The 72,089-nt window shown below is 48.7% G+C and overlaps 2 protein-coding genes and 1 pseudogene across 2 annotated transcripts; 1 reads left to right on the plus strand and 2 right to left on the minus strand.

Moving 5' to 3' along the window:
* Window positions 1–10,064: 10,064 nt before the first annotated feature.
* LOC136473389 (uncharacterized) lies at window positions 10,065–11,039 on the plus strand (annotated as a pseudogene).
* A 535-nt stretch (window positions 11,040–11,574) lies between these two features.
* Window positions 11,575–30,672, minus strand: LOC136473390 (mitogen-activated protein kinase kinase kinase NPK1-like). The gene is made up of 17 exons (XM_066471039.1): window positions 30,108–30,672; window positions 29,974–30,015; window positions 29,792–29,857; window positions 29,604–29,714; window positions 29,436–29,516; window positions 29,276–29,353; window positions 28,825–28,907; window positions 28,159–28,240; window positions 27,983–28,083; window positions 13,724–13,763; window positions 13,573–13,632; window positions 13,441–13,490; window positions 13,213–13,351; window positions 12,879–13,091; window positions 12,468–12,787; window positions 12,207–12,274; window positions 11,575–12,101 (listed from the first exon to the last, which is right to left on the minus strand). Exons 1-17 carry the CDS (start codon window positions 30,558–30,560, stop codon window positions 12,010–12,012), a joined length of 2,079 nt encoding a protein of 692 aa, XP_066327136.1. The 5' UTR covers window positions 30,561–30,672; the 3' UTR covers window positions 11,575–12,009.
* A 7,066-nt stretch (window positions 30,673–37,738) lies between these two features.
* On the minus strand, window positions 37,739–39,850 carry LOC136473391 (U-box domain-containing protein 39-like). The gene has a single exon (XM_066471040.1). It carries the CDS (start codon window positions 39,716–39,718, stop codon window positions 38,009–38,011), a length of 1,710 nt encoding a protein of 569 aa, XP_066327137.1. The 5' UTR covers window positions 39,719–39,850; the 3' UTR covers window positions 37,739–38,008.
* Window positions 39,851–72,089: the final 32,239 nt, after the last annotated feature.

Consider the following 72,089-nt stretch of genomic DNA (forward strand, 5'->3'; position numbering starts at 1 on the left):
CGCCCGGACATCCGGATGCGGGCGTCCGTCCCGACGAAGCTTGTGCGAATAACCATGCCTCACGCATGCCGCCCGTTTTTCACCCTCTATGCGTGGACCTCACCGTTACTTCATTTCGCGTGCGCAAGCGGGAAACCCCATGGGTCGCCCATCCCGCCTCGCGCGAATAACCGCGCCGCACACGTGCCACCCATTTTTTCCCTATGCGTGGACCCCACTGCTGCTTCCTTCCTTGACCACCCACGTCTGCTTTGTTTCACACGCATAGGAAACCCGTGGGTCACCTACCCGAACTCAAACATATGCAACATCCAGATCCACTCTTATAACATCCAAATAAAACAATTGCAGCATATGTCTAAAACAGATAAAATATCCAGATCTACTCTTGCAACATTCAGATAAAACAATTGCAACATACGTCTAAAACGGATGAAACATTTGAAACATACACTTGCAACATACGTGTATAGCCATTGCACACATAAGCATCATCCAGATCTATTTTTGCAACAATGTACGCTTGAAACAGATAAAATATTTAGAACATACACTTCAAACATATGTGTATAGCCTGAAACATATGTAACATCCCAACCTATTTTTGCAACATCAATATAAAACACTTGCAACATACCTCTAAAAAACTTGAAACATACGTTTGTAACATACGCTTTCAGCGCAACATCTCCTTGCTGCTTTGGCGAATGGAGGCTCGTCGGGGCGGGGAGGTCACCAGTGTAGCGCTCGCCGGCGGCACGGAGCTCGTCAGCAACGCGGAGCTGGGCGATGGTGCATAGAGGGTAGGGTGGGGGCGGCACGGGTGGTGGTGACGACGCAAAGGTTGGTTGGGCATGGCAGTGGTGACGCAAAGGGTGGGTGTGGGCGCAGCGGCAGCGACGACGTAGAGGGCGGGTGGGGATGGCAACAGTGGCACAGAGGATGGGGTGGGGCGGGGCAACGGCGACAACACAGAGCGCAGGTGAAGGTAGCGGCGGTAGTACGCAAAGGAGTGGAGCTCGAGCATGTCAGCCTCAGGACGTGGCGTCTATACCGTACAAAATGTACTATTTATTTGCATGGTAATTTATACTACTTGTCCCAAAGTATAGCTACTTCGTTGTTTGTTTTAAGTCAAACCATTTTTATTATGACTAAATTTATACAAAAATAATTAACATATGTAACATCATCAAATAAGACATTGTGAAAATTTATTTCATAATCGATCTGATGATACTAATTTGTTGTCCTAATTGGTGATACTTCTACAAATTCAGTCAAACCTAATATAGTTTGACCTAGGACATATCTCAAAGTAGTTGTCTTATGGAAGGTGTGCAACACATGAGGCTAAGAGGCTGGGGGAATGAACTACATCACTTAAAACATAAACCTAGGCTCAACTTGATATAGAAACAACATAAGCTAACTAGCATGATGTGCATGCATGTTTTTTAATGTGCTCTAGCTTAACCAATCCAAAAGGAGTTTTGCAACCTAGAGCCAATCCTAACATGTGTAACAATAAAGGGTATTATGGTAGTTTAACACAACTTGTTGTTTTGGTTTTAGCAGACAAATTGCCCAATTTCGGCTAACTACTCTATGCACATCCCTTTTGTCCATCATTAGTTGAATGTCGAATGACATCACAAAGATAGGTTGGCTAGCAGCACCTGTCATCGATCCACTTTTAGATTCATCATGAGGCAAAGAAGCAAAACAGATTTAATTTTCTTCCCACCCCTCTTATCTAGATTATCATTCATAGCTGACAACATATTCTTTTGAAAAGCCACAAGCATATGTGAAAAGCAATCCATCGTAGGATTCTTATGGGTGGAAATACTTACATTGATCTTTACTTAAAATGTGGATATCGTGGAAGCAGTGGCAGAGTCAGGATTTTCAATTTGGGTATTCCCACCTTCCAAACAAAAAAGTCTAAACCAAGGTTCAGAATATACTTCATAAGGAACTTACAAAATACTTAAGGAGAATTACAATTTTGCTCTAACTTTGCAATCCTTTATGGCTTAGAAGTAGTTGATGATGTCAGTCAAAACTTCTGCCCAATAAATATGACCAAGTTGTATTAGAGACTGTAAATCAAAAATCAACTAAGTTAGTGAATCAACATTCACTTCATCAAAGTGAATCACTTAATCCTCAACCTCAACTAAATCATTGAATTACTGAATCAACAAATCAACTTGTCCTGGCTACCATCAGTAGGGAGCCTACCGTCACCCCTCAGCCACCCAGGCCTTCAACCATGCCATCCCTAGCCTTGGCTTACCAATCAACATGACATTGGCGATCGTCGCCCCTCTGCCCCTATGAGCCAGCTGCTAGGTGCAAAGGCACCTAGCATGTAGCCTCACCAGGAGCCCCAGCCACCACGTACTAGGGACTACTGTTAAGGATGGATATGATTTGTCCTTGGCCGATGTAGGAATTGTCACCAAATAGGGAATTAGAAGATGTCGAGATTATGAGTTTGAGTTGGATGAAGGCCGAAGGGGTGCATGGGTGAAACGATCCAGGATGGCTAGAGGGGAGTGAATAGCCTATTAAAAAAATCCAACAAAGACACAATACTAGGCACAAGTGATTAGTACAAGAGATGGCCCTAATAGCAACTATTGCCTAGCTTAGCACTTCAAAGCAAGCCCTCTAAACAATTCTAGTAATAAGGATTATCACAACTACTAGAGCATATAAACTAACACAAGCAAGCTACTTGACTAACTGAGCTACACAAGGAAAGCAACTACATGAGCTACACTACTCGACTAGGAGAGCTACTCTAGCAACTACACAAGCACAAGAATAATAATGTTAATGCAAGTGTAGAGAGGGAAAACCACATGGGGCAAGTGACACAAGATTTACCCTGACTTACGGTTGCTTGCTAGCAACCTACGTCCTTGTCAAAGTGAGTCCTTGGATTCCTGGTCCTACGCAAGAGAAAAGCAAGCCATCAATCTTGACCCTCAACATGGGTGATCGCCTATGACCTAGTGAATCAACAAGGGACACCAACTAGCCTCTTAATTCCACTAGAGTTGCTCTTTGCAATCTCCCATGGGCAAGCACAAGATCCCTCACAATCAATCAATTGGAGCCACCAAACAATCACCAAATGGTGTTCAACAATCCCAACCAACTCCAAACTGTCAATTTGGCAGCAGCCATCAAGAGTAACAAGGAAACTGCAGCCACCATGCTTTTCTAGTTCCACAAGGTGCGCTAGATCACTCCTAAATCTCACTCTAGATCAAACTCAAGTCAAGCAAGTGAGTGGAGTGTGTTCTTGAGCTCTAAGAGAGAGTGTGTATGAGTGAAATATCTAAGAGAGCCCAAATGGCCAACACCCTCTTCTATTTATAGCCCTCTTAAAACAACTAGGCGTCGTATGCTTTTGGTAGGCTGTTTGCGGGTTCACCGAAAAAGTACGGTGACCACTGGAGAAAAGGTTCTGCCCTGACCTCTAATAGCTATCCAACTGTCAAATTAAAATGGTCATATAGATATTGGATTACCCTATCTTCAGGTGCTCCAGTGAGACTACCATCATAGAAATCTAGTGGCTGTCCCGAGCCTAGATGCGCTGTGCACAAGCACTACAACCTGCTTTCTCTGGTAATCCCCAGGGGCGTCATTGGACTTGTCTGGTGTGGGCCAGAAAATCTTTTGTAGAAACATTTTACACCATTGGAAAACTCCAGTTCTCCCCACACGTCACCATCGGAGAAAGCGCCTCTACAGCTCAAAACTCCCGCGTGCACAAGTGATCTCCACATGTCCCCCCTAAGGAGCCTAAGCTCCGATGGTTTGGCTTGGCCACCACCGGATAAATCTTGTGGCCTGTAAGACAGCTCAACCAGTTAGCCAAACAGGGGTCTCTGGCATAGCCTTGTCTCCGATGCTTCCCCATCAGGGGCACCAGATAAATTCAATGAGTGCAATGAAGCTGCACTAAGCCCTTCTCTCAAAGCTCTTTTCAATTGTGGCAACTCCAAATGTGTTTCACATGAACACCAACACCTTCAGCACATGAGTTAGCATTTTTAAAACATTTTCAAAGTATGGTCAACCTGGTGGCTCTAGATAATCGTAATCTCTTTAGAGTTCCACTCTTAATAGTATGACTATCTATCATAAACTCGACTTTGTACTCTATTGTACTTTGGCCAATAAAAGCAAAGCCCTATTGATATACATTTGCCTTCAGGCTTGTTCCTAACTTTATATCCTTCTTTTCTCTCCAAGGTTGAGAACTTGCTTCTATTGGTGAGCATTATCATCTCCACCATCTTCTAGCCTTGATCAATTTATTCATGTGGGCCTAGCACAATCATCTTCATTGAAGGCATCAGTCCACTAGTTGTTAGTCAATTACTAAAACCAAACTAGGGCTTTCAATGTACGTGTCAAACCTAAGTGGGCTAGTGTCTAGGGTCTACAGAAGGAAGGCAAGATTTAATGGGCTGTTTTTTGATTGGATAAACATAGAACAAGTCTAGTAGTCATTATACATATGAATATACCTACATATGTGTTGTTGCAAAATAGTAGGGTATTCCTAAGAATACCCAGGAATCACTTTAGCTCTACCCATGGCTCGTGGTGTGGCTTCAACTAGCGTGTCTCCTAAAGCTCTCTTTGGGAGATTGTCCACTGACGGTAGCAGGAACGGTGAGGATCAATAATAGGGCTTGATCATGGCATGGTGATGGAGTTGTTCCCACTTATTTAATTTGGATGGGTGTTCGTTAGAGTAAGGTGATTGATTTTCTTCTTGCCTTGCTAAGAAGTCATTAGTATGGTGATCTGAACTTTTTACTATTTGATGGTGATAGTGTCTAGTATATGGTAGCCACTAGCCTGAATGCCATGGTAGGAATGCATGGTTGTCTAATAAGACCTTGCAGGGATATGATGATCCATGTGTGATGAAAGATGCTACTCCATCGTCCATCCGAATGTATATTGGGGACATCTTTGAATTCACAACTTATGATTTGTTGGCGAAATTTGCTTAATATTTTTGCTTGGTGCACATATAATACTCTTAGTTTCCCTGGTCGTTTATTGTGCTCTCAGTGATTTTGTGATTTTGATGGCATAAAAGTTGTAATGTATATCATTGTCACTTCCACCGTCTAACTTGACTTGACTTGTACGATTTGCCAATGGCTCCTCGGACCAGATGGTCAGGATGTCCGGTCAGCACTCTTGCGTGCAGGGTTCGAACTCCCACGGGTGCGCTCGTTCGCCTGCTGGAGTTAAAAAAAAATTCCCTCGCCTGTCCCGAGTTTCCCAAAGCACAGATAAATGGACTGGCCCACTCACAGGGTACCAGACCCCTGTGTAAGGGCGGGGCACGGGGTTCGGAGGTTTTCTCGGCCTGTGTGAGAATGTCTTCTTCCTTAAACACAAAGTTGCGGAGACTGTCTGCCCACCGCAGACCGAGTTTTTTTTAACTTGACTTGTACGATTTATGGCTCGGGTAGTCATGTTATTCCAACCCACAAGGCACAACTTTAGCATGGCGTGTTTCTATAGTTCCTGTTTATTATCAACTGGATTTTGGCTCGTTTTGACGATGAAAGCTTTTCTTGGTCTAACGGTGGAAACAACGTATCGGTTGGCTGAGTGTTTGAGTATTCTTCTTCAACGAGGTTACTTTATTATACCATTGATGAGGGGAAATTCTCCGATGTCATTCTCATCTCCGCAAAGACAACGATTGTAGAGCCAAGGTTGCAACATCTCTTCACGCGGATATTGTGGGATATTGTTGTAGGAACTTCGAAGTTTGAATTGGCAGTCTAAATTGGTGAAGAGAAATTAATGAGATCAAAACCCTTGGGCGGCCTAGGCATAAAGGACTTGCCATACTTCAACAGAGCGCTACGCCTCATATGTATGTGATGCAGATGGGTAGCTCCACCAGATGAACCATGGACTGGACTGATAATTAAAACGGGTAATACTGAGGAGAAACCTTCAAAAACTTGCACAATAATCACGCTAGGCAATGGGAAAAGGACAAGATTGTTGGAAAGACAATTGGTTAAACGAGAAAGCTCCCATAGACATCGCTCCAACGTGCTTCAGGCTGGCATGGCGCAAAAATCAATCTGTCGAGCGCCTTAGCATTGTAGGGATGACGGTGGATGCGTGGACTTGGCTGAATGAACACGGAGGAACAGTTCCACCAGTTTGTTGATATTTGGAGCCAGCTGCAGAGAACTCAATTACACAAAGATGAGGACACCATTTCCTGGCGCTTTGAATCTTAAGGGAGATGTTCAGCAAATTCAGCATACAACGTGTAGTTTATTTGTCTTTTCATATTAGAATTGGGACAAGGTATGAAAAGTAAAAGTGGAGCCAAAGTGTCATTTCTTCGTTCGTCCATTGCTCCAATCAAAACTGCCGACGGTTGATCAAATCATCCAATGGGGAGGACAAACATACCAATTTGCAAATTATGTCACTGTAGACAAGAAACTCAATTACACATGATGGCCAACTGGCAACTGTAGTTATGCCAAAAGGTTATGGCAATAGGTGGGGCTCTCATACATTGAACAAGGTTTGTCAATTACCAGGACAAACATCAAAGAATGGTGGACTCAGATTATCAAAACACAAGGGCAAGGGAAAGATGTGCAGCGAGCAAGTCTAATAACCTACACTGCTTGGAATTTATGGAAGGAAAGATGTCTAATAACCTACACTGCTTGGAATTTATGGAAGGAAAGATGTAGGCGAGTCTTTGGCAACAAGGTGCGCACTACAGAGGAAGTGTTCCACGAGATCACCAATGATGTACAGAAGCTCGGTCTAGCGCACCAGGAGTTCCAGTAGCTTTTCACTAGATCATATAATTTTTTTTCTTTCTTTGCTTCTTTCCTTTTCATTGTAAATATTCAGACTATGCTTCCTACTTAATGAAAATGCAGCGCACCTGCCAGTTATGTTCAAATAAAAAGGAACTTGGAAGTCTGATATGATGGAACGCATGCAGGGTCGAAGGCATATGTAGGCCTCCAACCCCTAACTTCAAGCTTAAAACATAGTACTCTCTCTGTCCTGTAATATAGTGTATTCTAAAAATTTTAAGATAAATTAAGAGAGAACATAAAAGATACGTGTACCCTCATTTTATTTCCTAAGCAGACGCTAAAATCAACATGATTAATGGTGATTGGTTGATAAATAAAAAGTATTTAATGCAAAATTGGTTTTGTCCTCTAGAATGCATCATATTTGATGACAAATTTTGAATGCTAGAATGCACTATATTATAGGACGGTCTGCTAAGGCCTTTCCGGAGAACTAGCAGACCTTCCGAAACCATGTCACGCCCTCCAGGTGTTAGGGCATCCACGAGATCTAACAATGACGAGTTTATACTAATGATATCTCTATTCCAAATTAAACATTTTTTTAAAGGAACAAGCGAAGGGCGGGCCTGGTGCAAGCGGTAGAGTCTTATCGCCTTTGACAGAAAGGTCCTGGGTTTGAGTCGCGGTCTCCTCGCATTGCACATGTGAGGGTAAGGCTTACCACTGACACCCTTCCCAAAATCCCGCACAGAGCGGGAGTTCTTTGCACGGGGTACGCCCTTTTTTTAAAAGGAACAAGCATGAGAGTTGTTGATTATATTAAAAGTAAGATGAATTCATATTGGATAAAACGAGAAAATTATAACACAGCAACGGGACCATGAAGGGTCGAGCAAGAATAACAAACAAAAACAATGACAAAACTAACAACTAAATTAAATCCGGATTGAAACATCAACATTGTTGAGGACATGCAGCCTTCGGATATGGCCACTGATTATAAGGTGAGCTTATTCCTATATTTGCATAATGATAAAACCAAGAATTAGTTGCTACCTAGTATTGGTATTTCAAATGTACTTAGGAACAACGCCGATGATGATGGAGCATGAGACCAATCTCAAGATGCAAATCCATCAAAGTTGAACATTCAGTTCGCCGATAGCCCGACATTGTTGCATTACGAAGGTCATAACTCTTTCATACTTAGTGCGATTGAGGCAAATGAGTACACGATGGAAAGCTTACTTGATATGTTTTCAAATGGGTCTAGTTTGACCTCAAACTATTCCTTTGGGGAGGACATCCAAGGGCTTCCTTTTTATGTTCTCCATATCCTTAGAGCTTGCCCCAACTTGGGCCAGGGTCACAGGCCCATGATGATGACGTTGTCCTCAGATGAAACGGAAACTTGTCGTGATGGCTTGGAAGCCTTGCCGCCGTGATCTTGAGGTGAAACCTGAAATATAGTAACTTCCTTTAATTTTAGATTTCACAATTAATGATTTTAGGTTTCACAAAATACTACCTCCACACTAAAAACATTGCATTCTAGGTGTATCCTTGGTTAACGTGCCTAAAGTTTGATCAAATATATAAGTAAAAATATTAATGTCTATAATATTAAATATATATTATAAAAGTATTTCACATGATAAATATTAGTATTTTTTATATAAATTTGGTTAAATTTGTCATACTGAAACATGACACTGTTTAAAATTGTATCCTTTTTGACACAGGAGTAATAACTACTTCCTTTGTCCTAAAATAAGTGTCGTTGTGTGATTTATGTTGGTCGAACTTTATTAAATTTGCTAGTTTTATAAAAATATTAACATTTGTATCTCCAAATAAACTTATTTATTATGAAAATATATTCAATGATTTACATAATGATATTAATTATATAATATAAATATTGATATTACATATGTTTGGTCAAAGTTGAGGGCATGTTTGGTTCATGCCGAAGTTTGCCACGCCAAATCTTAGGCAAACTGACTGCCATGAAAAGTGTGTCTAGCAAATCAAAGTCATACTTGTGATAAAGTTTAGTAAGAAAATAAGTATATAACATGCGAGATATGGTGATATAAAAGTGGAGCACACTATAATTATGGCAGTGAACCAAACATATAATTATGAAAGTGTAGCACATTATAGTTTTAGGTCATTTTTTATAGGAATTACTTCCTCTGTCCCTAAATAATTGTCATTTTCACTTTCCGAGAAACAACTTTAACTAAATATATATAAATAGTAATATTTATAATATGTATATAATTAATATCATTAGATAGATCGTTAAATCTATTTTTATAATAAATTTATTTAGAGATACAAATACTGTAAATATTTTTTATAAATCAAATCAAATTAATTGCATGAAAATTAAAAAAAAACAGCAGTTATTTTGGGCGTGTTTGGACCACGCCAGACCCTGCAGCACATGTGACGCCTTAGATTTGGCAACCGTTTGATTGCCGTAGTTGAGGCGCGCCACATCCGCATCTCGCCAACGCCATGCAAGCCATTTTCCACACCAAACGTCGCCAAAAATCTGGCGAGCGATTTCCTCGCCGAGCATTTGGCGCGGCCCCAACCTCGCTGCGGAGTATGTAGGCGCCATCAAACAGGCCTCTATGGACGGAGGGAGTAGACAGTAGACTAGAAAAGGATTATTTCTCGGTTCAGCTACCGCTGGAGCTCCGGCCGCAGCAGTAGCTGCAGCTGTTCAGGCACAGCACATACGCACAGTGACTGAAAAGACAAGTCACGAAGGGCTCTTTAACAGTGTCGACTCTGTTCTTGGGTCTGATTTTTGGGTTAGTTAGCGTTTGAGAAAAACACTGTTGAATGATCGGTTTGGACTGCGAACAGGCTGGCTCTTGTTAAAGGCGCAGGTTCTCGCTCGGTCGCTCTGCCCACAAGAACGAAGCAAAACCTTAGTACGAATCAACAAGAACATCGTTTTTCTATCGAGGATCAAGGTATCTATCGCCACCATCCGCCCTCCTCCTCCCTCTAATGCCTGTCAAAGTCGTCCCCTTTCGCATGATTAATCTGGGTCCAAATCTGCCTCCGCAGAAGAGCAAGAATCCCCCATCTCGCAGTCCCCGTCCCCATCCCCAGTCCCCTCACCGTTGCTTGCTGACGATGCGTCGATTCTGTTGTGTCTGACAGGTGCTCCGATCGATGGCATCCCTCCCCATCAAGCCTCTGGACGGCGCCGGCGGCTACCTGCGGTGGAAGGAATCGTTGCTCCTCCGCGTGCACACCGTCGGCGTCGCCCACGTGCTCTTCGAGGCCTGTCCCGCCGGCGCCGGCGCCGGCCACGAGGCCGCCACCGCCAAGAAGTGGGCGCGCGACGACGCGGTGTGCCGCGGCCACATCCTCTGCACGCTTTCCGACCGACTGCTGCCGGACTACGCCCGCTTCGCCACGGCCGCCGAGCTGCGGCGCGCGCTGGCGGCGTGGAGGTGCCGTCCTACTGGAGGGACAGGTTCGATGAGTTCCGCTTCGACAGAAGCACCGGAGATGTCTTCCTGGAGCAGCTCGCGCACGCGGAGGCTCTGGGCGCCGCCGCAGAGCTCAGCGATGGCGCCGTCGCCTTCGGGCTGCGTAGAAAGATCCCGGCGACGATTAGCTTGGCCGTCACCCGTGGCAAGGAGTTGGAGTCTATCTGGGAGGTCGCTCGGAGCGTCGTGTCGGACGGCGTGGATCCTTGGAACCAGTACCGCGGCAGCGACGACGACGACGACGACGGTCCAAAACCTGAGCAGAACACGAGTAGCAGGAAGCGTGCCATCGGCCTGTTCGCTTGGTTTCAACCAGCCCAAACCAGCCAGCCAACAGTGTTTTTCTCTTATAATAAATCAGCACCAGTCAGTCTAAATCAGCTCAGAAACCAACCAGCGAACATGCCGCATGTCGGAACACGTTGCCAGGCGCAGGGCTTGACCATGGGCTTGCCCACGCTAGCTGTGGTCCTGTGGATGTCAAGAGCAGTGAAAAATGGTTACCCACTCCCAGTCTTTAGATGATGTTAGTGTTTGTATTCTGTAATCTAGATGCTAGACTGAATTGTGCCTGCTAAATGCCCGCTGACGCTATGCTATAATGCACGTCCGCTTGAGATGCTATCAAGCATTTTCAGGCATGTTTAGTCAAGAGTCAAGACCAGCTAGGAAGCTATGAACTTGCGAGAAAACACTGCAAGGATGATCCTATGAATGGACGGAATATATGCTATTTTGTTCCTAATTCATGTAGAATAGGGTGAAGCGGCGATGACTAAGATTAAACCAGAGGAGATGCTGTCTTGGTAACTTTGTGTTGAACTCACAAATGATGCTAAGTTTGCATAACATTGCATCATGCAGCACTCTTTCTGTGGCCGTTTGTTCTGCTCACAATGATTGTTATGTCATCTTCCGGCTACATTGATCCATCCTCCATTCCTGCTATTGTAAAAATGTGTTGGAATTTCTGCTGGTGAGTTGGATTGCTGCAGGACACGATCAGCTGTTTGCGGTCTGTGTCTGTGTTGTCACAACCGATTTGAAGTTTGTGCTTGTTATTTTGGGCCCCAGAATTCCTACTGTCAGAAGTTAATGTTCGCTTGAGCTTATTCAGCACTACTTATCAGTCGAGGCCAACACTTTCACAGTTCTGCTGCAACAAATAATGGATTCTCAGTCATCAGGGAAACTTTCCATCCACTGGCATTACACGGCTCATCACATGACTGCTTACAAAATTTAGAAAGAAAAAAAAAAGAGAGAAGAAAATTGTACAACATGCACACACTGTCATCCAAAATCGCAAATTGTGGCACATGAAGCTTGATATTGCATAAAAACTGCCACCTCAATGATTTCATGCTGGCAATAAAGCGTTGCGAAGGCAGGCATCGCAGATCATGACAGCCTTCGTTCCACAGTCCACTTAGAAGTGGATCGCTCAAACTAATTTATACCTTGTTAGGACCAAAAAGATTTGGTCGTTAATCAGGTTCTGTCACTCTGTCAGGTCATACGAAGGTTAGGCACTGCACTGTACTAGTAATGGCCACCAATCGCTGACATTGTACGGTTAGTCAAATATACGAGTCCTGCTGGATTGTATTCTTATTCTCTACTCAATAGAAAGGACTGCGATCTCGTTTTCCAGTCAATCTCCGGCTCTTTGGGGACGGTGATGGTTCTTTACCATAGACACCCGACCTCATCTCTGCACAACAAATTCAAAAGTGAAACTAAGCAAAGAAAAGAAAAAACGTCAACGTAGGCAGAGCAGAATTCATTGAAATGCAGATCAGTGAAACTTTTTATTCACCTCGCTCTCTTTTAAGTTCCTGGTCTAACTCTTCCTTCCACTTCCTTTGTATTTCCGAAAAGCTGAAGCTGTCAAAAATAGTTTTTAACTGTTAGAATATATGCTGTCTAATACCTCAGGAGCAAAATACCCCGTTAAATAAGTGAGGGAGCTTTTCTGCTATAAAAATTGAATTGCTGAGTTCTATCTATATTTTCTGCACGAGCATATTTGCAAAGGAATTTAATCTTTCACACTATAAGCAATGTGCTTTGCTCAAACCTTGGATTGTCTTCAGTATCATCATGGACCTGGCCATCAAGTTTGTTGAGTTCAGGTGAAGCTATTTCTCTCAAGACACGACTGCTCTCCACACTGCTTCTTGAGAAGCGCCTTGTGCAACTCTTGGGACTGGCATTTTTCAGATTAACACAAATTGGCTCTAAAGCTGCACCACCCACCATCTTTATTGCTCGAGGGGGTAACTGGGGACTAGTTATATTGCTTGCTCGGCAAACATCACTACCTCCTTGAGAAACTCCAGCATTCACTGTGTTGTAGAACTCATATAAAGGTGTCTGTAATTTCTTTAGATCTGTGGCCTGTTAAGAATGAAACGCTTATTAAATGAATTACTGTTTACTAGTAATAATAAAAGGGCTGGAAATGCAATGCCACAAATATAATAAACACCTTTTCCTCCAGAAATTCCTTTATTTTTGATTCTGTAAATTCATCGTCCTCTTCACAGCTTCCCTCGCAAGGGAAAGTAAAGTCATTTTCTGACATCTGACTTCCTGCGAGTTTGGCTAATCCACCAAACTCCCTTGACTCGATAAATTGTTGCTCTGGGCTTATGTCAAGTTTGCTTTCCCATTCATCGGGTTCAGACATAGGATTGAAGCTCTGGAATTGGCAGAAACATCACACAGCTGTAAGGACACCACTTAGGCGATTTAAAATTTAGCAGTGACACTAGCCAAAAGTAAAGCCTCAAGTGAAAATTTAGAATAGCTTGTTCTCTTACAGATCCAACCATTGGGACATCATCTTTGTCAGCAAACTCACAAATGTCATCATCATTGCATTGCAGATCCCATAATGGCCTGGTGTCTGATGACTTGTAAGAATTCAGATTGCGTAGCTTGCCAGGGCGACTCAAGTCCCTATTGAAAAGTTGAAGTTGCTCAGTATAAAACTGAAAGCAGACAGTCTACCAAGTTCAAGAATACATATTACACAAGGAATCACTTACGAGTCAACAGTAGGCACTACATAAGAAGGAAGCTCGTTTTTGGAGGTTTCCTGTGAGTACTTAGTTGTTTAGATTGCTATTTTAGGTCAAAGAAGTGAGAAAAGAGAATGAAATTAGTTCTGATAATCGAACCTTGGGTGCAGCATGATTAAGCTGACAAAAATCTTCCAATACTCCTGTAACAAATGGGTGCTGCAAAAATATTTTTAAGGTGTTGCTCTTCTCAAAGTATAATACTGTGAAATGCCACTGTCATTAGTGCAGGAAATCTATTGTGCAATACCTGCAACAAGTCTGATGCAACAGATCTCATTTCTGGTTCCCTGAAATAAGATAGTGAATGTGCTTGAGAGTGGAATCATTTATGAGTGGAGTCTTTTATGATTTACAATTTCCAAAAATGGGAAAACTATACTGATTTGTCTGGGCCATAAATTTACCAATGATCTCTAAAGATGTCATGTATCAAGTATCAACAGATGTTGATTGGACAACACATCATTACCTCACAGATAACAAAATCGGTGCTAGACCTAGAATCCAATGGTCTTATTCTATATGCTCTCCATTCTTTAAAAAAAATTGTGTTTGTACATGTGCATACTTGTTAAGAAAAAGCTAGAGATCATCACATGCTTCATTGAAATTGTGCCCAGCTTTAATCTTAGTCACCAATGAATAGAGAATTAAGTCTTGTGGTGAAATGAAGGTTTAGTAAATGATCTAGAGACACTTTACAAAGATGCATCCATGCCTCTCCTCGAAACCCTATGGCAACAAGTGAAAAAGAACACCTTTTTCGCATTCAAGAGATCAAAGTATGTAACAAAAAAGAAGTGAAACACACAAATACTTAAAAAGAGTTTGCAGCACAAGAATACCCCATGCTGAGCAAACCAGGCAATGTAAAGATCGAAACTGTCACAAGGGCAAATCAGTGTGATAATAAAGCTGTAGTATATTCCATTCTCAGATTATTGATGCATTTAACTTCTGCAAATCTAATATACAACATTAACTAGTTTTTACTATCATGCAAAACAGCTATGCAAATAAATCTACTATGTCCTTTTCAGATGTCATCCTAGACAGTGGGTATATTGTTTAGTTTACATTATGCAAATGGAAATCTAGTATTGTACCTTTGGTTTAAAAGTGTGTTTGTGATAATTTCAACAAAGGTGTGTAATTTTTTGTAAGTTACTTTTTGAATATTTCGGTAATCAAATTTCAAAAGGCGTGATGGATAAGTCTCTGTGGCATCTTTGACAGCATCTAGGACTAGTATCTAGGACAGCATCTTAACATCTAGGACTAGCATCTTGGCATATGCTTGATATCTTGGCATATGCTTGGCTGGCTAGCAGCCTATAAATATGTATCCCTAACCCCTTAGGTTGACATGGCATTTTGTGTGAGAAATAAACCAGAAAATTGCCCCAACTCCTAGTGTCATCCTCTCTCGATGAGAGTAAGAATTCTACTACTACCAAAAGTAAGAATTCAGCGACTAACAACTGGTATCGGAGCCGTACTATCCTGTAGCCTGAGCATCTCCAGCTCATCTCATTTCCCAGCCACGCAACAGCCCCAGCTGGGAGCAGCAACAGCTCCGGCCACTCCTACTCACTCCTCTCCCTCTGCGTTGAAGCGGCCCTCTCCCCACGCAGCAGCCTCCCGGTAGCGTGTCATGTCCGCAGGGCAGTCTCAGCGCTCGGTCGCTTCGAGCAGGAAGCCGAACTTGCCGCGGCAGAGACCGCTGCGGCGGCGGCATGGGCGTCGAGGCTGGCACCGGCGGAGCTGGCAGCAGCCAGAGCGGAGGCGGAAGCAGCGGCGGCGGCGGATGCAGTGTGTGCAGCGGCAGCAGAGGTCGAGGCTCTGCGCGGCAGCATCAGCAGCTCCGTTTCTGCTGACGACAGCGCCGATGCGGACCTCGAGCTGCTGGGGAGGGAGGCAGCGCGAGCGCGGGCGGCGCAGTGGGCAGCCGCGCACGCCCACGAGCGCGGCGGCAGCCCAGACAGGCACGGACGCGCCGGCGGTGCTCCTGGAGGAGGCGCGCACGGCAACGGTGGCAGACGGGTCGATGGAGAGCGCGGCCTTCACAGACAGCGTGGCTCTCTCTCCCCGGATCGATACCGTGGTTACCACGGGCTCCAGGCTGTTGTCAGGGACGTCGGCCTCGGCGGTGGGTGGCCTACTCTCACTAAGATCAACTACGTCGACTGGGCTGCGGTGATGAGGGTAAAGCTCCAGGTGCGGCACATGTGGGAGGCAGTCCGGTACGGCGACGTCGACTACGACTAGGATTGACGAGCGCTGGATGCCCTCATCGCTGCAGTCCCGTCCGAGATGCAGTTCTCGCTTACCAACAAGCGGACTACCAAGGAGGCTTGGGATGGCATCGCTGCGGCACGCATTGGCAGCGACCGCGCCCGCAACTCCACATTGCAGGCACTTCGCAAGGAGTGGGAGAACCTAGCCTTCAAGCCAGATGAGGACGTTGATGACTTTGCTCTCCGTCTCAACACTCTGTTGCAGAAGATGGTGCAGTTCGGCGATGACACCTACGGCGAGGAGAGAGCTATCGAAAAGCTCTTCCGCTGCGTCGCCGAGAAGTACAAGCAGATGGCTCGCTCGATCGAGTCTCTACCGGATCTCTCCACGATGTCGATCGAGGAGGCAATAGGTCGCCTCAAGGTCGTCGACAGCGATGAGCCACAGTCTCTGTGCGCCTTGCGCGGCTTGCCACGCTTGCGGCCGCTTGTCGCGGAAGAAGGTCGTCGACAGCGATGAGCCACAGTCTCTCTCAGGGCCCATCACCACTGGCGGGAAGCTCCTTCTCACTCGGGTGCAGTGGGCTGCCTGCCAAGGTGACCGGAAGAATGGGGAGCCTTCTTCCGCGACAAGCGGCCGCAAGCGTGGCAAGCCGCGCAAGGCGCACAGAGACGCCCAGGCCGGGGCACGAGGACGTGCCGAGGGTGATGCCCGCGGAGGCACCCAGGGCGGCGCCGACGGCAAGCACAAGCCGGCACGAGACGACACCTGCTGTAACTGCGGCCAGCTTGGCCATTGGGCCAAGGACTGTCGACAGCCACGACGCGGCCAGGCCCACGTCGCACAGGCGGAGGAGGAGCCGGCTCTGTTCATGGCACATGCAAGCATCGAGCTACCTCCAGCGGCACCGGCCGCAGCGGCTCTCCTCCACCTTGACGAGCCAAAAGCACACGCCCTCCTCGGCGACGGCTCCGGCAACGACAAGACTGACGGGTGGTACCTCGACACCGGCGCCACCCATCACATGACAGGTCGACGGGAGTTCTTCATCGAGCTTGACTCTAGCGTCCGAGGCTCCGTCAAGTTTGGGAATGCCTCCGGCGTGGAGGTCAAGGGCGTCGGCTCCGTCATCTTCACCGCCATGTCTGGTGAGCATAGGTTGCTCACCGGACTCTACTACATCCCCGCGTTGAGAAACTCTATCATCAGCTTAGGACAGCTAGATGAGAACGGTTCGTGCGTGGTGGTTGAGGATGGAGTCATGAGGATTTGGGATCGTCGTCGCCGCCTTCTTGCCAAGGTATCCAGAAGCGCAAATCGACTCTACGTCCTTAACATGCAGATGGCACAACCCCTCTGTCTCGCTGCTTGTCGGGATGACGAGGCGTGGCAGTGGCACGAGCGCTTCGGGCACCTTCACTTCGAGGCCCTAAAGCGGCTCAGTGCTACGGAGATGGTGCGAGGCCTGCCGTGCCTCGACCATGTGGAGCAGCTCTGCGACGTCTGCGTGTTGACGAAGCAGAGGCGACTCCCCTTTCCCCAGCAGGTGAGCTTTCGAGCCAAGGAGAGGCTCGAGCTTGTGCACGGGGACGACTTGTGTGGCCCGGTGACACCGGCCACACCGGGAGGATGACGCTACTTCCTGCTGGTCGTCGACGACCTCTCCCGCTATATGTGGGTGATGGTCCTCGGTAGCAAGGGAGAGGCTGCGGACGCCATCAGGCGCTCGCAGGCTGCTGCGGAGGCGGAGTGCGGCCGCAAGCTGCGCGTGCTGCGCACCGACAACGGCGACTGAATTCGCGTCGTACTGCGCTGATGAGGGCATTCAGCGCCACTACTCCGCGCCGTACAGCCCGCAGCAGAACGGTGTCGTCGAGCGGCGCAACCAGACGATTGTGGGGATGGCTCGGGCCCTTCTCAAGCAGAGGGGGATGCCGGGTGTCTTCTGGGGAGAGGCGGTGGTGTCGGCCATCTACATCCTCAACCGCTCGCCTACCAAGGCGCTCGACGGCAGGACGTCGTACGAGGCTTGGCATGGGCGTAAGCCGGCGGTCTCCCACTTGCGGGTCTTCGGCTGCCTTGCGTTCGCCAAAGAGCTTGGCCACATCAGCAAGCTCGACGACAAGAGCACTATGGGAGTGTTCATCAGCTACGCGGAGGGCTCGAAGGCCTACCGCATCCTCGACTCGAAGACACAACGTGTGCGTACGGCGCGCGACGTTGTGTTCGACGAAGGACGAGGATGGGCGTGGGACAAGGCGGTGGACGATGGCTCGGCTCCGACGTACGATGACTTCACTGTCGAGTACGTCCACTTCGAGGAAGTTGGGGGAGTAGGCAGCTCTTCTTCAACGAGCGCGTCTACCCCAGTCCCCGAGCCTCCACCGTGATGGATAAGTCTGGCTGTTGTGGTCTTTGTGGGGCTGTTGTGGTCTTTGTGAGGCTGTTGTGGTCTTTGTGTTTTTAGGACAGCATAGGACATCATCTTAGACTAGAGGACAGCATCTAGGACAGCATCTTAGCCTAGCATCTAGATGATAGCATCTTAGCATCTAGGACAGCATCTTAGACGTGCATCTTAGACTAGCATCTTGGCATATGCTTGGCTGGCTAGCAGCCTATAAATATGTATCCCTATCCCCTCGGGTGGTATGGCATTGAGAAATAAATCAGAAAATTGTCTCAACTCCTAGTGTCATCCTCTCTCGATGAGAGTAAGAATTCTGCTACTTCCAAAAGTGAGAACTCAGCGACTAACAAGTGGTATCAGAGCGCGGCGGCGGCGGAGGTTGAGGCTCTATGCGGCAGCATCGACAGCTCCATTTCCGCTGACGACACCGCCGACACGGACCTCGAGCTGCTAGAGAGGGAGGCAGCGCGAGCACGGGCGGCGCAGTGGGCAGCCGCGCACGCCCACGAGCGTGGCGGCAGCCCAGACAGGCGCGGACACGCTGGCGGCGCTCCTGGAGGAGGCGCGCACGGCGGTGGTGCTCCTGGGGTAGCCACGCACGCCCACGAGAGTGGCGGCAGCCCAGACAGGCGGGGACGCGCCGGTGGCGCTCCTGGAGGCGCGCACGGCGGCGGCGCTCCTGGAGGAGGCGCGCACGGCAACGGTGGCGGACGGGTCGATGGAGAGCGCGGCCTTCACAGGGAGCGTGGCTCTCTCTCCCCTGATCGGTACCGACGGGTCGATGAAGAGAGCGGCCTTCACAGGCAGCGCGGCTCTCTCTCCCCGGATCGGTACCGTGGTTACTACGGGCTCTAGGCTGTTTGTCAGGGACGTCGGTCCGACGGTGGGTGGCCTACCCTCACCAAGACCAACTAGGTCGAGTGGGCTGCGGTGATGAGGGTAAAGCTCCAGGTGCGGCCCATGTGGGAGGCAGTCCGATACGGCGACGTCGACTACGACCTAGATCAACGGGCGCTGGATGCCCTCATCACTGCAGTCCCGCCCGAGATGCAGTTCTCGCTTACCAATAAGCGGACTGCCAAGGAGGCTTGGGACGCCATCGCTGCGGCACGCATCGGCAGCGACCGCGCCCGCAAGTCCACACTGCAGGCACTTCGCAAGGAGTGGGAGAACCTGGCCTTCAAGCTAGGTGAGGACGTTGATGACTTTGCTCTCCGTCTCAACACTCTGTTGCAGAAGATGGTGCAGTTCGGCGATGACACCTACGGCGAGGGGAGAGCTGTCGAAAAGCTCTTTCGCTGCGTCCCCGAGAAGTACAAGCAGATGGCTCGCTCGATCGAGTCCCTGCTGGATCTCTCCACGATGTCGATCGAGGAGGCGATAGGTCGCCTCAAGGTCGTCGACAGCGATGAGCCACAGTCTCTCTCGGAGCCCATCACCACTGGCGGGAAGCTCCTTCTCACTCAGGAGCAGTGGCTTGCCAGCCAAGGTGACCGGAAGAAGGGGGAGCCTTCTTCCGCGACAAGCGGCCGCAAGCATGGCAAGCCACGCAAGGCGCGCAGAGACGCCTAGGCCGGGGCACGAGGACATGCCGAGGGTGATGCCCGCGGAGGCGCCCAGGGCGGCACCGCCGGCAAGCACAAGCTGGCACGAGACGACGCCTGCCGCAACTGCGGCCAGCTCAGCCATTGGGCCAAGGACTGCCGACAGCCATGACGTGGCCAGGCCCACGTCGCACAGGCGGAGGAGCCGGCTCTGTTCATGGCACATGCAAGCATTGAGCTACCTCTAGCGGCACCGGCCGCAGCGGCTCTCCTCCACCTCGATGAGCCAAAAGCACACGCCCTCCTCGGCGACAGCTCCAGCAACGACAAGACTGACGGGTGGTGCCTCGACACCGGCGCCACCCATCACATGACCGGTCGACGGGAGTTCTTCACCGAGCTTGACTCTAGCGTCCGAGGCTCCGTCAAGTTTGGGGATGCCTCTGGCGTGGAGATCAAGGGCGTCGGCACCGTCATCTTCACCACCATGTCTGGTGAGCACAGGCTGCTCACCGGAGTCTATTACATCCCCACGTTGAGGAACTCCATCATCAGCTTGGGACAGCTGGATGAGAACGGTTCGCGCGTGGCGGTTGAGGACGGAGTCATGAGGATTTGGGATCGTCGTCGTCGCCTTCTTGCCAAGGTATCCAGAAGTGCAAATCGACTCTACGTCCTTAACATGCAGGTGGCACAACCCCTCTGTCTCGCTGCTCGTTGGGACGACGAGGCATGGCAGTGGCACGAGCGTTTCGGGCACCTTTACTTTGAGGCCCTGAAGCGGCTCAGTGCCACGAAGATGGTGCGAGACCTACCGTGCCTCGACCATGTGGAGCAGCTCTGCGACGTCTACGTGTTGACGAAGCAGAGGCGACTCCCCTTTCCACAGCGGGCTAGCTTTCGAGCCTAGGAGAGGGTCGAGCTTGTGCACGGGGACTTGTGTGGCCCGGTGACACCGGCCACACCGGGAGGACGACGCTACTTCATGTTGCTCGTCGACGACCTCTCCCGCTACATGTGGGTGATGGTCCTCTGCAGCAAGGGAGAGGCTGCGGACGCCATCAGGCGCGTGCAGGCTGCTGCGGAGGCGGAGTGCGGCCACAAGCTGCGCGTGCTGTGCACCGACAACGGCGGCGAATTCACGGCTGCTGAATTCGCGTCGTACTGCGCTGACAAGGGTATTCAGCGCCACTACTCCGCGCCGTACAGCCCGTAGCAGAACGACGTCGTCGAGCGGCGCAACCAGACGGTTGTGGGGATGGCTCGGGCCCTCCTCAAGCAGAGGGGGATGCCGGTGTCTTCTAGGGAGAGGCGGTGGTGACGGCCGTCTACATCCTCAACCGCTCGCCTACCAAGCCGCTCGATGGCAGGACGTCGTACGAGGCTTGGCATGGTCGTAAACCGGCGGTCTCCCACTTGCGGGTCTTCGGCTGCCTCGCGTTCGCCAAAGAGCTTGGCCACATCAGCAAGCTCGACGACAGGAGCACTCCGGGAGTGTTCATCGGCTACGCGGAGGGCTCGAAGGCCTACCGCATCCCCGACCCGAAGACACAGCGTGTGCGCACGGTGCGCGACGTTGTGTTCGACGAAGGGCGAGGATGGACGTCGGACAAGGCGGTGGACGACAGCTCGGCTCCGACGTACGACGACTTCACTGTCGAGTACGTCCACTTCGAGGGAGCTGGGGGAGGTCTTCACTGAGTACGTCCACTTCGAGGGAGCTGAGGGAGTAGGCGGCTCTTCTTCGACGAGCGCGTCTACCCCAGTCCCCAAGCCTCCACCGACCCCGACGCCTGCTACTCCGACAGCACCACGCTCTCCAGCCAGGACCTCGGCTGCGATGAGTTCTTCGCCGGCTCCACCACAGCTGACAACACCATGCACTCCAGAACCGACAGGCACCACTCCGGGCGCGTCTACTCCACCACCAGCTCGTGTCGAGCACGGCCCGGTTGAGCTCGCTACTCCGCTGCGGTATCGTACGATGGAGAACCTTCTCGGCGACCAGCCGGTGCCGGGACCGGTGCCTCACGACCTGGAGGCGCAGTTGCACCTTGCGTGTGACGACGGCGAGCCTCGGTCGTTTGCAGAGGCCGAGAGACACGCGGCATGGCGCGCCGCGATGCAGTTGGAGATGGATGCGTTTGAGAAGAACCGCACCTGGGAGCTTGCTGACCTTCCTCGTGGTCACCGCGCGATCACCCTTAAGTGGGTGTACAAGCTGAAGAGGGATGAAGCTGGTGCCATCGTCAAGCACAAGGCTCGCTTGGTGACACGAGGTTTCATGCAGCAGGAGGGGGTCGACTTCGACAACGCCTTCGCTCCCGTGGCACGGATGGAGTCCGTGCGACTCCTCCTTGCGCTAGCTGCCCAGGAGGGCTGGCGTGTTCATCACATGGACGTCAAGTCGGCGTTCCTTAACGGCGACTTGAAGGAGGAGGTCTACGTGCACCAGCCGTCGGGATTTGCGATCCCCGACAAGGAGGTTAAAGCTCTAGTTTGGTTTTGGTGAATTGATGAAACCCTAAGTGCTAACCTAGTTTATCAAGTGGTCATGACATAGGTAGCACACTTCAAGTAAAAGAAGCTAATGAAGATCATAGCATGACAATGGTGATGGCATGGCGATGATCAATGACTTAAACTTGAAATGAAGAAAGAGAAAAATAAAAAGCTCAAGGCAAAGGTATAAATCATAGGAGCTATTTTGTTTTAAGTGATCAAGACACTTAAAGAGTGTGATCACATTTAGGTTTGATAGCCGTACTATTAAGAGAGATGAAACTCGTATCGGAATGCGGTTATCAAAGTGCCACTAGATGCTCTAACTCATTGCATATGCATTTAGGATCTAGTGGAGTGCTAACACCCTTGAAAATATTTGTGAAAATATGCTAACACATTCGGCGCTTTTGGAAAAATGAAATGTCTATTTTCTATTGCGCCGGATGCAAAATTCTTAGTGATTGGCACATTTGAGCAAGGGTGAAGAAGTTAGAGTTGAAATGGAGTTGATCGAAATGATGCTGGCGTCGGTCTACTGACCGGACGCTGGGTCACTCAGCGATCGGACGCTGAAAGGCTGCGTCCGGTCGAGCTGTCAGACGGCACAGTGGGTAGGGTTGAGCACCGGACGCTGGTCTGCGTCCGGTCAAGGTGGACCGGACGCGTCCGGTCAAAAAAACATGCCTCGGGGAGCTTACTGGAAACGACCGGACGTTGGGGCTTCAGCGTCCGGTCAGTTTTGACCGGAGCGTCCAGTCAGCTTCGTAGCCGTTGGAATCTGACGAACAGCGTTTGAAGCTGGTGACGCGTGGCGTCCATCGGGCGACCGGACGCTGAGGGCCAGCGTCCGGTCAGTATGACCGGAGCGTCCGGTCAGAGCGCGTTTTGCCCAGTGAAGGGGTATAACGGCTCTATTTGATTGGGGCTCTATTTATAGCCCCATGGCCGGCTGTGGCTCACATCTTTGGCCATTTTCATTAACATAGCAACCTTGTGAGCTAAGCCAAAGCCCTCCCACTCATCTACATCATTGATTCATCATCATAGTGAGATTGGGAGTGATCCAAGTGCATTGCTTGAGTGATTGCATCTAGAGGCACTTAGTGATCGTGGTTCGCTGCGGATTTCGCTTGTTACTCTTGGTGGTTGCCGCCACCTAGACGGCTTGGAGCAGCGAGGATCGTTGAGCGGAGGTGGTGATTGTCTCCGGCTCCGATCGTGGTGATTGTGAGGTGTTCTTGACCTTTCCCCGGCGGAGCGCCAAAAGGTACTCTAGTGGATTGCTCGTGGCTTGTGTGATCCTCATCTTGTGTTGGTTGTGCGGCACCCTATTGAGGGTTTGGCGTGTGAAGCCAATTAGCGCGTGAAGCTCCAAGTGAGTGAATCGCCATAACGAGGACTAGCTTGCCGGCAAGCAAGTGAACCTCGGTAAAAAATCATTGTGTTCATCATTGATTCCAAGGTGATTGGTCATCATTGTTATTCATCTTCGTGATTGATTGGTTCATTCATCTACACGGCAGTATAACCCTCTTGATCACTCTCTTTACTTTACCGCAAACTAGTTGACAAGCTCTTTAGTGTAGCTAGTTGTGAGAGCTTGCATGCTTGGTTGGTGTGGCTCTTTAGTTAGCCTTTGAGAACACACTAACATAGGGTAGTGTCATTGCTCTTGTGTGAATTAACACTATCTAAACTAGATTTGTGGTAGGTGGCTTGCATTTTGAGTAGGCTAGCGCAACACTCGCTTCGCCTCATAATTGTCTAACCATTTGGTTAAGTGTTGTTGTAGAAATTTTTATTAGGCTATTCACCCCCCTCTAGCCATTAGGACCTTTCAGGAGGGCAAGGTGCTCCACCTGCGCAAGGCCCTCTATGGCTTACGGCAGGCACCGAGGGCGTGGAATGCCAAGTTGGATTTCACGCTAAAGGGGTTGGGCTTCGAGCAAAGCCCGCACGAGGGGGCCATCTACCGACGGAGCAGTGGAGGTAATGCTCTACTGGTGGATGTCTACGTCGACGACTTGGTGATCACCGACACCAAGGATGTGGAGGTGGCGGCATTCAATAAAGAGATGAAGGCCACCTTCCAGATGAGTGACCGGGGGCCTCTCTCCTTCTACCTGGGAAACGAGGTGCACCAGGATGACTCTGGGATCACGCTTCGACAGACCGCCTACCCAAGCGCGTCGTTGAGCTAGCTGGGCTCACCGACTGCAACCCAGCTCTCACTCCGATGGAGGAGAGGCTGAAGCTGAGCCGCGACAGCACGACGGAGGAGGTGGACGCTACGCAGTACCGGCGTCTTGTGGGGAGCCTTTGCTACCTCGCTCACACACGGCCAGACCTGGCATTCTCCGTCGGCTACGTTAGTCGGTTCATGCAGCGACCGACAACGGAGCGCCAGCAGGCTGTGAAGAGGATCATCCGCTACGCTGCGGAGACTCTCGACCACGGCCTCTACTACCCTAGGTGCCCTAGGGCGGTACACTTCGTCGGGTACAACGACAGCGACCACGTCGACGACAGCGACACCAGCAAGAGCACGAGCGGGATCCTCTTCTTCCTCGGTAAGTGCCTCGTTAGCTGGCAGTCGGTCAAGCAGCAGGTGGTGGCCCTGTCCAGCTGCGAGGCCGAGTACATAGCGGCCTCCTCCGCTTCGACTCAGGCGCTCTGGCTCGCTCGACTGCTTGGTGATCTCCTCGGTAGAGACACTAGAGCGGTGGAGCTCAGGGTGGACAACAAGTCCGCTCTGGCCCTGGCAAAGAACCCCGTCTTCCATGAACGCAGCAAGCACATCCGGGTGAGGTACCACTTTATCCGAGGTTGTCTTGAGGAAGGGAGCTTCAAGGCGAAATACATCAACACCAAGGACCAGCTTGCGGACCTGCTCACCAAGCCCCTTGGGAGGATTAAGTTCCTTGAGCTCTGCACCAGCACCGGGATGGTTCAACTTTCCCACAAGACGACGCACAAGACTTAGGGGGAGAATGGCTGTTGTGGTCTTTGTGGGGCTGTTGTGGTGTTGTGGTCTTTGTGGGGCTGTTGTGGTCTTTGTGTTTTTAGGACAGCATCTAAGACTAGAGGACAGTATCTAGGATAGCATCTTAGACTAGCATCTAGAGGACAGCATCTTAGCATCTAGGACAACATCTTAGACTAGCATCTTGGCATATGTTTGGCTGGCTAGCAGCCTATAAATATGTATCCCCAACCCATCGGGTTGGTATGGCATTGAGAAATAAACTAGAAAATTGTCTCAACTCCTAGTGTCATCCTCTCTCGATGAGAGTAAGAATTCTGCTACTTCCAAGAGTGAGAATTCAGCGACTAACACACCGACCCCGGCGCCTGCTACTCCGACAGCACCACGCTCTTCAGCTAGGACCTCGGCTGCGATGAGTTCTTCGTCGGCTCCACCACAACCGGCACCACCACGGACTCCAGCACCGGCAGGCACCTCTCCGGACACGTCTACTCCAACACCAGCTCGTGTCGAGCACAGCTCGGTTGAGCTCGCTACTCCGCTTTCTCACGACGAGGAGCGCATCGACGTGTACCACGACGGCGAGCCGTTGCGGTACCGTACGATGGAGAACCTTCTCGACGACCAGCCGGTGCCGGGACTGGTGCCTCACGACCTGGAGGCGCAGTTGCACCTTGCGTGTGACGACGGCGAGCCTCGATCGTTTGCAGAGGCCGAGAGACACGCGACATGGCGCACCGCGATGCAATTGGAGATGGATGCGGTTGAGAAGAACCACACCTGGGAGCTTGCTGACCTTCCTCGTGGTCACCGCACGATCACCCTTAAGTGGGTGTACAAGCTGAAGAGGGATGAAGCCGGCGCCATCATCAAGCACAAGGCTCGCTTGGTGGCACGAGGTTTCGTGCAGCACGAGGGGGTTGACTTCGACGACGCCTTTGCTCCCGTGGCACGGATGGAGTCCGTGCGACTCCTCCTTGTGCTAGCTGCCCAGGAGGGCTGGCGTGTTCATCACATGAACGTCAAGTCAGCGTTCTTTAATGGCGACTTGAAGGAGGAGGTCTACGTGCACCAGCCGTCGGAATTTGCGATCCCCGGCAAGGAGGGCAAGGTGCTCCGCCTGCGCAAGGCCCTCTATGACTTGCGGCAGGCACCGAGGACGTGGAATGCCAAGTTGGATTCCACGCTAAAGGGGATGGGCTTCGAGCAAAGCCCGCACGAGGCGGCCATCTACCGACGGGGCAGTTGAGGAAATGCTCTGCTGGTGGGTGTCTACGTCGACGACTTGGTGATCACCGGCACCAATAATGCGGAGGTGGCGGCAATCAAGGAAGAGATGAAGGCCACCTTCCAGATGAGTGACCTGGGGCCTCTCTCCTTCTACCTGGGAATCGAGGTGCACCAGGATGACTTCGGGATCACGCTTCGACAGACCGCCTACGCCAAGCGCATCGTTGAGCTAGCTGGGCTCACCGACTGCAACCCAGCTCTCACTCCGATGGATGAGAGGCTGAAGCTGAGCCGCGATAGCACGACAGAGGAGGTGGATGCTACGCAGTACCGACGTCTTGTGGGGAGCCTTCGCTACCTCGCCCACACACGGCCGGACTTGGTATTCTCCGTCGGCTACGTTAGTCGATTCATGCAGCGACCGACGACGGAGCATCAGCAGGCTGTGAAGAGGATCATCCGCTACGTTGCGGGGACTCTCGACCACGGCCTCTACTACCCTAGGTGCCCTGAGACGGCACACTTCGTTGGGTACAGCGACAGCGACCACACCGGCGACATCGACACCAGCAAGAGCACGAGCGGAATCCTCTTCCTCCTCGGCAAGTGCCTCGTTAGCTGGCAGTCGGTCAAGCAGCAAGTGGTGGCCCTATCCAGCTGCGAGGCCGAGTACATAGCGGCCTCCACCGCTTCGACTCAGGCGCTCTGGCTCGCTCGACTGCTTGGTGATCTCCTCGGCAGAGACACTAGAGCGGTGGTGCTCAGAATGGACAGCAAGTCCACTCTGGCCCTGGCAAAGAACCCCGTTTTCCATGAACGGAGTAAGCACATCCGGGTGAGGTACCACTTCATCCGAGGCTGTTTGGAAGAAGGGAGCATCAAGGCGAGTTATATCAACACCAAGGACCAGCTTGCGGACCTGCTTACCAAGCCTCTTGGGAGGATCAAGTTCCTTGAGCTCTGCTCCAGGACCAGGATGGTTCAACTCTCCCACAAGACGACGCACAAGACTTAGGGAGAGAATGATGGATAAGTCTCTATGTGGCATCTTGGACTAGCATCTAGGACATCATCTAGGACTAGCATCTTGGCATATACTTGGCATCTTGGCATATAGCATCTTGGCATATGCTTGGCATCTTGACATATGCTTGGCTGGCTAGCAGCCTATAAATATGTATCCCCGACCCCTCAGGTTGGCATGGCATTTTGTGTGAGAAATAAACCAGAAAATTGCCCTAACTCCTAGTGTCATCCTCTCTCGATGAGAGTAAGAATTCAGCGACTAACAAGGCGGACACAAAAACCAAAGTTATGAGTTATGGTAGTAGCTTTATCTCCATATATAATTGCAAACATAACTGATCAGCTAAAGTATATCACCAATAAGTTATAAAACAAGCACTGCAACAAAAGGCTTCTTATGTTTATTTACAAAGATTGTATAAGCTGGCAGTAGACATTCCTGAGTATAACAAGTTTCAATATTCGACTACATGTCAAAGCAGTTGGTATTGCATTTTCGTTTATGATAAGGAATACAGCACTAGTTATCATTTATCGAGACAGAGGTATAAAGCATCAGAATTGTACTTTTGTAAGCATTTTAACAGAAAATCCTTGGCTTCTGTAGAGAGATGTTCTGGTATCGGTGGGTGTGATTTTGTTGTCCCAACATAATAAAGAAGAGAAACCTGGAAATATTTAGTGAAGGTTAAGAATAATCGATGTCTACAGCTTCCATGAGATAAACAGATTCTGCAAATTACCTCTTGATATTCGTGGCTCCATGGGGGTTTGCCTGTTGCCATTTCAATTACCGTGCACCCAACACTCCAGATATCAGCAGAACTGCACCAATGGATAATAAGTATTAATTTAAAGGATAACAAAGTTTGAAGCAACAGAAACTGTCCTATCTACTGCAAACCATAAGCCACATATACTCATGCAACTAATTTTGAGCAACAAATTAACATGAAAACTTAGAGAACATATGCACAGGACTTTTCCATTAAGTAAATGAACTACAAATGTGGTTCAATTACACAGAGAAAATCAAAATTAGCTAAATAGATGGGCGTACCCAGTGCAGAGAGCTCCCGCTCTGTGCGGGGTCTGGGGAAGGGTGTCAGTGGCAAGCCTTACCCTCACCTGTGCAATGCAAGGAGACCGCGACTCGAACCCGGGACCTTCCGGTCACAGGCGGTAAGACTCTACCGCTTGCACCAGGCCCGCTTACACAGAGAAAATCAAAATTAGCTAAATAGATGAATGCAATATATTTTATTATGGAAACACAATGCAGTTACCGAGCCCTTAGTTCACAGAGATCATATGTTATTCTTAATTCTTAAAACAATACCCACAGATGAGGTGCAAAATTGCTTTTTCTAATACACATTGATGAAGACAAAAGAGATTCATGGGCTTACCAATTGTGACCGCTTCCAACAATGACTTCTGGTGCCATCCAATATGGGGTACCTTTCATCGTCTTGGCAGCAGTTGCAGTTGCCTAGCAGAAGACAAGCATGGAAATACAGTTGTATTGAAGGATAAAGCACATGATATATGATAGACGGATGACCGAGGGTAAAAGGTCATGAATGAATGATTAACATAAAAGCAAGAGACAGGAAAATGTTTCTGTTTTCACCCTTTTAGATGCCTCACATGGTTTTATGTCTTTGTGACAGGTTGTACTACAATTTCGTTTTGTCATTTTATTGGAGCATAAAACATTGATAAACTATATGCAAGTTTGAAACTTAGGACATTTTTAAATAGTGTTAAATTTAGACCCGCCACATCGTAGAGCGGCTTCAAATGACAAAATTAAACAATGTAAGGCACATTTGGAAATTAACTGATGTGTCTACTTACCAACTTTTCTACTTGCTTAGATGCTCCAAAATCTGCTAACTTAATGCAACCTTTGTTATCAACAAGTATATTTGCGCCCTGGAATATGACAAAATAACAAGTTACATCATCAAAAGCAATTATGGACACACAATTTGTATAACAGGAGAAATTTTCTTGCCTTTATATCCCTGTGTATGATTCCATTGCGATGCAAATATTCCAGTCCATGCAAAAGCTGTTTAGTATATTTCCTGATGACCTGATAAAGAAATAAACTGAATCAAAACATACTCTTCACTGGTCCACTCATCAAAGTAACAGTACATACATAATATGTAATACTTACAGCCTCCGGGAATGATCCAAGCCTCCCAAGTAGTGACTGGATCGAGCCTCCAGGAACAAATTCCAGCAGAATATTTAGTGTGTTTTCCTCCCGCGCCGTCCCAATATACCTCTGATCAAACAACACCACATAGATCAAAAACCGCAGCTAAAAGAAAGGCCAACAATGTTAAATGGCAATGTGCTTACAACAATATTAGGGTGGGAGAGGTTCTTAAGCATCTTCACTTCGTCCTCGAGCTCCCTTACATGTGCCTAGTCAAAAAGACCCCCGTATAAGCATTTTAGAGTGGAATATGTAAATAGTTAAATCGAATTTGAACAAATGGGCAAAAGATAAAAGTCAAAGCATTGAGAGCAAAAGTACTCACCTGGGCCTTCTCTCTTGTCGCGTTGCTGCTTCCAATCAGAACCTGCCACGGACAAAACAACACGAGATCCATCAAATCGCCCAAAAAGTTTCCTCGGTTCAAAAGTCCTAGCTTCGAGATGGAAGCCTACCGACCTGCTTGACAGCGAGGAGCTCGCCGGAGTCGAGGTCCATGCCGAGGTACACCTGCCCGAACGCGCCACTCCCGATGAGGTCGCCCTTCCGCCACCGGATCGGCGGGTTCTCCTCTCCTCCGCCGCTTCCTTCTCCCCCTACCCTGCCACATCCGTCGGAGGCCGAGGCCGCGGCCACGAGCGGGGGCGGCGACGGCGACGGTGGCGGCAGGAGGCGGCGCGTGGGCGAGGCGCCCTTGGCCGCCATGCCGAGCAACCCCATCCCTCGCGACCTGCGTAGGCGGTTGCTGATCCGCTCCCTGAGGCCCCCAGCACCGCCCGCCGCGGCAGACGAGGAGGAGAGAGGGGGGGAGGGCTCGTCGACGGCAGCGGCGCCCGCGCGGAAGGAGATGGAGCGGCGCACGGAGTCGAACAGCTCGTGGAACCCGCCGCCGCCTGCATCGTCGCGCCGCATGGTGTGCCCCGCCGTCGGCGGCGACGAGCGGGGTGGGTTTGGGGGATCGGATCGAGTGGAGGATTGGGGATTCGGCGGAGATTCCTCTTTGCTCCGTCGCTTCTCTGCGCTGTGCCGCTGTGGCTCGGGGATTTTGAAAATCTTGGGGTGGGGGACTTGGGGTTGGACGGAAATGACCGTCCCGACTCCCGACCCGACCGTTGGGACGGGACTAGGGATGCACGGGGATTTGGGTTTGCGGGCATAGTGGGCTTAAAGGCTTTGCATAGGTGGCCCAAATCTCAAAATGGACCCAAATAGTCCATGAATGGCATACCACATTCATAAGCACACACAACACAGACCACGAGATTTTTTCCCCCAGATAATGGAAGAATATCCAGTTTCATTGAATCAGACTAAATTTATTGGGTAATTATACAACACAATCACTTATAGAATTTGACCAGTCCCCAAGATAATCCTACGACAAAAGTAATGAAAATTATCACTGGCGGAGAGTACCACTGATGAAAAAGCCAATGCAATAAACTTTTGTCCACACTCTGAATGTTCCTCATCAACCTCCCCGTTAGCCCTCATCAACCTCCCCGTTAGCCTCGTGTAGGGCCGGACACGGAGCCAGCTCGGCTCATTAATATTATAAGTCAGAGGGGCAACTCTGCTCGATTCGTTATCCAGCTCGAGCTGACTCGTTTAGCTCAATGAGCTATTAAAAAAATAGAACATACATATTTATAATGTTTATGCTACATTAATTTCAGAAGGCGACGTCCATCATTATGCAACTATATATGATTAATACATATCAGGTTCATCAAAAGTATCAACCATGCAACATAGCTGTTCCATCCATGATTATGTAGTTCCAGCATACTAACTAGTTGCTTATCACCACAAACTTAAAAAAGTCCACAGATTCAATGTCAGTATCATCTTCTTCTCCTTGAAAAACAAGCCATAAAATCAATATTTAAGTACCACAATAATTATAAAATTAAAATTCATATCAAACAGTTGAAAATAAGGATTACATACTAATAAAATAGGTGTACACTTCTAGGTCAACATCATCATCTTCTGAATTCATGGTCGTGGACTGATAGGCCTCAGCTCATGAGCAGCTCGCGAGCTGTCTTGTTAAAATAGCGAGCTAGACTTACAGCTCAACTCGTAAAAAAAGTTAAAACGAACCGAGTCGAGCAGAGCTGAGCCGGCCATGAGTCGAGCAAGTTAGCGAGCCACGAGTATTTTATCCGGCACTAGCCTCATGTTTGCTTGTAGGTGTCTTCCTCATACTTGTTGCATTAACAGTTAACGGTTCGGGTTGAAAGGTTGAAACTGGAATTGATTTAGGCTGACAAAGACAGAGGGAACCCCCCCCCCCCCCCCCCCCCCCGGCCCTCCCCACTTTGATTATTTCGGCCCAATTGGCCACAGGAAGGCCTCACAGGTACGCTGTTTTCCTTTTTTTCTATTTCTTTTTCTTTCCTTTCCACTATTTCTTTTTTATTTTTATTTTCTCTTTTATTTTTTGTGTTCCGTTTTTTTGTCATCTTTTATTCTTTTTTATTTTTATTTCTTTTCAACTTTTATTTCTTTTTATTTTCCTTTTATTTCTTTTTCCTTTCCTTTCTTTTTTTCATTTTCTTTTTCGGTGGTCTTTTATTATTCTTTTTGTTTCTTTTTGCTATTTTTGTATTTTATTTTTTTATTTCTTTTTTCTATTTATAATTTTATGTTTTACTTTTTTAATTACAGACACACGTGATGTTCATGTAGTATATATGTAATGTTCTATCATATATTTTTTTTTATGTCCGCGAGTATAAATGTGATGTTCTACTATTGTACTTTGTGATGTTCAGTAAGCATACAACGATGTTTTAGGATATATTTTGTGATGTTCGGTAGCATTCTTCTTCTTCTTCTTATTTGACCCTAATTAATTACTTCACTAATTTTATTATTTTATTTTGCATTTTTATGGTATTTGTGATGTTCATGTATTATACATATGATGTTCTATACTATATTTTAGTGATGTTCATGTAGTGTTAATGAGATGTTCTACGATGTATTTGTGATGTTCGGTAGCATTTTCTTTCTTTTTAACTATAATTAATTACTTCACTAATTTTATTTTTTTATTTTTTTTTATTTCATGATATATATGATGCTTATGTAGTATACATATGATGTTCTATGTTATTTTCCTGCGATGTTCATGTAGTGTTAATGTGTGTTCGACAATTATCTTCAAATACATGGTCATCATGAGATAAGGAGGAGGATAATATATATGAAGTTGTCCTAATGTTTTAAAAAACTTGAGCTCAAAAAGCATGTGTTATACACCCCAAAATTCAAAACCGAACAAATCAACCCCTAACAACGGTCAAAGTGGTTTCCCTATGTGGTTTTGCTAAAAAAAACAGACAATATACACCCCTCAACTCTCAAAATCATACAAATTAGTAAATTACATAGGGCCAACATGTAAGCATCTCTCTCCTTCATGCATCCCAAGGCCCCCTCCCTTTCTTTTCACTTAAATACTAGCCAAACCCACCGATCATTCTCCTCAAACCCTCCTTTCACTAGTATACCCACTGTATGGAGAGAAAGAAATGAGGCTTGCAAATGGACGTAAAATGGGTGACGTAGCAAAAAAACATGTGAGTGTCTAAAAACCAAGGTAAAATGAGGGTTAGAATATTTTGACATGTGAGGCCAAGCCACATCAGTAAAATCATCTTGGAAACCACTTGAACAACCAAGGGTCATATTTTTGTGGATTTCAAAGTTAAGTGGTATGGGATCTCTATTTTTCAGCAAAACCACCTTGAAAAAACAGTTTTAAGAGTTGATGGTGTATGATTTTCTACTTCTCTAGTTTATGGGAGTTTTTCCTACTTCATAACAAGTTTCGGCAAAGTAAAATGGGCTTCACTCAATATTTATATCTATGGATTGTAGCTTCCAACTCACGGTCGTGTTATAGCAATCCAATTTTGTTCTAGAATCTATAGCTCAATATCATACGACTCGTACATTAACTTTTAGGCTCAATTCTAAAAAATTCATGTCGCATGGTCAATTACTTCCACCAATGTAGATCGTGTTGACAATTATAACTTTGTATAGATCATGTCAACATCTGGAGTCGTTTGAAAATTCTAGATTTTGAATGATTTTGAGTTGCAACTTTTGGGTGTTGGATTAAAAGTTGGCTTTCTCGCTGTTGGATTTTTTTCTTTTGTAATAATTTTTCGTTTCTCATGACACCAAAAACCAGAAAAAAACTCCTCTCAACATACTTTTTAGCTTTTAGTTCATTTCCTCATAAGATAGTTTTCTAAAAAAAATAAAAAAAAACTAGCTCAACACAATTGGGTTGTTTGTTTTGGCTTCTAGCTTCTGGCTGGCAGCTGAAACAAACAGGCATTTAGCCTTCTTCATAATGGATGAATAACAATGGAACTTACAACATGTAATAATTTGGTCATATTCATAGAATTGAAGACGATGCATGAATATATTGATCAAGACGTAGCAAGGGGGGTCTACCATAGAGGAAGTTATTGTAGGTCTTCACAATGTAACCGTAGCAAAAGTTGCTTATGGGAGTCATGGAGAATGTTCCTGTACGATGACATGGATGTGTATAATAAGCGTAAACTAAGCGCAGCTCCACTAGTTAGAATACTCATGATGAACCTATCTGTTCAAGTTTAAGTACTTGACTTTACGCAAGTGCTCACATTTTTTGTAGACTTTATTTAGAATTTAGTGGTACTATTTTTTCATTATAGCTGTTGTGTCCATCGATAACAAGACACATTTGATGATTTCATTCATCAGGCTCAAGACCTATCGGCTCAGTTTTTCGAAGGTGATTATAAGGGTAGTGGGGTTGTGATCATAAGGTTAAGTGATACATAGATTAATAAAAATGAATACACGTGCATGTATATGAGCGTTTGTTGTTGGTAACGTAATTTAGAAAAATGGAAAAGCACGAACTAAGGTCTGTTTGGATCATAGCCTGGCAGGCAATACCTGATCCTAGCCTCAGGCGTCCGAAATCGATCGGCTGGGGGCGCTGCCTGGCCAGGCAGCCGGTCGCCACCGCCAACCAAATAGGCCCTAAATGCAGAGCAGCTCACAAATGTGTGTGTTCAAAACCCAAAAGGGAAAAAGCACATGAAAGAAAGGGAGAAAAAAGAGGTTGACCGACCCAGGAGGTGGAAATGAAGCTTATTCATGGGCCGATTCAGCCCATTACGTGTTGTAGGAAATGAAAATTGGGCTTATGGAAAATGGCCACAGTCCATATATCATATGAGAAAAAAAATTAAATGAGGACGGTTCTCATGTAGCAATCATGGATTCACGTCACGTGTCGTCCATATATATGCATTTAATGCATAGAACTGCTGCTTAAATTTAAGAGGAATAATTGAAAATAAAAATTACATTTCTATCATGTGTGTTTAGATGCATGGACATTGTCGTGAATTCACATTGGTGTACATGGTTGCTCCACAAAGGAGTTGAGGACTGTCCTCTGAATGTTTTCCCCATCATACGAAGCTTCCTGTCTACGCACTGTTTTCGCTTCAATAATGGCTACATGCATAAACAGCCGCTCCAAGCCTTAATATTTTGTTTTTGTGTGTAAAAATTGTCCCAAAAGGAACACTACCAGGTTGGCCAAACATATTACTCACGGCAGCTGGTCTCCCTTTACAGGTAGCCCAACCAAAACACAAGGGTGCCAGTTGCAGCATGCAAATCTGGTCGTTGATGCTCACTAGTATTTTTAGCCCTACTACTTTTTGGGTGGCACGCGCAATGCTTAGCTTCCCAGACACCTGAGACTCAAATCAAACTTGATAAAGACGTACTTGGGTTAACATTAACCTTGTAAAGTACAGTGCTAGTGCACCACCTATCAGCCTGTTCGCTTGCTCGTAAACGATCGTAAATTTTCAGCCGGGAACAGTGTTTTTCTCTCACACCAAACCAGCCAGCAGTAAATAATCCATGATACGATACGGCCTTCCGAACAGGCTGTATATTTCTTCAGGGTCACATGACCAGTGACTGGAGAATTTTCGAATCAGATTGCTCGATGCCTAGCTGAAAGAAACGAGATGAGCTACAACAGCAACAGTTCTTGGATCCCAAACACAGCAATGCCGCCACATTGGGTCCAGGCGTCGTCCCAGGGTTTCTCAATAAGCAAAGTGTATGGTTGGAGTGTGTCCAGCAGATGATGAACCCTCGTCCCGAGTTCTGGATATTACTCACCAACCGTGAACCCTTGACCTCACACCAACCTAAAAAGGCTTTGACATTATTTGGTAGGCAATATATGATCTTAAATAAATGCTTATGCTTTGACACACGGGCAGAGCTAGAGTTAATCAAAAGGGTGTGCACTTGCCTTGTGCGTGCAAAGATTTATAATTTGTGGGTGCAAATATGGCAAACATTTAGCTTATGTCACTATCCTTTTTATTTTTGCGTGGATGTAGCCGCACACCACTGCAATTCATGTAGCTTCGCTCCTGAAATCTACCGGCATATGCCCCCCATGTATTGTTTTTTATCTCATCAGCTCGCTTTGCACACACAGCCACCGGTGGTAACATGCATGCACTGTTTTCCATCTAGTTAGCTCGAGCCTCATGTGCGGAGATACTCAAACGTTGCAAGGAGGCAATACCACCAGTGGGAGGAAAAGTACGGCTTCGAGAGGGATGAGCGTCAGTGGGAGAAGATATTCTTGGGGGTTGGATTCATCCACTGCACACTGATCCCACTACAAGATCCCCTATCTCTAATTGTGCTTTATCCATGTCCATATCCATCAGTGGTGGAGACGGTTAAGGTGATCGGCGCCAGCACGGCCAAGGAGGACTATTGCTTCTTGTGCACCAAGGCGAGTCAGCAACCGAAATTGCCGTCAAGGGCATATGCCCCATGTGCATGCCCCGTACGATGCACATGGGATAGTGTGCATATCCCTTGAGGTGAAAAAACAACTTTGCCGACGGCGAGTCATGCCTCATATGGCCTGCTCGGCTGCAGCTAGAATAATAAACAAACTCGAATTTGACATTACGACCACATGACCTTCAATATGTGTAGTTTCGACTGTTATTCCTGTCATAATGCAATTGTCAAAATATCTTTCAAGATAAGTGTCGAAATAAATGTAAACAAAATATTACGTAATTTTTGGTGGTCAAAATGCAGAAGTTTGATCACAAACTTGTGGGCACTCGGCACCATCAGGTGCTTCCTTTTCTTTGAATTGAAGAGGGCACATTCTGCTTGGTTGCAAACATAAGCCCTCCCTTCTAAGCCTGCTACTGGTCATTATAATTAACGATGTGATGGAAGTTCATCATCGAACCCATCATGAAGAAACTAGAAACATGCATAATATGTGTAACATCATTTGCAATTAGCAAACACATTGCTCCTTCATTTGCAAAAAGTTACTATATATGTAATGCAATCGACAACAAAAAAACATGCAACAATTTGCAAGCAACAACCTATATACAGTTTGGCTAACAGGACAGGAACAAAAGTAACAGTACAGTTCAGAGTACACACGCACACAACCGTACTGGATTCAACTGCAGAAATGTCTTCTAGCTTCTTCACCAGCGTCATTCATGAGACTTTTTCCCTGTGTACCATTATAAAAGATCGTAATTTTTTGTGTGTTCCTGGAAAAATTCAGCGGTCTTCAGCGCCACTACTCCAACTTTTTCGTGTCCTCCATGCCACTTCCGTCAGTTTGGGCTCTAACGTCGTCAAACTGCAGATGTGAAAAGATGAAAATACCCTTAAATCTAAATATGTTATTAATTTTTTTAGCATCTTAACGACTTCAAATGAAAAAAACTCAAAACTAGAAAGTTGTAAATCTCGTCGAGATCTATAATTTTCATATAAAATTTATTTTCATTTAATTCCGTAAAAAAAAATATGATTTGATATGATTAATATATCTTAGAAAAATCATCATATTTTTTGAGAAATTAAATAAAAATAAATTTTATATGAAAATTATAGATCTCCACGAGATCTACAACTTTCTAGTTTTGAGTTTTTTCATTTGAAGTCGTTAAGATGCTAAAAAAATTAATAACATATTTAGACTTAAGGGTATCTTCGTCTTTTTACACCTGCAGTTCGACGGCGTTAGAGCTCAAACTGACGAAAGTGGTATGGAGGACACGAAAAAGTTAAAGTAGTGGGACTGAAGACCGCTGAATTTTTCCAGGGCCATTCCATCTTTTATAATGGCTCACACAGAGAAGTCTCGTCATTCATCCAAAATGACAGACCAAGAAGAAAGCACGGCAAGGTTTCAACCCGATGAGAAAAGCATGTCCCAACAAAATCCAGCAGATGGACCTAAATTAATCAATGCACACGGATCGCCATTGATGAGAGCTTGGTGGTGTCGCGACAGGCGGAGCGCTCCAGCTTGCAACGCGCCGGCGGTGAGGCAAACTGCTGCGGCCATGGTGGCCCTCGTCGTTCCTGCAGACCGACGTGTGGTCATCATCGCTGCTGTCGCGGCCCATCTTGCGCAGCACCGTCTGAACCACCTCCTTGTCGACGCCCGGGCTCGCCTGCTCGGCGATGAACATGAGTGAGCGGTCCGCGCCTGCCGCTCTGGCGAGCCCCCGGAACCGCGGGCTCCCCTTGCTCATGGCGTACAACGCCTCCACGCAACATTCCTGCAGCTCCGCGTCGCACGCTCCTTCGGACAGGATGGCGGACGCCGTCGCCACGGCGCCCGCGTCCATCAGCGCGGCGCTGCCCTCCACGCAGGCGGCCACGTTGCAGAGCACCATGAGCGCCAGCCTGCGGATGGGCACCGGCTCGGCGGCGTCGCACGCGACGGAGAGCAGTGTCCTGGACGCGCCCGGGGAGCGCGCGAGCTTGGACTGGTTCACCGCGGCGAAGGAGAGGTGGTACAGCGCCATCCCGGCGTCGCGGCGCGCGCGCGGGGCGGCGTGGTCGCGGTCCGCGAGCGCCGCGAGGAGCGGCGGCAGGGCCCCGAGCACGCCGATGGCGGCGCGGTTGCCCTCGTGGAGGGCGAGGCCAAAGAGCGCCCCCGCCGCGTGCTCGCGTGCCTCGGGCGGCGAGGCGGCCGACGCGAGCACCTCGACGAGCGCCGGCACCGCGCCCGCACGCACGACGGGCACCCTGTTCTCCGGCTCCAGCGAGAGGTTCGCCAGCGCCGCCGCGGCGTCCGCGCGCGCCGACGCGGTGTTGCGCGAGGACAGCAGCACGCGCCTGAGCGCCGCCAGCAGCCGCGGACCGCACAGCGCGCGCCGCCTCGCCGCGCCCTCCCGCGTCGCCCGCAGCAGTGCGGCCATCGCCGTCTCCACTTCCGTCTCGTCCCCGGCCTCCACCGCCTTGGCCACGACCTCCTCCTCTGCGTCAGCAACACGCACGGGCTCGTCTTGTTCCACTTTCGCCGCCTCCTTCCCGCGCACCACCACCTGCACCTCGACCGGCGCCATCTCCCTTGACGACCTACCCGACGACGAGGACGACGTGGACGCAGCGGACGCCCCCTCCGACGAGCACGACAGGTTCGACGCGGACCTCGCCGGGACCGGAACCCCCTCCGACGAGCACGACAGGTTCGATGACGACCTAGTTGGAGGCTGCGTCCCCGCCGCCACCGCGCGGAGCACGGCCACCCTCGCCTCCTCGCCCGAAGGCGCCACGGGCGCCGCGCGACCAGAGCGCGCGCACCACGTCCGGACGGCCGCCCGGAGCGCGTCGTTGGGTATGGCAGCGGCAACGCCACCGCCCGCCACCACTCCGTCAGGGCCGAGAGAGAGGCCGAGCTCCGCGCAGGCGAGGACGCACGCGCGCTCGTACGTCCGGCCCGACGGCAGGATGACCGGGTCCGCCATCGGCGTGCGGAGGATGGGGCAGCACAGGAAGTCCGCCGGCACCTCCTCTTCCTCTCCCTTCTCCTTCGTCGCCGGGGCCGGAGGAACAGTGACGCCCGGCGGCCTGTTCTTGGGCTTCGATGCTGCCGGCGGTGGCAGGGACAGCGACCGGAAGGGCAGGAGCTTCCAGCGCCGCGCGCGCTCGGCACCCATCTGGCCGGCCGCGTCGCCGGCGCCGGAGCTTTTCAGCAGCAAAGCAGCAGCTGCTTTTGGTGGTGCAACGCCAATAATGGCGGCTGCTTTTGGCTTGGGGACTGGGGTTCGGCAACTTTGGCTGGCTGGCTGGCTAGCTGGGGCGGGGAGCGGGAGTGGAGGGCTTTTTTTTCTTGGCGGTTAAATATTGCGGAGGAGAAGGTGACTTAGCGGTGAAGGGATCAGCGCGGTTAGTTAGGCTACCGGGCGAAGGCGGGCGCGGAAGGCTGCGGTGGGGGCACTGAACAATGGAGTGTTGCGGTTGGAGGCACGCAGTCGCGTCGCCGTCGCGCGGGACGGCGGAGGGAAAAAGGCAAAGCTGGCGCCGGTCGTTTACCGGGGGCGTCTTTTTGTCGGAGGGGTCCGGCTAAACCAGAGTTTTGTTTTTCTTTTATTTCTTTTCCTCTCTCTCTCTCTCTCTCTCAGGCTCGGCTATAAACAAGAATGGCCTCGAGCCCTCAATTCAGTCTTTTTCCGCAAGATCTCACGCTAGTTTGCTAAAACAACACATTCTAATTTATCCCCACTAACTTATCACTGAATTTTAAAATAATCTCGAACTCGAATACCGGAGGACATATCACCTTATTAATCCTACAAAATAGTTTAGGGTACTTTTGATGGTAGTTTTGGCTCATATGGTACACGAGCCCTCCACGCTTCCGTTTTTTTTTTTTTGGCTATGCCACCTTTTATTGAATATTTGAGATTCCAAATGGTCTCAAATAAAAATAAATCAACTATAATGTTTTAGATCTTCTTGAGCACTATAAATTTGGTATAAAGTGTGTCTCTATCCGGGTTATTTAAACTTCATAATTAGAGAACTTAAAATGAATGTTTGGGATTTCTAAATGATCTCAAATAAAAGGGTTGTCTAACTACAAGTTTAAAGATGGCGTTAAGATCTACAACTCTTTTGATGTTAATGTACAAGGTCATTTGAAAATTAAAAAACAAATTTCAAAATATGTGAACTTCAAAAGAATATTTAAACCTCTAAACGACCTTAGATAAAAAAAATTATCAATTATAAAGTTTATATCGTATTGACATATACGACTTTGGTGTCAACATCTAAGGTCGTTTGGAAAATTTAAAAATGGATTTCAAAATCTAAGGATTTAAGTCTCTAAACGATCTCAGACAAAATGTTATCAACTACAAAGAATATATCAAATTGAGGGCTAAAACTTTGGTATATATCGTGTCAACATTGTTGGGTAAAGTAATCACCCAAGCATCAAAGTTGTATTCATTTCATGATCGTACTACACATGTTAGAGGGAGTATTTATAGATGTCCCAGTCTTCGTATTTTACATAAAATGACCATTTTACCCCTAATCCTCATAATTACAACCCTTCTCAACTAAAGGGTGAAGTGGTCTTTTTCTCTTTCTGAGCCTTCATTCTTCAACCTTTGGTCATCAATTTTCTTGATGTCTTCGTCTTTTGGACTTAGCTGATTTTTGCTCTATCTTCTTCTGCTTTCAAAATGTTTATGCGAAGTCGAATTCTTGTCTTCGCTTAATCTTGTTTCCTTCTTTTCTCCAGCGAAGACGAAGTTTCTCCAGCGAAGACGAACTCTTCTTGGCGAAGTCGAATTTTCATCTTCGCTCTGTTTCTTTTTCCTACAAGTCAACTTTGTTACGGAAATCACAATTTTAACTCCAAAATTTCAGGGGTTGAGTTTTCTTGGCGAAATTAAATCCCCAACAAACATCTAAGGTCATTTGAAAATTATAATATTGAATTTCAAAATCTGATAACTCAAACAAATATTTGAGCTTGTATAAAATCTTAAATAAAAAATATTGTCAACTACAACCTCCATCCCACGAGGAGTGTCATTTCAATTTTGTCCTAAGTCAAACGATCTTAAATTTTAACTAAGTTTATATAAATAAATAGTAATGTTTATGATACCAAATAAATATCATTAAATTCACCATGAAATACATTTTTCATAGTAAATTTATTTGGTGTCATAAATTTCAATAATATTTTCTATAAACTTGGTCAAGCATAAGATACTTTGTGTCGGGTTCATAAACCCGGGGTCCCTCGAGGACCATCTTCCACGCCCGGGCTTGGCCCAGGAAAACAACATATATTTCATGGGCTGGCCCAAAAAACTAAAACGCAGCGGGCCGGAAGAGAAGTCCGATCATCGACCGGAAGGTCTACCCTTAAAAACAGGCGCCCGCTCGTCAACTTCTTCGGCCCACCTCTCTGACTGGAGCACTCGCTTCAGGCACCAACCGTCTCCAAGCAGTCTCTCTAATCGGAAGGCTTGTCCCAAAACGCTGCTTCCTACTCCAACCCCGCGACTCCGACCCTGCGACTCTGACCCCACGACCGGGGCTCATAGGAAGCCTGCTCACCGCTCTTCTCCGACCGACGCACCGAGAGCCAACTGGAGTCATTCGACCGGGGCTCCCCATTTAGAAGGAACCAGAAGATGTGTGGAGAAAGACAAGGCATGGCTCATAGTCAAAACCACTGTACCAGGGACCATACCCTGCATGAAACAGTGCTCTGCAACCACCCTAACACAAAGTATTATAGGGGCTGCTAGAAACTCCCATATGGTAATGTGGCAGAACCGCCTAATCTAATGCCTCACAGGAGTGCTTGTCTTCCATTAGACACTAAGCACTCGAGGGAGAACACTAAATTACTCGATTCCGTCGGGCACACCCCAGGGGAGAACCCGAAACTCCACATTTTTGCCATCAGGATCACAAATGAGAGAATAAAGCTTACATCATTCGTAACCATTTCTTACATCACTTTTAATATAACATCAGAGTATAATATTTATTAATATAATAGCGGAATGAAATCATGTTATCAGAGTTATAAATAATTCAATTGAACAACGGAATATAAGCATGTGAACAGAGTTACAGCGGAAATAAACATCTATTACTGACATGGTGAAGTATTGATATATCTAGACTACGGCAACAGATTATGAAACTTTCATTTATAAAAGTATTTGGTGAGAGTTATAAATAACAACTACGATCGCAGCGTAAAGGAAATCCTCTCTGAGCCCACCAGGAGGAATCCACACACAAAGGTCAGCTCAAGCGTCCACCTATCACCTGCAACAGGGGGGAAATAAAACCCTGAGTACTCAATTGTACTCAGCAAGACTTACCCGGCAGGAGAAAAGAAAAGACTCCAAGGATATGCAAGGCTATCTGGTTTGTGGGTTGCATTTGCAGAAAGCATTACTAAGCGTGCGTCCTTATATTTGATTTTTAATAATAGCCGCATTGGTTCATTAACTAACCATTCTATGTAAGCACCTGTGCTACTTTCAAGCATGTGATAAGCAATCAGATTTCCTTTTGTCCATCTTCCATCTTTTGTCTTTCAGTTCTTACTACGATGCTAAACCGTAGACAAGCCGTACCGGATAGACCGGCGATTCGCGAATCAATGCCCCCAGCTGGGTACCCCGAAAACACACGCCCCGCTTGTACCCCGGGCACAAGCAGGACCAACCCATCACTCTCCTGTCCCGGGTGTCCAGGTCCCCGTCCAAACTGGGACTCTAAGCCCCCGCCTCTGAGTCCCGGACTCAGTGCGGTGCAAGGACCTCCTCCACCAAAATAAAACCCTGACAGTCGGTCCGGAAAGAGCCAGATCCGCGACAAGAGAGCAACAAGCTTTCCAAGCGCCCATACACAAGTATGTGCTCGGGATAATAAGTCTGTGACCTGCCTAGAGTCATATGCACGATCGGTCCTTAATCGACCAGACAGGGAGAAACGGTGTAACCAAGCTATGACCCGCCTCCGCGGAGACACAACTTCTTACACCCACCAATACCCAAACCATATCCCTGCCCGGTCACCATTTTCATATTTTCCAAGTGATAGTAATCCAATAATATATTTCCTATCTCTCGCGAGTGACAGGCAATCACTCGACTTCTACCGGAGTCCTGTAGCATAGCAATCTACACGATCCTGTCATACTAGTAAGACTCATAGGATAAAGATATATATGCAAGTGGTTTCATTCAACTCCTTGAAACTTAATGCACAAATATAATTTAAACTGCAGAAAGTAGGGTTATGCACCGGGGCTTGCCTGGGAAAAATATAATCAGAAGTTAGCTTTCCATCATGGCGACATGATCTCCAAAAGCACCATTCCTCCAGCAACTCTCGACGACTCCGTGATCCACCGATGTCCCTATTATGATATGCAATGTAATACCATGCAAAGATATAATTAATTGACTGCAATCGTGACTCGTATAAATTAGACGTACGCCTCTCAAGCTAACGTGATAGCTCTAACGCTGGTCTACGTATCCATGTTGTCGAATAAGGCGTTTCTTCCCACTAATTATTTTAGTTATATAAACCCAAGTTGTTTCTTTATTTTATCCTATCGAATTAGTCTTTATTCGCAATGGGACATCGTTTTCTATCTAGCAACTAATTATTCCGAAGCTATAAAATTATGGTGAGCGGCTAATATTGGTAGGAACCCACTGCAAAGATTTCAGATCCAATACTATTACCAATTTCTCACGGAGGTTCCTACAAATTTATATTTTACAATATTAAGTATCTTAGATTAATTATATAGCTCCCAAAAATATTACCAACTACGTGAACAAAATATACTAACATGTAGAGCATGATTTTGGAGGACTAACAAAACTGGTTTCATAATTTTTGGATTCCTATACAATTTTATATTGATTTTGCAAGTTTAACTTTTAACTAACTTAGAAATTGCTCTACAATTCGAAACGGGCCGGCGCAACCAAATTGGCCCAGCCGCTCCCACGGCCACAAACGCACAGCACGTGCACGGCCCAGCGGCCAGCGCAGCCCAGGCGGGAGTGACACCCGACCGGCCCAGGCACAAGCGGACTAAGGCCGGCCCAGGCGGTTGCCTGACCAGCGGACGGGCGGGGCAGCGAGCAGGCCGTGGGCATCGGCCCAGAAATCCTACGGCGGCCCGAGTGGCACGGTTGCACGCATAGCAGGCCGGCCGAACAGGCCCGACCCGGACGTGAGTTGCAGATTTTTGCATAAGAGACCCCCGCTTAAAGCTAAACTAACCCACAGTACTATGTATACTATTCATCAGAGTCATGTATTTACAGTAAAGACCCCGTATTACGTTTCTTCTTGGATTCATATCCTCCTTACCTTCCTTCACACAAGCAGAGCACCAGGGGCGGCATCGACGGCTCGGAGCTGCGGGCGGCCATGGCGATTTCACGGCGAAGGGACGCGCTCGCGCGCGGCAGCTGCGGGACCACGAGCACGCAGCAGTCCTGAGCAGACCGAGGGGCACGGCAAGGGCGTGGACACCGGGGTACTTGGTGGTGAGGCTTGGTGCGGACGGACCGGCGAGACGCGGGTGCGGCACAGGACCACGCAGCGGGGCTGCGGCTGCCGTGCGCACGCGTGGGGGAAAACTGGCACCTACTGGCGCAAGACACGGCAGAAGGCGCGGCACGGCGGTCGTGCGGGCGCGTACGGCGGTGGCGATGCGGCTCGTCGGTGGGGCTGGCCGCGCGGTGGTCGAGCACGGGCGCATGGACGGGGCACGTCAAACCGGTGCACAGCTACGGCAGCCGCGGGAGCAGGAAGGTAGCGTGCCGGACCAGAGCGGGGAAGGAAGAGGAGACGTGCGGGTGCTTGCGCGAGGCAGCTCGGTCCAGTGCGGTAGAGGGCTTCACGCGCGCTCAAAAAGATAAAGAGGAGGGCGGTGCTGCGGGGCTACGGAGGAGCAGAGGGAAAAAGCAAGAGCTGGGGCCTGCGTCCAGCACGGGGAACCGAGGACGTGCAAGCACGAGGGGAAAAGGGAAAAAAACCGACAGGCGGACGGTGCCGGCCGTGGCCCAGCGGCCATGGCGTGTTGCGGGACAGCAACGCGATGTTGCGGTCCAGAGCTGTGGCTGCGGCCTGGCAACGGAGCTGTGCAGGACCGAGACGAGGACTGCTCGGCTGCTCTGCTGCGCTTTCATTAAACAAAAATTAGACAAGTCGCTGTCAACAAACAGAAAACGTGCCGCACGGAACTAGTAGCTCGGCAAATGTATATATATATATATATACAACGATCAAGTCCCGAGACGACGTACAGCAGTCGATGGTCTCCTGCCAGGCCGAGATGGCCTACGATCTGCTTGCACATAACGATTAAAATAATCATACTTACTTTAGATTGCATGTATATATGCATATACTACGTCATCAAATCATGCACATAGGAAATTTTCCCCTGCAGCCAATCTACACGTTACAACAATCATCCAGAAAGCTTAAGTCAATTCACGTTCTATATATATATATATATATATATATATATATATATATATATATATATATATATATATATATATATATATATATATATGGAGCAAGAAATCAAGGCAGAAAGAGAAGGCAAAACAAAGGGCAAGGACAGAGCAAGCAGCGACAAGCAAAGGCATTGATGGTGCCGCAGCGATGATGCGACGAAACGGATAGTCGAACGGTGACGTTTAGCAGAGCGAAAACACGACCGGTCAGGCAAACAGACATGCTAAGGGACAGGGACGTGACGGTAATAAATGCAAATCAACGAGTACGCTGTATGTCAGGAAGCAATTAAACGAAGCCGCTGCGCTCTCTCTCATATGTTTGTGCTTATCAAAATAATATATATATCGTTCTCACTATTAATAGATTTTATTTTATTTATAAAAGTTGTTTTTCATACTTAATCTAACAGAACAAACCGTTCACTAGCATCGTCGTTTGACATTTCCAATTATTTCTACTCACTGTGAAATTTAACTTGAGCGTTTATTCGAGTCCACGAAACTAAGCCACACAGGATTCGCTTATCGCCTTGAGTACTTTTTATATATAAAAAAATTGAGAGACTCGTTTCGAAAATTTTTGATTAGGCCTAAATCGCGGCGCTAAACATGATCGTAACACCGGGGTGTTACGATCAACCCCCCTTAAAAAGAATCTCGTCCCGAGATTAGAAACTGGAAGTAGAAAAGGGGAAACGCGATTACATTCCGTAGATCAGGGATTGCACGAAAGATTACATGACTTCAAATACTAAACCACACGGGGACCTAGGGATACAGGGTTAAGAGCAACTTGGTACAACCGAGTTCTACTCCAGAAGTCGAGATAGACGAGGACAATGGAGAAACAACAACATAATGATTATCCAAAACATGGCGTAGCACCAACAAATCCAGAAACAGTTGACTGAGAAGTAAAACATCATGAACCCTAAGATTGACTACCCAAAAAGGGAAATTGAACTTCTTCGACGAATCGGATCCTTCCTTCTTCTTCGATCACACCATCACCACAGACAGACGAACATAGCTTCACAACATCGACTGGATTTCGTAGTTCTGCTCCAAAGGTGAGGGGAAATGTTGATGAAGGAGAAAAGCAAGGACCAAGGGTATTTATAGAGGCGAACGAAGAGGGAAAAGCAACACATCGACGGCGGATGCGGCGGGGCTGGAATACACAGACGGTGCATGATGTGGAGATAAGGTCAGAAACATGGCGTGCTTCCTGCGCGAGCGGCGGAGGGGGAAATAAAGGAGAGTAGAGGGGGGGTCCGCTCGATGAGGCAAGCGTGCGGGTGGTCGTGTCACCAAAGAAGAAGGAAAAGAAGGGAAATGGGGGGGGGTCCGGTACGGGGACGAGGCGCGAGAGTCGGGAGCCGACCGAATGCTGGAAAAGGAGCAACGCACAGTGCACAAAGATGGCGGGCACTGCACGATGCCGCGGTCACGCGAAAACGGGACGATAATGGACCCGACATCGACGGCGTTCGCAGGGCACGCAGCGAAATAACCCGGCATGCGTAGCACGGTCAACTAAGCACAGGGCTTGGGACAAAACGTCCACTCTGACTTTTGCAACTACTCCTGACTATCCACTGCTGACCTTCCTTGACCACATCCATCTTTTCTGTAAACCCAGATCATGTCATACTTCCTTTCTCCAAACCATCTCCTTTTTACCTTGAAAAACACTTTTGCATCCCCATTATGGATTTCCCATTTGAACACCCGAACATTTTTTTAAGGAGAAAATTTTAAAACAAAACAGTACGGCGGTGTAACTTGGTAAAGGTACTTGGTTAACAACCTCGATACCAGCGCGTGCCGAGCAGCGTCACATGTGGCAGCTGTTCCACATGGAGCCCTCGGTTTCGTCGCGGCACCATAAGCTTTTAAACCAGGCAACTTTTACCAACTTACACGCCCAGAAGGCAGTGGGGTCATAGACCACAGAGTAAGGGGTATCGCAAGGGAAAAAATCAACAACAAAGGTTTCCCTCCACAATAAGGGACAAGGAATTTAAATCCAACGACGGATTTGGTTTAAAAAGATTCAAGTGTTCTGTTGGGACATCCACAATTAATCGCTACAGTGTCTAATAACATCCAATCACGGCTGATCTGCTTGGCATCTGAAGGTCAACTTCTCTTGTAACTCACTTATCATCGCCCTTGGAAAACTTAGAGCAAGCCTAACAAGACTTTAAAGTAAATGAACGCAATAAACACAGCGAAATAATTAAAATGCATGTTCCAACGATCTTACACGGGTACAACGTACAGGCATTCAGGCTCACATTCACGACATAGCATTCACCTACGGTCGGACGATCTCAACAACTACGGACGACAACAACGGCAAGAGTAAAATACAGGGGGACAGCAACGAAAAACACTACTACTACGGGCACAACGTCCCAAGGCAACTAGTCTACATCCTCGCGGGGCAACAGCTGAGTGAGAGGAACCAAGGGTTCTGCATCAGACACTTCCGAGGGTGGAGGTGCGGGCGGTGCTATAACACCAGTTCTCCTTCTTTCTGGCGGGTGGAGAGGGATCCCTTCTAAGATCGGGGCATCCTGCCTTCCATCAACCAGCGACCTCCGCCTGGCCCTAGTGAACAGATAGGCCTCACCCAGCTGATGGACATGCCGATCTTCAGCCTCCTTCAGAGATTCCTCCATGGTAGCCTCTCGGCTCTCAGCAGCTGCAGCGCTGGCATGCGCTTCGGCGAGCTACACCTAGAGCATCCGGTTGAAGACCTCGGCTTCCTCGGCGCGCCGAAGGCACGCCCTCAGCTCCAAGGCTTGACGGTCGTACTGCTCATCCAGAGCGAGCAGGTACGTGGTCAAGTGCACCATAGTGGGACTGTCCTCTTGCACATCCCGCCCTTGCAAAGCCTCCATGCGAGCCCTCCATGCCCGCCGGTTCCTATCCAAAGGTGGAAAGAACCGCATGGGGGTACGGGCAATGGGCTCCTCATAGATCTGGCAGAGGTACCGTAAGGCTTTGCGGGCCACAACCTGGTAGGTGTCGGTGAAGCTAAACCCGGTTGCGGTCACACTCCAGGCTTCGGTGAGGTTAGGGAACTCTTCACTCTTCCCGATGTAGACTGTAACCTCACACCGCTCGGTGCCATGCTCCTCATACTCACGGCCCTCATACTCAGGGCGATCATTGACTCCGAGCTTTTGCAGGGTGGCATGCAGGATTTTGGGAAACCCCTCAACATTCAGGCAGTAGGTGCTAACCCAGGCTCCTGCCATCTCTGGCGGTGGTTGCAAGGAAGGCTGAGTGAAAAGCTGGCTCAAAGGAGAAGCTAAGCGAGCTAAAATGCGCTGAGTGGTGGTACCAATGGCTAAGCCAGGCTCTACTTATAAAGGCGGAGCGTTCAGTGGTCCTGGCGCGGTTCACCAGGGTTCCCGCGCGATATCACTACGGCGGATCGACCAAATTCCACGAGTTCGAGGCGAGCGACGTGCGATGTCATTACTGACTAGTACGACTGCAGGGCAAGGGTCCGACAAGAGCGCAGAAAGGGGTATGGGGAGACGTGGGTCACGACCGGTGTGAACCACGGGTGAACGCGAAACACGAAGCCACAGTTCAGACCTAACTCTAGCATAGGATGAGTCAGTCGTGCATAATACGACATGCGTGACACCTATGGATGGCGTATCTGCAAGTAATACGAGTACTACAATGCATAGGCAAGATATGCATGAATGCACGTCCTATACGTCCTTTCACTGTTACCACATATAGGGCAGCCGTTCACAAAGTTTTGGCACATCGTTCTCTCCCTGTAACTAGCCGATACTATCGGACTATGCTCGAGTCAGTGTACCTGCAGAAACTTAATTAAATCTACCTAAGTCAGCAAAATGCCATCTATCCTGGATACATAACCATAGTAATAGGGCTACTTATATAACTTCGCATATAAACGTCCTAACTTTTTGCAACAATGGGTTCTCAATTTTTAGTTTAGAAAAGGTTTTCGAAGCTTTATTTCCTCATTTATGCTCTGATACCACCTGTGGCAGAACCGCCTAATCTAATGCCTCACAGGAGTGCTTGTCTTCCATTAGACACTAAGCACTCGAGGGAGAACACTAAATTACTCGATTCCGTCGGGCACACCCCAGGGGAGAACCCGAAACTCCACATTTTTGCCATCAGGATCACAAATGAGAGAATAAAGCTTACATCATTCGTAACCATTTCTTACATCACTTTTAATATAACATCAGAGTATAATATTTATTAATATAATAGCGGAATGAAATCATGTTATCAGAGTTATAAATAATTCAATTGAACAACGGAATATAAGCATGTGAACAGAGTTACAGCGGAAATAAACATCTATTACTGACATGGTGAAGTATTGATATATCTAGACTACGGCAACAGATTATGAAACTTTCATTTATAAAAGTATTTGGTGAGAGTTATAAATAACAACTACGATCGCAGCGTAAAGGAAATCCTCTCTGAGCCCACCAGGAGGAATCCACACACAAAGGTCAGCTCAAGCGTCCACCTATCACCTGCAACAGGGGGGAAATAAAACCCTGAGTACTCAATTGTACTCAGCAAGACTTACCCGGCAGGAGAAAAGAAAAGACTCCAAGGATATGCAAGGCTATCTGGTTTGTGGGTTGCATTTGCAGAAAGCATTACTAAGCGTGCGTCCTTATATTTGATTTTTAATAATAGCCGCATTGGTTCATTAACTAACCATTCTATGTAAGCACCTGTGCTACTTTCAAGCATGTGATAAGCAATCAGATTTCCTTTTGTCCATCTTCCATCTTTTGTCTTTCAGTTCTTACTACGATGCTAAACCGTAGACAAGCCGTACCGGATAGACCGGCGATTCGCGAATCAATGCCCCCAGCTGGGTACCCCGAAAACACACGCCCCGCTTGTACCCCGGGCACAAGCAGGACCAACCCATCACTCTCCTGTCCCGGGTGTCCAGGTCCCCGTCCAAACTGGGACTCCAAGCCCCCGCCTCTGAGTCCCGGACTCAGTGCGGTGCAAGGACCTCCTCCACCAAAATAAAACCCTGACAGTCGGTCCGGAAAGAGCCAGATCCGCGACAAGAGAGCAACAAGCTTTCCAAGCGCCCATACACAAGTATGTGCTCGGGATAATAAGTCTGTGACCTGCCTAGAGTCATATGCACGATCGGTCCTTAATCGACCAGACAGGGAGAAACGGTGTAACCAAGCTATGACCCGCCTCCGCGGAGACACAACTTCTTACACCCACCAATACCCAAACCATATCCCTGCCCGGTCACCATTTTCATATTTTCCAAGTGATAGTAATCCAATAATATATTTCCTATCTCTCGCGAGTGACAGGCAATCACTCGACTTCTACCGGAGTCCTGTAGCATAGCAATCTACACGATCCTGTCATACTAGTAAGACTCATAGGATAAAGATATATATGCAAGTGGTTTCATTCAACTCCTTGAAACTTAATGCACAAATATAATTTAAACTGCAGAAAGTAGGGTTATGCACCGGGGCTTGCCTGGGAAAAATATAATCAGAAGTTAGCTTTCCATCATGGCGACATGATCTCCAAAAGCACCATTCCTCCAGCAACTCTCGACGACTCCGTGATCCACCGATGTCCCTATTATGATATGCAATGTAATACCATGCAAAGATATAATTAATTGACTGCAATCGCGACTCGTATAAATTAGACGTACGCCTCTCAAGCTAACGTGATAGCTCTAACGCTGGTCTACGTATCCATGTTGTCGAATAAGGCGTTTCTTCCCACTAATTATTTTAGTTATATAAACCCAAGTTGTTTCTTTATTTTATCCTATCGAATTAGTCTTTATTCGCAATGGGACATCGTTTTCTATCTAGCAACTAATTATTCCGAAGCTATAAAATTATGGTGAGCGGCTAATATTGGTAGGAACCTACTGCAAAGATTTCAGATCCAATACTATTACCAATTTCTCACGGAGGTTCCTACAAATTTATATTTTACAATATTAAGTATCTTAGATTAATTATATAGCTCCCAAAAATATTACCAACTACGTGAACAAAATATACTAACATGTAGAGCATGATTTTGGAGGACTAACAAAACTGGTTTCATAATTTTTGGATTCCTATACAATTTTATATTGATTTTGCAAGTTTAACTTTTAACTAACTTAGAAATTGCTCTACAATTCGAAACGGGCCGGCGCAACCAAATTGGCCCAGCCGCTCCCACGGCCACAAACGCACAGCACGTGCACGGCCCAGCGGCCAGCGCAGCCCAGGCGGGAGTGACACCCGACCGGCCCAGGCACAAGCGGACTAAGGCCGGCCCAGGCGGTTGCCTGACCAGCGGACGGGCGGGGCAGCGAGCAGGCCGTGGGCATCGGCCCAGAAATCCTACGGCGGCCCGAGTGGCACGGTTGCACGCATAGCAGGCCGGCCGAACAGGCCCGACCCGGACGTGAGTTGCAGATTTTTGCATAAGAGACCCCCGCTTAAAGCTAAACTAACCCACAGTACTATGTATACTATTCATCAGAGTCATGTATTTACAGTAAAGACCCCGTATTACGTTTCTTCTTGGATTCATATCCTCCTTACCTTCCTTCACACAAGCAGAGCACCAGGGGCGGCATCGACGGCTCGGAGCTGCGGGCGGCCATGGCGATTTCACGGCGAAGGGACGCGCTCGCGCGCGGCAGCTGCGGGACCACGAGCACGCAGCAGTCCTGAGCAGACCGAGGGGCACGGCAAGGGCGTGGACACCGGGGTACTTGGTGGTGAGGCTTGGTGCGGACGGACCGGCGAGACGCGGGTGCGGCACAGGACCACGCAGCGGGGCTGCGGCTGCCGTGCGCACGCGTGGGGGAAAACTGGCACCTACTGGCGCAAGACACGGCAGAAGGCGCGGCACGGCGGTCGTGCGGGCGCGTACGGCGGTGGCGATGCGGCTCGTCGGTGGGGCTGGCCGCGCGGTGGTCGAGCACGGGCGCATGGACGGGGCACGTCAAACCGGTGCACAGCTACGGCAGCCGCGGGAGCAGGAAGGTAGCGTGCCGGACCAGAGCGGGGAAGGAAGAGGAGACGTGCGGGTGCTTGCGCGAGGCAGCTCGGTCCAGTGCGGTAGAGGGCTTCACGCGCGCTCAAAAAGATAAAGAGGAGGGCGGTGCTGCGGGGCTACGGAGGAGCAGAGGGAAAAAGCAAGAGCTGGGGCCTGCGTCCAGCACGGGGAACCGAGGACGTGCAAGCACGAGGGGAAAAGGGAAAAAAACCGACAGGCGGACGGTGCCGGCCGTGGCCCAGCGGCCATGGCGTGTTGCGGGACAGCAACGCGATGTTGCGGTCCAGAGCTGTGGCTGCGGCCTGGCAACGGAGCTGTGCAGGACCGAGACGAGGACTGCTCGGCTGCTCTGCTGCGCTTTCATTAAACAAAAATTAGACAAGTCGCTGTCAACAAACAGAAAACGTGCCGCACGGAACTAGTAGCTCGGCAAATGTATATATATATATATATATACAACGATCAAGTCCCGAGACGACGTACAGCAGTCGATGGTCTCCTGCCAGGCCGAGATGGCCTACGATCTGCTTGCACATAACGATTAAAATAATCATACTTACTTTAGATTGCATGTATATATGCATATACTACGTCATCAAATCATGCACATAGGAAATTTTCCCCTGCAGCCAATCTACACGTTACAACAATCATCCAGAAAGCTTAAGTCAATTCACGTTCTATATATATATATATATATATATATATATATATATATATATATATGGAGCAAGAAATCAAGGCAGAAAGAGAAGGCAAAACAAAGGGCAAGGACAGAGCAAGCAGCGACAAGCAAAGGCATTGATGGTGCCGCAGCGATGATGCGACGAAACGGATAGTCGAACGGTGACGTTTAGCGGAGCGAAAACACGACCGGTCAGGCAAACAGACATGCTAAGGGACAGGGACGTGACGGTAATAAATGCAAATCAACGAGTACGCTGTATGTCAGGAAGCAATTAAACGAAGCCGCTGCGCTCTCTCTCATATGTTTGTGCTTATCAAAATAATATATATATCGTTCTCACTATTAATAGATTTTATTTTATTTATAAAAGTTGTTTTTCATACTTAATCTAACAGAACAAACCGTTCACTAGCATCGTCGTTTGACATTTCCAATTATTTCTACTCACTGTGAAATTTAACTTGAGCGTTTATTCGAGTCCACGAAACTAAGCCACACAGGATTCGCTTATCGCCTTGAGTACTTTTTATATATAAAAAAATTGAGAGACTCGTTTCGAAAATTTTTGATTAGGCCTAAATCGCGGCGCTAAACATGATCGTAACACCGGGGTGTTACAGGTAAGCCCCCCCCCACGTGTCTCTGAACATCGATCACGGTATGGGCTCCAGGATTTGCCTTACCGGGTGAACATAGCACGGCTCCTCACATGCCACTAGGCATCCAGAAGTATTTGCAAGTACCGGCGTCCATCCTTCCTGAAGAAGATAGCTCAACTCCCCGTGCACATCTGACATCCTACAGCGACATCGACAGTATTGGGGGGCTTCAATCATTATCCAGTTTTCATCACCGTAGGCAGCAAGGCTTAGAAATATCTATACTCTCTCCCTCTCACCTGTAAAAGCCATCCCCTTCATCTATAAAAGGGGATGCGCTCCCTCCAACGAGGGGAGATCGACTTCAAAAAGCTCAGAATCACTAGATCGACATCAACCCGTTACGACCGCAGGACCACCAAGTTCCGACCGCAACCCTTTCGGTCGAAGCCATCCGAACCTCTTGTATACCCCCTCCTTTCTCCTTCTCGTTTGTAACCCCACTACAGACTTCGAGCACCTGGGCTCAGGAATAAAGTCACCGACTGGATGTAGGGCACGTTGCCTGAACCAGTATAAATCTTGTGTCGTTGAGTGTTAGGCCACCTTCGATCATAATGTACAACAAAACTACAAATATTTACTAGTTGGTCACTTTCTGCACTGACAGTTGGCGCCGTCCGTGGGGAAGACGATGTACGTTCAACACTCTTTTGGTCATTGGATGGCCCATTTTTTCGCCACCCCCACCGTGGCGGGCTCGGGCGATACAATTTGCTTTGGCTCGCTGGAGTTCCCCGTACTCTCATCCGCTGAGATGCGGGTTCCACCTGTCTTCGAGCCATCCTAGGCCTTCCGCTTCGAGAGCCTAGACTTCGTCGCTAACCAACTCGGCGTACTCCACCTCTACGAGGAAGCTTGCGACCTGGCACCTATCGGAGGGACGTTCTCCATCGACTCCGGGATGCGCGACTTCAACGGCGCGACATCTGCGCTTCTTTCCGAGCAAACTCTCTGCTCAAACCCCGCTGTAAGTAATATGCATACTACTCGCTCTTTATTTGCTATCTCTCACCAGTCACCCGGAGGAAATGTACCACCCACGCCACAAACACCATATGATCGGTTCCCCTATGGCCTTGTGTCCTCCGCGGATACCTACGCTCGGGGGCTTCGAAGGATGCTGGCACCGTCCCCCTCACATCCGAGTTCATGGGAGTGGCGGGCTTCGTTCCTGCCATTTCCCACAAACTCCCGGATGGTGATGGCGAGAGCGACAGTTCAAGCATCGGTGATGTGGCACCCCGCCACTGTCCGTCCTGAGAGTGTGCTATGGTGGACGCTCCGCGACAACTGCCGGTGGTTGCAGAGTCTGTGCAAACTCACATCCCTCTGGACCCACGTGCGGGAGCCCTCACGTATGCGCAAGCACACGATGAGGAATTACGACAACAACAGTAGAATCAGCCGCCGCCTGCACCAGCGCCATCGGTACAGCACGTTGCGTCGCACGCGCCTGGCCTGGCGGGTGGTGCCCGGGGTTGTGCTCGTCAGGTTCAGCATGACATCATGAGCGAGGGGAACGATGTCCCACAAATTGCCCGGGCCAGCCAGAATATCGCTGCTGCAACAATGCTTCTCCACGGTGTTCTCGAGCCCATCGACCCTCAGGAGCGGGCAGTCTACCGGAACCTCCGAGTTCTAGTAGAGGCTGCCGCTGTCCAATAGGCGGAAAGCTCCGCACCACGACTCCGACCCACGCCCTCTCTCTCCACCGGGGGGACGGGGACGCACCAGCCGGATCGATCCATTCGCTCGCCACCACAGCCGGTGGGCTCGGCTCAGGGAGCGACAGTCGCGCCACGGTCCAACCAGGCACCTACTCCACACCAACCGCACCAGGACGCTCGTAGCATCGCTAGCAACCGTCATCGGGCCCGACACGGCAACAACGTCCGCCATACAGTAGTAGGCGACACGGACCCTGGCCGAACCATCGAGGGAAGCGGTGAAACGCGCCCTAGGCGCGATCGCCGGCTAGATAACCAGAGCCCTAGCCCTGAGGGCCTAGGGCCACGGGCCTTCAGCCGACGCATCTAGAGAGCATCGTTTCCACAGCGTTTCTGGCCTCCCACCAACATCACCAAATACACCGGGGAGACAAACCTAGGCATCTGGCTCGAAGACTTCTGGCTCGCCTATCGAGCCAAAGGGGTGGATGCTGACTTTTTCATCATCCAATATCTTCCCATTTGCATGGGGGAACATGTTCGAGCATGGCTCGAATTCCTTCCACATGACAGCATCCGCGACTGGGTAGACCTCAAGAGGGTCTTTGTCGGGAATTTCCAGGGGACGTACGTCCGCCCGGGAAACTCCTGGGACCTCAAGAGCTGCCAGCAGAAGCCCAGCGAATCCCTACAAGATTACATCCGTAGGTTTTCCCAACGTTGTAACTCCCTCCCTGATGTTGTCGACGCAGATGTCATCAGTGCTTTCCTCTCCGGGACAAACTGCAAGTCCCTGATCCACAAGCTTGGCTACCTAAAACCCCGCACCACCCGCGATCTGCTCAATGTCGCCACCAACCATGCCTCTGGCGAGGAGGTGGTTGGAGCGGTCTTCAGCGGAGGTCGGGACAAAGGCAAGCCCAAGCACGTGGATCTAGATGAAGGCCCCTCCACTCAGAGGGGCCAGAAGAACAGGAAGGATCGACGCCGATCGGACGACACCGCGTTGATCGCCGTAGCTGAATGCACGCCTAGGCAGCCCCAATAGGGACTACCTGACCACTTCAATAAACTCATGGATGGTCCGTGCCCCAATCACGCCTATCCCGTCAAACACCTCTACAAGGAGTGTGAGCTCCTCAAACGTTTCCTCTGATAGGTCGGCACGCCAAAGGAGGGGGACGGCAAGGAGCCGACAGTTAGGAGGGGTGGCGCGGTAGGCAAGGACAGGGATGGTTTCCCTAAACCTAAGGAGTGCATCATGATCTTTGGTGGGTCCGACGCCATCTGGTCCAAACGCCATCATAAGGTACACTACAGGGAGGCATGCGCTGCCGAAATGGCCATCCCCTCCTTCCTCAGCTGGTCAGAGTCTCCGATCACCTACGATCAGAGGGACCATCCCTTCCACATCATAAGACTAGGATGCTATCCGCTCGTTGTTGACCCCATCGTCTGCAAAAAGCAGCTTACGAGGGTGCTGATGGACGGCGGCAGCGGCCTCAACATCCTATACATCGACACCCTCGATGCCATGCGCATCCCCTGATCGGAACTCTGCCCGGCGGGCTCCCCCTTCCATGAGGTAATCCCGGGAGCGCAGGCATACCCTCTTGGGCAGATCGATCTGCCCGTCACGTTCAACAGCCGAACCAACTTCCGCTCAGAGGTTCTCACCTTTGAGGTGGTGGACTTTCTAGGGTCCTACCACACCATCTTAGGGCAGCCATGCTACGTGAGATTCATGGCAATCCCCAACTACACCTACCTTAAGCTAAAGATGTCGGGACCAAATGGCGTCATCACTATGAGCAACTCATTCTCGCATGTCTTCACGTGCGACCGCGAACACTATGAGCTCGCCACTGTGGTCGTCAACTCGTTCGAACTCCCGTGGCTCGGGGAGTCATCGGTCCCGGTAGCCTCGGACTGTAACCAACCAACTTCCTCATTGGCCTTCCGCCCGCTCAAAGAAACTAAGGTGGTGGAAATCGATCCCACCAACCCAACCAAGACAGTTCGGGTCGGGACCCAGCTTTCAGCCAAATAGGAAAGCAAGCTCGTCGACTTCCTGCACGACAACCATGATGTCTTCGCATGGCAGCCGTCTGACATGCCGGGGATACCCCAGGAGGTCGCTGAGCACGCACTATGCCTTACCACAGGCTCTAAACCCGCCAAGCAACGCCTGCGTCACTTCGACGATGAAAGGCGCAGGGCCATAGGCGAGGAAATCGCCAAACTCCTGGCAGCCGGGTTCATCAGGGAGGTCTTCCATTCCGACTGGCTTGCCAATCCCATCCTGGTCAAAAAAAGACCGGGAAGTGGAGAATGTGCGTCGATTATACCAGATAATTGACTCCACCTCGGATTACAAAATCCTCTCCTTTCTGGATGCCTACTCAGGCTATCACCAGATCACGATGAAAGAGTTCGATCAGCTCGCAACCTCGTTCATCACCCCGTATGGTTCGTACTACTATGTAACCATGCCTTTCGGCCTAAAGAACGCTAGCGCCACCTACCAAAGGTGCATGCAGCAATTCTTCGCTGACCAAATCGACCCGCTCGACTAGCCCGATCAGGCCGAGCGGCCAAAACCAATGATCGCCGTCTATGTTGATGATATAGTGGTCAAAACAGCTCAAGCTTGTGACCTGATCGCAAACTTGGCCACGACGTTCGCAAACATCTGAAGGTTCAACATCAAGCTGAATCCTAAAAAGTGTGTTTTTGGGGTTCCAAAGGGGAAACTACTTGGATACATCGTATCCGAGCGCGGCATCGAAGCCAACCCCGAAAAGATCACGGCCATCTCCAACAAGGGCCCCATACGCAATGTTAAGGGCATGTAGAGACTCATCGGTTGCCTGGCTGCCTTAAGCCGCTTCATCTCCCGGCTCGGCGAACGGGGGATGCCGCTCTACAGGCTCCTCAAAAGGACGGATGCCTTCGTCTGGACTGAGGAAGCCTAGTAGGCTCTCGAAAGCCTCAAAACGTCCTTAACGTTGGCCCCAATCCTCGTCACTCCCAAGCAGGGAGAATCCCTCCTCCTCTACGTCGCGACAAGTAACCATGTGGTGAGCGCCGCCCTGGTCGTAGAGAGGGAGGAACTGGGACACCAGCTCAAAGTCTAGCGACCTGTATACTTCATTGAAGAAGTGCTTACCAACCCCAAGGTCCGGTATCCCCAGGTGCAGAAACTCCTATACGCCGTACTAATGGTGACTAGGAAGCTCCTACACTACTTCACCAACCACGAAGTCATAGTCGTCACTTCATACCCACTCGGAGACATCATCCGCAACCGTGATGCCACGAGACGAATCTCTAAGTGTGCCCTTGAACTCATGGGACATGACATCAGGTATACCCCCCGCACCGCAATTAAGTCTCAGGCTCTCGTAGATTTTGTCGCCGAATGGACGGAGGTCCAGCTACCAACCCAGGACATCTCCCACAAGTACTGGACAATGTACTTCAACGGATCCGTAATGGCACCCGGCTCGGGGGCTAGAGTGGTTTTGATCTCCCTAGATAGGAGTAGGCTCCGCTATGCCATCCGCCTTCACTTTTCAGCTTCAAACAACGCCACGGAATATGAGGCCCTTATCAACGGACTACGTATCGCCATCGAGCTTGACGCTATGTGACTCTACATCCACAGCGACTCAGAACTAGTTGTCAATCAAGTCATGAAGGAGTCCTCCTACAAAAGTCCCCTCATGACAGCATACTGCCAAGAGGTGCGCAAGCTCGAGGACAAATTCTAGGGAATTGAACTGCATCACGTCCCTCAAAGGGACAACACCGTCGCCGATTTCCTTGCAAAACTGGCCACCAGGCGAGATCCATCCCCGAGCGGAGTCGTTGTCAACGACGTCCACGAGCCGTCCGCCCGCATCCTGGAAGGTCCAACCTAGACACACCCCGATAGCCAGTCAGTGCTTGGGGGTTCTGATCCCAGCACCTCTATAACGACATCACCCGCGGACGTCGCCATATTGGTACTCGATCAAATAGATTGGCAAGTACCACTGCTCGCCTACCTCCTCGAGGAGGTTCTCCCACCTAAAAGAACTGAAGCTCGACGAATTGCTCGACGTGCCAAGACCTACGTCATGCTCGATAACGAACTCTATAAACAAAGTCTGTCAAGAGTACTCATGAAGTGTGTTCCCGCCAGTCGGGGAAAACAGATCCTCCTCGCGGTCCATTCTGAGATCTGCGGGCATCATGCGGCCCCAAGGTCCCTAGTCAGAAAAACCTTTCGCCAAGGTTTTTATTAGCCCACCACGCTACGAGATGCAGAGGAGGTCGTCCGCAGGTGCGAAGGATGCCAGTTCTACGCTTGTCAAACCCATTTACCAGCGCAAGAGCTCCAAACCATCCCAACCACCTGGCCATTCGCGGTCTGGGGCCTTGACATGGTGGGACCTCTCAAGAAAGGTTCAGGTGGTTTTACCCACCTACTCGTAGCAGTTGACAAGTTTACCAAATGGATAGAGGCCAAGCCCATCACCAATCTCTGCTCGGAAGAGGTGATCAAATTCTTCCTCGACATCATCTATCGATTCGGCGTTCCTAACTGTATTATCATAGACCACGGGACTAACTTCACTAGGAAGAAGTTCCAAGACTTCAGCAATGGATACGACATCAGAATTGATTGGGCTTCGGTCGGACATCCATGAACTAATGGTCAGGTTGAACGCGCCAACGACATGGTCCTCCAAGGACTCAAGATGCGCATCTTCGACTGATTCAACAAACACGCTGGGCGGTGGGTTGCAGAGGTCCCAGCAATCCTCTAGAGCCTAAGAACGACCCCAAACCAATCCATAGGATTCACACCTTTCTTCCTGGCCTACGGAGCGGAAGTTGTGTTGCCCTCTGACCTCGACCACGGCGCACTGAGAGTAAAAGCTTTTGACCGCGATCGAGCCACGGTGGCTCAACAAGACGCAGTTGACCTGCTCGAAGAGGCTCGCGAGACAACCGTCATCTGCTCCGCCTGCTATCAACAAACCCTCTACAAGTACCACGAAAGGAAGATCAGAGGAAGGATTCTCGAAGTTGGTGATCTCGTGCTACGAAGGACTCAATCGACGAAGGAAAAACACAAGCTCTCTCTACCCTAGGAAGGACCCTATACGGTAACCAAGGTAATCTGACCAGGCACCTACCGACTGGAGGACAACAATGGCAATGTTCCCAACAACACTTGGAACATTGAACAGCTACGTCGTTTTTTCCTTTAGAATCGGTCTAAACACCTTCGATTAAAGCACATGCTCCTGTAAGAGCACCCCCGCCCGAACACTTTCAACCCGGGTCGCTCGAAGGCTCCATAAATATACAAATATTGAGTACTACCTCTCTATTTTGTTTACTGTTGTATGGAGAAATTCCTTCCTACCCTAATGAAGGGGTAGTTCATTCCTTTAAATTTACCTTACGTAGCTTTGCTTTAAAAATTCTGACTGATTGCACCCCGCCTTTTTCTATGGCTACAACCGGCCGAGCCTCGCGAGCCACGCTCCGGGCTCGTGAAGTTGCGACCTACGGAACAAACGGGTAGGTACAAGAAAGAAAGAAATTTAAAACAAAATTATGCTAAGGAGAAACTAAGGAACGGAAGGGAACAAGCTTCCCCAAATGGAATAACTCCATCACAGAAAACAAAAATACCATTATAGCTGTTAAGCACACGAACGTCCCCCACAAATTTAAAACTACTACGGCCACTCTACAACTTCACTTGAACGCCAGAAGAGACAACCAGACCTCCCTGAGTCGATCGAGTCACCTAGGATAGATCAACCGACCTCCTGAGTCGATCGATTCACTCAGGATAAGCACCTGAGATATAGGTAGGAAGCGAAGGGGCACCCCATGCGGGCCATGCCGACTCCACCTCGAATGATGAGCATGGGTCCTAGTCAGACATTTCTGACTGAAGCTCTCCAAACCCCGTCTCTCAGGTCATCAAGGTAAGCATATGTTCATTAAATACAAAACTGTTCACATGAGGGCTAACCCACGATTGACAAGCACAGGTCTTGGACGGACGTTTCCAACTGGAGCCCGATGAACCCCGTCTCTCTAGTCTTCAAGGTAAAACACTATCAAAGCCCCTCTATTTCAATTTAAAACATTCATACATCCATATGCGCATTTCATTCCATACGCCTGAATCCCCCGGATGGTTAGGGCATGAACCGCCCGGGGGCTCGGGAACTAAGCATCGCACGTGCAGCGAAATGCACCAGAACGCTCCGTGTTGCGCCATGAAGCGGTGGCTTGCCTCATTCGACATGAGCAACCAAACAGAGCTAGGGGAGAAAACCGTAGATGAACACCGTACAGCCTTCGCCCGGTCTGGCAAACCGGGTCATCTCAACCTTCTCGTTTGATCCTGAACCTCTCGCCAGACCCACAGAATCCCCATCGAGGGGAGGCCGTCAGGCCACCTGGGTCGCTCTACAAAATGACCTAGGCATCTGCCAGGTTGTAGGTAAAGGAGTAGTGGAATGCCACAAGAGGGCTATGCTAACCCCGTCACGAACGACGGACCCAGATTCCACTCGATCACACCCGTTAGCGAGCTCACCGAGCTAGTCTTCGAGCCCGAGCGATCAGGATAGGCGACGAAACTCAGCCCCTCCAGTTGTGAGGAACCGGATGGGGTAGCACAAAATAACTCACAACCCCCATGAAGGCTCGACAAGGCTCAGGGGCTTAAATGCCATGGGACCGTGACTCCAAACTCGCGTCAACAGGATAGGCGACATCTGGCTATGGCTCTTGGGACCATGACTCCGAACTCGCGTCGACAGGATAGGCAACATTCGGCTACGGCTCTTGGGACCGCGACTCCTAAACTCGCGTCGATGGGATAGGCGACATCTAGCTATGACTCTTGGAACTGCAACTCCTAAACTCGCGTCGATAGGATCGGCAACATCCGGCTATGGCTCCTGGGACCGCGACTCCTAAACTCGCATAACGGCATCAGATGGCTTCACTAACTAAAACTAACTCTCTCGATCCACGGCGAGCACCGACGCCTGGGTCTACTCGTAACTCCACCTTACCCGATCCCACGGCGCGCACCAAAGCCAAAGATCGAACTCTGTTACATCCAAAACTAAACTTCCTCGCCTGATCCCCGACGCGCACCGACGCCGGGATCAATAAGTTCTGTCTCAATCCAATCCCCGCGCTTAAAAACACCTCGGCTGCACAACGACGCCATGGTTAAACAAAATCATGTCTTAAAACTCAAAACACATGCACCCATAGACACAACACAAAAACCCCCCAGCCGGTTCCGCCCGAACCACCCGGGGGCTCAGGGGCTACACCCACGGGTGCGCTCGCGCGCACCCGCCAGCAAGACAAAAATCCCCTGGACGATTCGGCTCAAATCGTCCGGGGGCTCAGGGGCTCCTATCGGGTTCATAAACTCGGGGTCCCTCGAAGACCATCTTCCACGCCCGGGCTCGGCCCAGGAAAACAACATATATTTCATGGGATGGACCAAAAAACTAAAACACAGCAGGCCGGAAGAGAAGTCTGGTCGTCGACCGGAAGGTCTACCCTTAAAAACAGGCACCCGCTCGTCAACTTCTTTGGCCCACCTCTCCGACCGGAGCACTCGCTTCAGGCACCAGCCGTCTCCAAGCAGTCTCTCCAATCGAAAGGCTTGGCCCAAAACGCTGCTTCCTACTCCAACCCCGCGACTCCGACCCCGCGACCGGGGCTCATAAGAAGCCTGCTCACCGCTCTTCTCCGACCGACGCATCGAGAGCCGACTGGAGTCATCCGACTGGGGCTCCCCGTTCGGAAGGAACCAGAAGACATGCGGAGAAAGGCAAGGCATAGCTCACAAGTCAAAACCACTATACCAGGGACCATACCCTGCACGAAACAGTGCTCTACAGCCACTCTGACACAAAGTATTGTAGGAGCTGCTAGAAACTCCCATATGGTAAGCCCTCCCTCGCGTGTCTCTGAACATCGATCGCGGTATGGGCTCCAGGATTTGCCATACCGGGTGAACATAGCGCGGCTCCTCACATGCCACTAGGCATCCAGAAGTATTTGCAGGTATCGGCGTCCATCCTTCCTGAAGAAGATAGCTCGACTCCCCGTGCACATCTGACATCCTACAGCGACATCGACAGTATTGGGGGGCTTCAACCATTATCCAGTTTTCATCACCGTAGGCAGCAAGGCTTAGAAATATCTGTACTATCTCCCTCTCACCTGTAAAAGTCATCCCCTTCATCTATAAAAGGGGATGCGCTCCCTCCAACGAGGGGAGATCGACTTCAAAAAGCTCAGACTCACTAGATCGACATCAACCCCTTACGACCGTAGGACCACCAAGTTCCGACCGCAACCCTTTCGGTCGGAGCCATCCGAACCTCTTGTATACCCCCTCCTTTCTCCTTCTCGTTTGTAACCCCACTACAGACTTCGAGCACCTGGGCTTAGGAATAAAGTCACCGACCGACCCCGACTGGACGTAGGGCACGTTGCCTGAACCAGTATAAATCCTGTGTCATTGAGTGCTAGGCCACCTCCGATCACAACGTACAGCAAAACTACAAATATTTACTAGTTGGTCACTTTCTGCACCGACACTTTGACTTAGAAGTAAACCAAAACTTCACCTCTTTGTGGGCGCCTAAAGTTATACAATTTTGATATAAAATTTGTACTCACCTGACTTCATATGAAAAGTTATGTGTTTTTTATATATGAGAAAGAGAGAGACCACCTGATATGTAGACCCCATTTACTACGTTAGCAAAACTCAAGAAACCACTTGAAATGGTCAGAGGGGTATTTTATCTAATTTTGAAAGTTAAAGTGTATTTTATCTGATATTGAAGTTCGAGGAGAAGGTTTGAGTTTGTGAGGGTAAATCAGACTTGACAAAAAGAAATATATCAAACTGCTATAGTTTTTATGGACCAAATTTTGCTACAAGTGTTCTCTTTGGTCTCTAGTACATGAGTTTAGAAAAAGTTATTTGACAATGACAAAATTAAAGTGCAAATGCCCAATTGAGCATTTTATGTAGCATTGTGAGCCAAAACGTCTTATAAAAATAATATATCTAGAAAAAACCTAAATATCTTATAATTTGGAACGAATGGACTATTACCAGTCTATGTTCATTCTTTTTATATATAATTGATCGGCAACTCTCCTGCACAGTTCATTTAAATAAAAGAGCCCGGTTCGTTTAAAGAAAAAGAGCTAGTAGACACACAGGCCATGGTAATGGTAGAAATGGTTTTACTGGGGGTGAATTTAATTGAAACCGTAATCTTGCGTTACAATGTGGCACTGCTACCATCCGTCTCCTTTTCCGCGTGTGCATCTACGGGGGACCTGAGCATCGATGGTTTTGGACCCGGAGGAACAAGGGGAGGACGACAGTGCGGAGACGTCCTCGATCGCTTTTGGTTCTCCATACAATCTTTGTGGACCTGGCTTCTGGCATGATGCGCACCTATGGGTTCAGACTTCAGAGCTGTTCAAGTGTTCATACCTGGCAAATCTGGACGTGAGTTACGTACTAGTAATACGGAGGGAATACGTACAGAAAAAAAAAATGTCAGTGTGTGATGACGCATCTGAGCTCCCGTGCGTCAGTGCGTGTCTATCTGTCATAATCTAGCCTTATGATTATGAGCCGGTCATCGTGTTCTGGAGCTGTAAACGGCTGGCTGACACTGTCATGGCATGTCCATGAGCAAGCCAGAGCATGCAACTGGGGTAATGGCATAGCCAGCTGATTGATGACTGATGAGCCGAGATGCACGGTCAAGTGAACGCCATTGGCCAATGGGGGTAGTTTGCTGGCATCTGAATGCACGGTCAAGTGAGAAATAGAGCATCTGAAATCTGACTACAATCGCACGCACGTCCATCGTCGAAATTCTTCGGTCCAGTTTAGTTTGCAAAAAATTTTACAAATTTTTTCACATTCTCCGTCACATCGAATCTTTGGACGCATGCATGAAGCATTAAATATAAATAAAAAATAAAACTAATTACACAGTTTAGACGAAATCCACGAGACGAATCTTTTAAGCCTAATTAGACTATGATTGGACACTATTTGCCAAATAACAACGAAAACGCTACAGTAGCCATTTTGCAAAAATTTTTGCATCTAAACAAGGCCCTACTCCTAGCAGCAAATTAAACTAGGCCATGTTTAGTTCCACAAAAATCCAAACTTTGGCACTATGCAAAAAGGAGATTTCCCATCACATCAAACTTACGGTACATGTATGGAGTACTAAATGTTGACGAAATCAAAAACTAATTGTACAGTTTGGTTGTACTTTGCGAGACAAACGTTTTGAGTCTAATTAGTCAACGATTGAACAATTATTACTAAATACACACGAAATACTATAGTGCTACAGGATTTCCGGCTGCGCCAATTCGGCAGGCAACTAAAAGCGGCCCTACTATCCCCATTGCTCCATGTTTCAGATGCCACATGCATGCGTCCTCCTTTCACCTGAGAAAAGCCAACGCTACCCTACCTACACATCTTTGCTGTTGCCTGTTGGTCTTTTCTTTATTGTAGTAGTAGTACTGATACTTGCAAGATTTTGTGAGATAATCCTCCTGCAGTGGTAAACAACAGTCCGTCAACAGTGCGATGGAAAAGGTACTCTCTACTCCGTCCAGCATATTCTTAAATCTTAATCCGATCAACTCAAAGTGGCCTGGGTCCTACAAGATCCGGTGTGATCTTATTCGTTTCAGATCGCAGCTCAGAGTTCAGAGTCTGATGCCATCAGTCTCTGGCATGCATGATTACACCACAAAATTTTTCCATCAAAGATGATTCGATCCAGCCTGCTTGACACCGAATTTATATACCACTTTGCTTTGATTTTTTAGTACATCCATTTTACTATACATTTAAATATAATAATATGTCTAGACACGTATCAAGATAAATAAACAAAAAAAAGTAAAAACGACTTATAATTTGGAAGATAAAGTAGATGTTTAAATCATCCCATTCCACTCGGTATATGCTCTTTGATTTTGAACATGGTAGCATCATCTAGTATAGTATAGTGATCATATCGGGCGTGATCCCATCCTATCCTAGAAGGAAAAGGAGCTGGAAAAGTGATCAGGCAAAAGCAGCAAGCTTTACCAGATGCTCCAGCCTAGACAGCAGGATCCATCCATGCCCAACAATGTGCTTGGATGGAAAGTTTCAGAGCATGGTGCGCGCAAGGTCAATAAGAAACTATTAGGAAACAGACCCACCTTCAGATCATCTCTGCAACAGACCAGATCACGTCCAACTCCAAGGAAGAAGGAGCCTGCGCCAGCAAAAAAAAAAAAAAAAAAAACGGCACACAGTCCATCTGTCCGAGGAGCACAAATTACACAAGGCCGGGCTGCCATTGCAAATCAGCCAGGCCACTCAGGCAACCACAAGGTGGCCTCCACTTCTCAAAGCAGCTGAAACATGTAAAAGCATAACAAAAAAAAAAAGACACGCGAATTAAAGGCGCACACTGAAAGTAGCTAGAATGTCCAGAGTGTGCCCTAAGTTTTGATAGGGGAATGAGCTGAAGCCTTAGCAAGTTACAGCATTATCCCATACAACCTTATCGGTACCCAAGCTGTTAGAAATTTTAGGCATCACTCGCTATATTTTATTAAAAAATAGTAATATATTTGTGACAATCATGTGCAAGTGTCATCTTTTTTTTTGCGAAACAAACTTTATTACCAATCAAATAGCATCATTATAGACTAGAGACAAAAACAAAATCAGGAAAAGAAGAAAAAAAGACTTCACTACAACCCGACCTAATAGCAAAATGAGCAAGTTCATGCACTACATTATTTTGGCTCCTACTAATCTTAGCAATCTCCAAACCGCACAAGACATCCATAGCCATCCGTGCTTCTCGAATAAGAGACCAGCCAATCGAACGGTCTTGCCCATTACTTTTCAGCTTTGCGGCCACCACGGCATAATCAGTCTCCAACATCATTGGAACATCTGGCCACCGTGCAGCGAGGACGTTTCCTTCATGGCATGCAATAGCTTCAGCTTCCTCGGCGTCCCTGCAATGACGAAGTAAATGCCATGATGCCAACTTGGTCTGGCCTAAATGATCCCTGATTACCACGCCTACAGCAGCAATACCTGAACTGGGGATGAAAGCCCCATCCACATTGATCTTCATCATACCCGTTGAAGGCGTGTTCCACTTCTGCTGAGGCTTCCGATTATCTACTTGTAGCCTTCAGCTCTCCACTGTAACACCATCGGTGTTACACCGTCAATCATTTACTAAAACATATTATGAGTATCATGTTTATGTATTAATGCATATGATAAAGTGTGTAGATTAATTTCTATAACTCGAAACAATCAACTAAAATACGAAACAAAAGTTGATTCGATACTCATGTTATATCACTTAGGGTTTAAAATCAATTTTTATTAAGCAAAAATGCTATAGAATATATATGTGTCACCTTAATAAAGTTGAAAGTACAAACTTTGTAGATGACAATAAAATACTTATGGTCAAAAAATGATATTACTAGCTAATATTTCCACTAGCTTAGAAATCGCAAATGAAAATCAAATTCAGCTCAAAAACTTAGGAATTTTCAAGTCTGTCGACAGCTAGACAATGCTATGTTTAGCAATTTATTGTGAGAGATTGGATTAAAGTGTGGTGCAGTGTTATAGCTCGATTTGGTAGTGTCATGTGCCATCTTGAGCATGGTGAAGACAGTTTAGGTTTAGGAGCAACCGTATGGTCGTGTTGAGCACTTTAAAATTTGTGCTTGTTACCGGTTTCGGGCTAGTTGGTCGCGTGGCTGCGATCACTGCGCTTGGGCACTCGGCGTCGCCGCGTTGGTCGCACGTGCGCGTGCACGCGCTGCCGCGCGTGGCCGACCGTGACCACCTCTGGCCTGGCCATGGCTCAGCTGTCGATGGCCCGCCGCGCGAAGCCGCTGCTGCTGCCACCTACCCCATCCCGCGCTGCGCTACCGTCGGTCCGCCACTGCTCCTCGCGTCGCGATACTGCCGCTGCTGTCGCATCGTTGTCGCATCCGCGTGGTCCGCTGCATCTCTGTGCTGTTGCCGGCCCTGTTCATGTTGTCTCCGCACGTGAGCGAGCCACCGTCACTATGCCATTTATGGCACTGCGGCGCGCAAGCCACGCCGGTCAGACACGGGCACACATTGTCCGTAGCGCCGGCGCGTGGGCCTTTCGAGCTCGTCGCTCGCGTCTCGCCAAGGCAAGGACGAGCCGAGCCCACAGCCGTGCTCCATTTCTCTCTTTTCCCTCTATTTCCGCCACTGTCGTGTCGTGTCATGGTGAGACCGAGAGCGAGCACCTCTCATCAATTCCTCATGCTCGTGTCTCCGCCTTCACGTCCCCTCTCTAGCCGACCCCACCCCGCTTTGATTGCGGCTTGGTCGAGCTCTAATTTTGGAGCTTTGCCTGCCACCGCCTGTATCGTGGCCAGCCTCCACCACTTCACCCCGTGCTAATTCCTCTGCTCCACTAGCTCGCCTTGGCTCCCTCTCCACCGTGCGCACGCCAGTGGGAGCGCTACCGCCTCCCCGTTGCTGCTGACGTGGCCATGTCCGCCGTGGTTCGTCACCGTGCTCGTCGCGCGCACATGGACAACATTGCTCAGGTTGTTGCCGATCGAACCACCACTTCGGCCTAGTTCGTGGTGTGCCCCTGGTGCTTATCCCCTACCTCTACCGTCCCATTAGCGTTGTGGCTCACCAGAACGCGATTGACACCGTTGCAGGTCGTCCGCCATCAGGGAGAGCCCGCTCTACTTAACCCCTGTTTGTGCCACCACCGCCCATCGCTTCACGTCGAACCCTAGGTGAGAGTCGGCCTCGTAGATAGGTCAGCGTGGGTCCCGTGTGGCCGGTGCAAGCGCTAGTGCCACCGCTCGCCGCGTCGGAGCGTGCGGGGAGGGCCGGAGGCCTTGTTGTTGTAAAGAGGAGAAAGATTCGAGGGTTCCGTTGCAAAGTCGTTGTCTATAGAAATAGTACGTGTAGTGTTCGTGCTATTTTCTGATAATGCGAGGGTGTTTTTGCAAGAGTTGGCCCAAAAATCAGTTTAGATTTTTCATGAAGAATAGAAATAGCTTTTTATTTGTATTTCTGAGCTGATCTTTGATAAATCATATAAAATCATGTAGGTATCCAAAAATTATGAAACCAATTTTGTTAAGTTCCTAAAATTGTGCTCTATTTGTTAGTGTATTTAGTTCATATATATACATGTTGATACTAGGAGCTATTAAATTATTTGAAAGTGCTTAATATTATTAGGTTAAATATTGTAGGAATTTTTGTGGCAAAATGGTGATAGTTGAAAGCTCTAGTTTGGTTTTGGATAATTAATGAAACCCTAAGTGCTAACCTAGTTTATCAAAGTAATCATGAGATAGGTATGAAGCAATGACGAAGATCATGACAATGGTGATGGCATGGTTATGATCAAAGGCTTGAATTTGGAAAAGAAGACAGAGAAAAACAAAAGATTTAAGGCAAAGGTATAAAATATAGGAGCCATTTTGTTTTAGTGATCAAGACACTTAATGAGTGTGATCACATTTAGGATAGATAGTCGTACTATTAAGAGAAGTGAAACTCGTATCGAAATGCGGTTATCAAAGTGCCACTAGATGCTCTAATTTATTGTATATGCATTTAGGATCTAGTGGAGTGCTAACACTCTTGGAAATATTTGTGAAAATATGCTAACATATGTGCACAAGATGATACACTTGGTGGTTGGCACATTTGAGCAAGGGTGAAGGAGATAGAGATGATAGAGGGTCAGTCTTGCTGTTTTACAACTGACCAGACGCTGGTCTCAGGGAGACCGGCGCGTCCGGTCAGGCGTGGCAGTGATATCCTGGCGTCGGTCATATGACCGGACGCTGGGCCTCTAACTAACCGGACGCTAGAAGGATGCGTCCGGTCAAAGCTGACGTAGCTGCACAGAAGTCAGGGTGACTGACCGGACGCTGGCTGAGTCCGGTCAAGTGCCATCGGACAAGTCCGGTCGAAGAAAATTAGTTTTGGAACCTTATTGTAAACGACCGGATGCTATGGGTTCAGCGTCCGATCACTTGTGCCGGAGCGTCCGGTCAATTGTCAACCGTTGAGATCAGACGACTCTTGTTGAACGCAGGATGACATGTGGCAGCCATCGGGCAACCGGACGCTGAGCCCTACATCCGGTTAGTAGGACCGGAGCGTCCGGTCACCCTGATCAGTGTCCAGTGAAGGGGTACAACAGCTGTTTTCGTGGGGGCTTCTATTTAAGCCACATAGCCAGCTTAAGCTCACTCTCTTGCAAATTTTCATTGACATAACAACCTCGTGAGCTTAGCCAAAGCACTCCCACTCATCTCTATCATTGATCCATCATCTTTGTGAGATTAGGAGAGAATCCAAGTGCATTGCTTAAGTGATTGCATCTAGAGGCACTTGGTATTCATGTTGCACTATGGATTTTGCTTGTTACTCTTGGTGGTTACCACCACCTATATGGCTTGGTGCAGCGGTGGAGGATCGACACGAGTTGGTGATTGTTCGTGGCCGCCTTCGGTGATTGTGAGGGGAGTTGTACCTTCCCCGATGGAGTACCGAAAGGTAACTCTAGTAAATTGCTCGTATCATTGAGTTACCTTACTTGTGGGGAGGTTCTTGCGGTGTCCAATCATGTGGACGAGGTTTGTGAAACACCTCTTAGCCGCCGAACCACCAAGTGTTGGTCGACACAACGAGGACGTAGCGTGTTGAC

The sequence above is a fragment of the Miscanthus floridulus genome, chromosome 8 (assembly GCF_019320115.1).
Source record: "Miscanthus floridulus cultivar M001 chromosome 8, ASM1932011v1, whole genome shotgun sequence".
NCBI classification, from domain to species: domain Eukaryota; kingdom Viridiplantae; phylum Streptophyta; class Magnoliopsida; order Poales; family Poaceae; genus Miscanthus; species Miscanthus floridulus.

Excerpts from the sequence above, each read along its gene's own strand:
- LOC136473390 (XM_066471039.1), bottom strand. The coding sequence starts at position 30,560 with ATGCGGCGCGACGATGCAGGCGGCGGCGGGTTCCACGAGCTGTTCGAC. Across the intron at positions 13,633-13,723 it reads TTGCATCAGACTTGTTGCAG|CACCCATTTGTTACAGGAGT; the intron begins GTATTGCACAAT and ends ATATTTTTGCAG. Across the intron at positions 12,102-12,206 it reads GGAACTTAAAAGAGAGCGAG|AGATGAGGTCGGGTGTCTAT; the intron begins GTGAATAAAAAG and ends TTTGTTGTGCAG.
- LOC136473391 (XM_066471040.1), bottom strand. The coding sequence starts at position 39,718 with ATGGGTGCCGAGCGCGCGCGGCGCTGGAAGCTCCTGCCCTTCCGGTCG.